Raw genomic sequence first — 72,089 nt, 5'->3', positions numbered from 1 at the left:
TTCCATACTCATGAACATTCATGGTTGTTTGATGTAAATATATGTATATTTCCATTAAAAATAGAAACTTCCATAATGTGCCTAAAGCTTTTATTCTATTTGATTCAATCTATGTATGGCTGACTTCCAACAAAAGCTCGATATTTAAAGCTTGAGCAAATAGATGCCTTGTTCTGTCATATTTTAACTACACATGGATACATAAAATGCATGTTTTTATTTATTACTCTTACTTCAACACTGATATAAAGTTCCTAAAACTGACAAGTCAGAATATTTTAAATCAAGAGGAATGCTTTGGATAATTTGAAACTGGAAATGCTGAATATAAAATAGCTATAAAAAACAAACATTTATCAAGCATGTAGCAATATTTCTTAACATCTATTTAGAAAATTTTAAGCATGCTAAACACATAGAATTTCTGCCCCTTTGTGTGGTTTGCTTCCATTGTAGTCTGTGAGTATTTGACTAGAAGCTTCCATAACAATACAGCTGACTAAATGCAAATTGACTAGTGTCATATGAGGACTTAGATTGTTGCAGTAGTCAGATCCTTCTTTTTCTCTGCTGGCTCTTTCCTGTTACTGTACAAACATGTGCAAGTTTAGTTCATCTTTGAAAAATAAAATCTCTCTCTCAACTCCACATCCACTCCCTCTCCAGGGCCTCTATCCTAGTTCAAGTTCTTTGCAAGAGTGGGTTACACATTCATTGATTTCGTTTCCTCTCTTGGTTGTTCAGTATAGCATCAGACACTGGTGTTCACTCTCTTCTTGAAACACTTTCTCTTGAATCCTGCAACAAGTCCTTTCCTTCAAGATCCCTTCACAGACTCCTGTTCCCTAGACTCCCTCCTCAGGCTTCTCTTACAATCTCCAATGGTCCCTAACTATTCTACTTCCATGAGTCAATCACCACCACCCCCCCATATTCTAATGAGTCTCAAAGATATCTGTGGCACCAATGTTTCTCTGGATGCCTTTGGACATCTCCCCCTGGAATTTCCTCAGGCATCACTACTTCAACGTCTTCCCCCACAAACTTGGTCTCTTTTCTGGTATATTCTGATCTTAGCACATAAATAGACTTCTCCATTCAATTTTTGCCTGAACCAGAAATGTGAACATTATTCTTGACTCTTTCATCCTGATCTCCTAACCAATCAAATCTAATAAATCACCACAATCCATCAGCTGGACCTTCTAAGGTCCCTTGAATCCATCTCCTTTCCATTCCCACTCTCACTCCCTCAGTTGAGTCTTCCGATTTTTTCCTAGGTTAAGGCCATGGCTCCTAAATGTTCTTCCTAACTCTACTCTTTCCTGTGGTCATGTATGGATGTGAGAGTTGGACCGTGAAGAAGGCTGAGCACCGAAGAATTGATGCCTTTGAACTGTGGTGTTGGAGAAGACTCTTGAGAGTCGCTTGGACTGCAAGGAGATCCAACCAGTTTATTCTAAAGGAGATCAGCCCTGGGATTTCTTTGGAAGGACTGATGCTAAAGCTGAAACTCCAGTACTTTGGCCACCTCATGCGAAGAGTTGACTCATGGGAAAAGACTCTGATGCTGGGAGGGATTGGGGGCAAGAGGAGAAGGGGACGACAGAGGATGAGATGGCTGGATGGCATCACTGACTCGATGGACGTGAGTCTCAGTGAACTCTGGGAGTTCGTGATGGACAGGGAGGCCTGGCATGCTGCGATTCATGGGGTCACAAACAGTCGGACACGACTGAGCGACTGATCTGATCTGAACTCTACTCTTGGTTCCCTCTTTCCAGTTTTCACACTGATGCCAACTGGTCATTCTAAAGCACAAATCCAACGTGGTATTCTCTTTAAATTCCATGGATGGTTCCTAGAAGCCTTTAAAGTTCAAAATCCCAATAATAGTATATATGACTACCTGGTCCTTTAGGATAAGCAACTGCTTCATTCCCCATCTCATTGCTAAACACCCCCCAGACACCCTCCATGCTTTAGCCGACTAATCTATATTTCACTTACAGAAATCTTAGTCTCTTTCCTCTGTGTCTTTGCACATACTGTTGCTTTTGTCTGCAATGTCCTTTGCACCAACCTCTTAATTTGGCTAAATCAAAACTCAGATAAAAAGTTAAAGAGTTAAAAGGTAAAGAAATGAGGAAAGTGGGGGACTCCAAGCAATTAAGGCCTATCTAGAGAATAAAGGTTCTGGCCTATGAGGTCCCTTATTCTAGTGCAATGCAAAGGAACAATAAAGCTAGATTAGAAAATTTCTCCAAAGAAAACATACAGATGGCCAAAAGGCATATGAAAACATTCTCTAATTATTAGAGAAATGCAAATCAAAACTACAATAAGGTATCACCTCACTCTGGTCAGAATGGCCATCATCAAAAAATCTACAAACTACAAATGCTGGAGAAGGTGTGGAGAAAAGGGAATACTCTTGCACTACTGGAGGGAATGTAAGTTGATATGGACACTATGGAGATATGTGTCTATGGAGCCAGTATGGACAGTCCTTAAAAAAACTAAAAATAGAACAACCCCACTACTGGGCATATATCCTGAGAAAATCATACTGTAGAAAAACACATGTACCCTGAAGTTCATTGCAGCACTATTTATAATAGCCAGGACATGGACACAATCTAAATGTCCATCGACAGATGAATGAATAAAGGAAATGTGGTACATACATGGGATAGTACATACACAGAATGGAATATTACTCAGCCATAAAAAAGGATAAAATTGGGACATCTACAGAGATGTGGATGGACCTAGAGCCTGTCATACAGAGTGGAATAAGTCAGAAAGAGAAAAACAAATACTGTATATTTAGGTCCACATAAATGTGGGATCTAAAGAAATGGTACAGATAAACATTTGGAGGGTAGGAACAGAAACTCAGACGTAGAGAAATGACATGTGGACAGGGGATGAGGGGGAAGGGGAGGATGGGATGAACTGGGAAAGTAGGATTAACATACATAAACTATCATGTGCAAAACAGATTTCCAAGGTGGCTCGGTGGTAAAGAATCCATCTACCAACGCAGGAGACTTAGGAGACTCGGGTTTGATTCCTGGGTTGGGAAGACTCCCTGGAGGAGGAAATGGGAATCCACTCCAGTATTCTTGCCTGGAAAATCTTATGGACACAGGAGCCTGGTGGGCCACAGTCCATGGGGTCACAAAGAGTCAGACATGACTGAGCACACACAGACATGTGTGTAAAACAGATAGCTAGTGGGAACCTGCTATATAGTAAAAGGAACTCAGCTCAGTGCTCAGCTCCATGCTCTGTGAGCAGTGCGATGGTGGTGGGGTGGGAGGGAAGTCCAAGAGAAAGGGGATATATGTATACATATAGCTGTTTCAGTTCTTAGTATAGCAGAGACTAACACAACATTGTAAAGCAATTATACTCCAATAAAAAAAAGAAAGTATTCATTTCCCAAATCCAACTCTGTCAAAATTTTTTGTAGAGGGGTGTGTGTGTGTGTGTGTATATGTTTTTGTAAGGAAGGTTAGCATCATAGAAAGATATCTGAATAAGGAAGGAAACTTATTCAGTTCAGTTCAGTTCAATTCAGTCGCTCAGTCGTGTCCAACTCTTTGCGACTCCATGAATCGCAGCACGCCAGGCCTCCCTGTCCATCACCAACTCCCGGAGTTCACTCAGACTCACGTCCATCGAGTCAGAGATGCCATCCAGCCATCCCATCCTCTGTTGTCCCCTTCTCCTCCTGCCCCCAATCCCTCCCAGCATCAGAGTCTTTTCCCATGAGTCAACTCTTCGCATGAGGTGGCCAAAGTATTGGAGTTTCAGCTTTAGCATCATTCCTTCCAAAGAACACCCAGGGCTAATCTCCTTTAGAATGGACTGGTTGGATCTCCTTGCAGTCCAAGGGACTCTCAAGAGTCTTCTCCAACACCACAGTTCAAAAGCATCAATTCTTCGGTGCTCAGCTTTCTTCACAGTCCAACACTCACATCCATACATGACCACAGGAAAAACTATAGCCTTGACTAGATGGAACTTTGCTGGCAAAGTAATGTCTCTGCTTTTGAATACACTATCTAGGTTGCTCATAACTTTCCTTCCAAGGAGTAAGCATCTTTTAATTTCATGGCTGCAGTCACCATCTGCAGTGATTTTGGAGCCCAGAAAAATGAAGTCTGACACTGTTTCCACTGTTTCCACATCTATTTCCCATGAAGTGATGGGACTGGATGCCATGATCTTCATTTTCTGAATGTTGAGCTTTAAGCCAACTTTTTCACTTTCCTCTTTCACTTTCATCAAGAGGCTTTTGAGTTCCTCTTCCCTTTCTGCCATAAGGGTGGTGTCATCTGCATATCTGAGGTTATTGATATTTCTCCCAGAAATCTTGATTCCAGCTTGTGCTTCTTCCAGCCCAGCGTTTCTCATGATGTACTCTGCATAGAAGTTAAATAAGCAGGGTGACAATATAGAGCCTTGACGAACTCCTTTTCCTATTTGGAACCAGTCTGTTGTTCCATGTCCAGTTCTCACTGTTGCTTCCTGACCTGTATATAGGTTTCTCAAGACGCAGGTCAGGTGGTCTGGTATTCCCACCTCTTTCAGAATTTTCCACAGTTTATTGTCATCCACATAGTCGAAGGCTTTGGCATAGTCAATAAAGCAGAAATAGATGTTTTTCTGGAACTCTTTTGCTTTTTCGATGAGCTAGCAGATGTTGGCAATTTGATCTCTGGTTCCTCTGCCTTTTCTGAAACCAACTTGAACATCTGCAAGTTCACGGTTCATGTATTGTTGAAACCTGGCTTGGAGAATTTTGAGCATTACTTTACTAGCATGTGAGATGAGTCCAATTGTGCGGTAGTTTGAGCATTCTTTGGCATTGCCTTTCTTTGGGATTGGAATGAAAACTGACCTTTTCCAGTCCTGTGGCCACTGCTGAGTTTTCCAAATGTGCTGGCATATTGAGTGCAGCACTTTCACAGCATCATCTTTCAGGACTTGAAATAGCTCCACTGGAATTCCATCACCTCCACTAGCTTTGTTCATAGTGATGCTTCCTAAGGCCCACTTGACTTCACATTCCAGGATGTCTGGCTCTAGGTGAGTGATCATACCATCATGATTATCTGGGTGGTGAAGATCTTTTTTGTACAGTTCTTCTGTATATTCTTGCCAGCTCTTCTTAATATCTTCTGCTTCTGTTAGGTCCATACCACTTCTGTCCTTTATCGAGCCCATTTTTGCATGAAATGTTCCCTTAGTATCTCTAATTTTCTTGCAGAGATCTCTAGTCTTTCCCATTCTGTTGTTTTCCTCTATTTCTTTGCATTGATCGCTGAAGAAGGCTTTCTTATCTCTTCTTGCTATTCTTTGGAACTCTGCATTCAGATGCTTATATCTTTCCTTTTCTTCTTTGCTTTTCACTTCTCTTCTTTTCACAGCTATTTGTAAGACCTCCCCAGACAGCCATTTTCTTTTTTGCATTTATTTTCCATGGGGATGGTCTTGATCCCTGTCTCCTGTACAATGTCATGAACCTCCGTCCATAGTTCATCAGGCACTCTATCAGATCTAGTCCCTTCAATCTATTTCTCACTTCCACTGTATAATCATAAGGGATTTGATTTAGGTCATACCTGAATGCTCTAGTGGTTTTCCCTACTTTCTTCAACTTAAGCCTGAATTTGGCAACAAGGAGTCACGATCTGAGCCACAGTCAGCTCCTGGTCTTGTTTTTGCTGACTGTATAGAGCTTATCCATCTTTGGCTGCAAAGAATATAATCAATCTGATTTTGGTGTTGACCATCTGGTGATGTCCATGTGTAGAGTCTTCTCTTGTGTTGTTGGAAGAGGGTGTTTGCTATGACCAGTGCGTTCTCTTGACAAAATTCTATTAGCCTTTGCCCTGTTTCATTCCATATTCCAAGACCAAAGTTGCCTGTTACTGCAGGTGTTTCTTGACTTCCTACTTTTGGTTTCCAGTCCCCTATAATGAAAAGGACATCTTTTTTGGTTGTTAGTCCTAAAAGGTCTTGGAGGTCTTCATAGAACCATTCAACCTCAGCTTCTTCAGCATTACTGGTTGGGGCATAGACTTGGATTACCGTGATATTGAATGGGTTGCTTTGCAAATGAACAGAGATGATTCTGTCGTTTTTGAGATTGCATCCAAGTACTGCATTTCGGACTCTTTTGTTGACCATGATGGTTACTCCATTTCTTCTAAGGGATTCCTGCCCACAGTAGTAGCTATAATGGTCATCTGAGTTAATTCACCCATTCCAGTCCATTTTAGTTCACTGATTCCTAGAATGTCGACGTTCACTCTTGCCATCTTCTGTTTGACCACTTCCAATTTGCGTTGATTCATGGACCTAACATTCCAGGTTCTTATGCAATATTGCTCTTTATATCATCAGACCTTGCTTCTATCACCAGTCACATCCACAACTGGGTATTGTTTTTGCTTTGGCTCCATTCCTTCAGTCTTTCTGGAGTTATTTCTCCACTGATCTCCAGTAGCATATTGGGCACCTACTGACCTGGGGAGTTTCTCTTTCAGTATCCTATAATTTTGCATTTTCATACTGTTTATGGGATTCTCAAGGCAAGAACACTGAAGTGTTTGCCATTCCCTTCTCCAGTGCGAACTTATTATCCATCCCTAATCCCTCCTTCTCCTACCAAAGCAGCAGACCCCAGAGACACCTTCAAAAAAGAAACAGATGGCCCCTGGAGAATTACCCAGCCGATCCTTCCAACCACTATCGTCACAGAGAACAACAATCAACACATCCTACTGCCCAAAATCGTTTACAATTTTAATCTGAGACTACAAAACACAATGGTCTGGCATCCAGAAAGTCCTCAATAAATATGCATTGAATGCTGGACAAACAGTAAAAGGACAGCATGGGCAAAAAGGTAATGAGTATTGAAGTTGAGGAGTCAGTTTACAATGTTACAACTTTTTTTAATACTGTAAAATCAAAATTCAAGTTTTTTGTTAAGTATATTTGTATGTGTGTGTGTGTGTGTATGTGCCCACACACACACACACATTCAGTAGCTCAGTCAAGTGCGACTTTTTGCGACCTTATGGACTGTACCCCACCAGACTCCTCTGTCCATGGAATTTTCCTGGCAAAAATACTGGAATAGGTTGCCAAACACTGGGGTTGGTTGCCGTTTTCTACTCCCAGGGATCTTTCTGACCCAGGGATTGAACCTGCATCTCTTGGGTCTCCTGTATTGGCAGGCAGATTCTTCACCACTGCACCCCCTGGGAAGCCCTGCTAAGTACATTTAGTAAACAGCAAAACAGTTAAGCATATTTAGCAACTAGGAGATAGACAAGATATTCCTCATTTCTCAAGATAATATCACAGTTGTTAATCTGAGGACTAAATAAGGTCCTGTGTGTTTAAGTTTAGCACATGGGAAATATGTAATAAATATAAACTCTTGACTATTGGCTGGTCTTTGCTTTGTGCCCTGTACTCAACAGAGTCTATGGCCATTAGACTAAATGCAAGCAAGTGGGAGATCTCCATCCAATGTCTCCAGGTACCTTTATATAACCAGGCAGTGGTTACTTGACAAAGTTTATTTTTCCAGTGACTATCTCAATTAATTGGAAAGGGTGACTTTATCTGAGGTAGCTAGAATCTCTCAAAGGCAAGATATAACTGAAATTACCAGTCTATTTTATTTATTATATATATATATATATATATAATTTTATATATTGTACAATTTTATATGATGTATAATAAATATATAATTTTATTTATATAATATATATTGTGTAAAATTTATAGATATAATTTTATATGATATATATATAAATTTAACTGGGCATTCTTTATTTTAATTTTGTTTTTATTGGCATCTAATCACTTTACAATGTTGTGGGAGTTTCTGCCTTACTACAGAGTGAGTCGCTTCCCAGGTGGCACTAGTGGTAAAGAACCCGCCTGTCAATGCAGGAGACATAAGAGACTTGGGTTCAATTCCTGGGTCACGAGGATCCCTTGGAGGCGGGCATGGCAACCCACTCCAGTATTGTTGCCTGGAGAATCCCATGGACAGAGAAGCCTGGAGGGCTCCGGTCCATAGGGTCGCAAAGAGTCAGATATAACTGAGCACACACACACACAAAGTGAATCAGCTATATGTATACATATATCCCCTCTCCTTTGGACCTCCCTCTGACTCCCCCCTCCACCCCACCCCTCTTGGTCACCACAGGGTACCAAGTTGAGCTTCCTGAGCTATATGGCAGGTTTCCACTCTATTTTACAAATGATAGTAATCTGATTTCTATGTATCCTTTTCCCTGCCTTCCCATCACCACCCAAACTATACACAATTTCTCAGTCCCAAACTATCCCAGAGATCAACAAAGACTGCGTGAAGCCATGATCTAGCAAGTTCTCTTCTAAGACAGAGCAGATGCACCAGAGAACATCTGGATACATGGAGGGGGCTGTAATAAGTAGTTTCCAGGAAGGATCAGGAAGTAGAGGGGAAGACAATTCAGCTGTGATCCCTTTGATCCTCAATTTTTTTGGCCCTCGTCACTGTTGGACAAGGCTACATTCCGAAGTTCTGGACATTTGTCAGAGAGCCTTAACAGAAGGAGAAGTGCAAAGATTCCTCCAGTCTCCAGGATAGAAACAGAACCAAGGAGGAAGTTCCCACAGCTAGGGCAGCATTTGACAAGCCATCATGTTTACCTGCTTGTTATAATTTTTTGCTGCTCAAAGTACTTCAACAGTCTGTAATGTAGAGAGTATGATTAAAGCCTCCTCTTACTGTATTGGATTTTTGCCCAGCCTTAAGGCCATTATTCTGAGCTTTGGTTCTTCCTGCACTTAACTGTTGATGGAGAAGAAAGTATGAAACTGACAGCTGAATATATCACTGAGCCTAGAAAATAGCCTGGAAGTCAGTCCTTTAAAAGATTCCCGATAGTCTCATCACTCAATCTACAAGTCTTTAAAAATAAAATCACAGTTAACAAAAGGCTCATTTTTTTTTCTTTTACAGTAGTACATAACTGTCTTACATTTGCACATTTTGCTAATTAGGATTTTTAAGTTATTTAAATGACAGTCTGTATTCTAATATTATCGAATAAAAATGACAGTGGAGGTGAGAGGTTAGGAGAAAAGGTAAAAAATGTTCATTTGATTTGATTTCTATTTAATCAATGCTTCTTCAGTACTACTGAAACAGTTTTTTTCATACAGGGAATTTCAGGTTTTAATAAAAAGTAATAATAAGATCATAATGTAAGAGAAACATTTTTATTACATAAACAGTGATATATTACCTAAGGCTGCTGTGAAAATTTTAAGTATAAAAGGCATAGAAATTAATACATGCACTTTAGATACTTTTATTAGTGTTAAGTAAACAATTCTACTGGAGATGGAAATGGCAACCCACTCCAGTATTCTTGCCAAGAGAATCCCATGGACAGAGGAGCCTGGTGGGCTACAGTCCACGGATTTGCAAAGAGTCAGACATGACTTAGCAACTAAACAACAACAATAACAAATAATTCTAACAATCTGATTCTAGAAGACTAAGTCTAAAATAGATAAAACAGAATTAAATACATCCTTAAGCAAAACATTTCAAAAGAAATGTTAGCAATAAAAGATACTATTTATCAAGTACTTACTGTGCTCTGGGCATAATGCCTACCTCTTTTTGTACTTTGTATTATTTAATCCTCCTGATAGCACTATGAATAAAGTGTATTTAGCTCCTATTTGTTTTTAAGAAACGACAATGGAAACTCAATGTGATTAAAAAGTTGCTAAAAGTCTAAAACCTAGTTAGTAATCTGTGACTTCAAAACAAATCGGTTTATATTATCCACAAAACCACACGTTCCACAAGGACAGGAACTAGTATATCCCATCCTCTACTGGCATACAATATGTCTTCAATAAATAGTGAAAGAGTGCATATATATATATATATACCTATATTCCTAATTTGGTTCCTAACTGGTTCCTTTGTTACTAAAGGAGAAATATGTACATTTGTAAACTCATGCATTACTGTAAAAATAATTTTTTAAATGTTTTAACGGAGAAGGCAGTGGCACCCCACTCCAGTACTATTGCCTGGAAAATCCCATGGACGGAGGAGCCTGGTAGTATGCAGTCAATGGGGCCGCTGAGAGTCAGACATGACTTAGCGACTTCACTTTCACTTTTCACTTTCATGCATTGGAGAAGGAAATGGCAACCCACTCCAGTGTTCTTGCCTGGAGAATCCCAGGGACGGGGGAGCCTGGTGGGCTGCCATCCATGGGGTCACACAGAGTCGGACACGACTGAAGTGACTTAGCAGCAGCAGTAGCAGCAAATGTGTTAAATTGCCCTTTTATACTCATTTCATAAGTTCATTTTCAAGGAGGACCAAGGACCCTTCCTTGGTCGGACCTTTGACAAACGGAGCTTTGACAAACGGACCCAGTGATGCTTTAGCGACAATATTTTTCAGGCATTAACTTTTTCTCCCTGGTTTTCCCTACCCTTTTCTCCTCATAACTCTGCCCCCGATTCAAGGCTTGGTTCTGCGTCATTTGCCTGTCATTTGCCTCGGGGAAGCACCTGGCAGGGCAAACAACAGAGATGTCCTTTAAGATTCTCATTTTTTCAAAACCCAGGTAGCCACTAACCAGGAAGAGGCCATGAGAACAGAGACGTCAAAGTACATACAGTCCGTTAGAAATGATAACCAACTCCTCCTTCTCCAATCCTCAACCCCTTTTTAATGCAGATTCTTCGCATTTGTGAGAATAGGGGAAAAAAGGAGGGAAGGAGTCCAAGAACGCTTCAAACTAATTATTTTCCCACTTACCAGGCAGAGGCTCACAAGCAGAGATTAAGTTCATGGCCAGTAAATAAAAAGAATAATATCGCTTCACACACGGGATCTGTGGACTCAGATTTTTAATCATTGCAATCATTCTTGTCTACTCATTCCTCTTAAGGGTCAACCACATACCTTTCGTTTTAAGCCATTATAGAACTACCAACTTTTCTAATTCGTTCACAATTCAAATTCAGGAAATTCAGGAAGACCAAGAATCTATGTAGCCCAACTCCACTCTTTGATTAAATTTTACAAAAAGCAAAATAAGACAAGGAACCAGTGATTTCCAAAGCGCACATGGGGAGACTTCTAGAAACTTCACAAACCACACCACAGAAAACCCACCACCTCTCCATCTGTAATGAAACATAGGGGTTTCACTTTTTTGTTAGAACCAGCCACTGTGAAACACAGCAGAACCACTCTACTAAACGGAACTGAATGAAAACTCCCAGTACATTCTGGAACGATATTCTGGCCAATCCTTTTGCCAGCAGAGGCCTTACCCGGGCCTGGGTTAGTAAACGCAGCGGTTAACTCCCCCTCTTCATCGAAGACACTTGCGGAAATCCTCCAATGAGAGACGCTTAGAGGCAGGGGCGTGGTCTCAAGGGGCGGAGAATTTGACTCCGGGGATAATGAAAAACGTGTGCTGATTGGCCGGACATCTTCCCTCTACTGACCAGCCCTCTTTGGACAGCGGGAGCCATCCATCAAAAGACTTACACCAATTAGCGGGGAAATGCTTCCCACTTCCCCCCTCCCATCGCAGCGAGAAAGCCCCGCCCTCCAATATATTACTCTGAAGGCCAGGCGCGGCCCCTTCGGCTCCGAACTGACCCAGAGAAGGGCAGTGTCGTCTCGGCGGCGCTGCAGAAACCCCCACCCAAGACGGCTCCCCCTCCCCGGGCCTGTCCCCTCTTGCCCGCGAGTCCTCTCGCCTCGTAGGCCTCTCGGATCGTATATCGTGGGGTGAGGTGAGAGCAGGCCCGGGGAGGGTGGTTACCGCTGAGGAGCTGCAGTCGCAATCAAGGTGAGCTGGGATTTCGGGGTTGATTGCAGGGTGCAGCTACGGAGCAGGGTTGGGGGCGCGGGGTGGGGGTAAGGAGCCGGGGTGGAGGATTCGTCTCGCGCCCTTTTCCTCGGTTAACTTTAGACCGAGCAACAAGTTCAGGCTAGTCCGAGCCTGGAGGGGCGGGGCCAGATTAGACCTCCCTAGGCGTCTTAATGTCAAGTTGGCGTGGTCCCAGGCACCATCCCGGGGGCGAAAGAGTTGGATCCATGAAGACTGTGACTCCACATTTGTCCACCTCTTCCGTCGCTCAACCCTGAAGATGCTCTGCTTCCTGCCTTTCGGTTGTTGGGGAGAGGGACTGTCCATATAGCCTGTGCCTGGGGCATAGTAGGCGTTCAGTATTGCCCTAAATTAATGAAACTCCCAGGTTCCTCTTTCAGGATGGATTAGCCTCCTGTCCCCACTGCGTGTGCTCTTAACACCTGAGTTTCCTTTCGTAACATCAATAAAAGTTAACAGTTGCTGAGCACTGAGTGCCAAGCACTATGCTAAACTCTTTAGTTGAATCATCTTGTTTAATCTTAACAGCCATTTAAAGACGCAGATATTGCCTCGTTTTACAGACTATAAATAAGCTCGTTAATATTGTCCAGGTGTTTATTAGGCACCTATTATATGTGCTAGATACCTGTGTACCTGAAACTGAACGTGTTAGTCACTCAGTCGTGTCCTATTCTTTGCGACCCTATAGACTGTCGCCCTCCAGGCTCGGGCGTTCATGGAATTCTCCAGGCAAGAATACTGGAGTGGGTAGCCATACCCTTCTCCACAGGATCTTCCCAACCCAGGGATCGAACTGGTTTCTCTTGCATAGCAAGCAAATTCTTTACCTTTATTTCACATAAGTCTATGAAATGAGTAATAACCTATTAACAGATTAGGAACTGAGGAGTAAGAAAAATTGACTAACTTGAATAGTTCACATTGTTACTAAGCGGCAGAATACATACTACCGTCTAATTTCAAAGTTTGGGCATGAAGATTAGCATTTATTTATTTATTTTGAAAAGGCCGTCTAGGAAGTCACAATTTAGGATGGATGTAACCAACTGGTTGGGGAGGGGGAGAATAACAGATGGCCCTTGGCAATGACTGAGACTCACTAATAGCATTGAGAGAGGGGATGCTTGTGTTATAAGGCACCTGGCAGGACAGGAAGGGCTGTTCTTTCACTCCTTTCTGGGCTTTGTTCTATATATAGATGATAGAGGTACTGACAACAACTGACTCTCAGAAACTGCTACACCAGCTGAATGCCCTGTTGGAACAGGAGTTGAGATGTCAGCCAAAGGTCTGCGGCTTGAGACTAATTGAATCTGCACATGATAATGGCCTTAGAATGACTGCAAGACTGAGGGACTTTGAAGTAAAAGATCTTCTTAGTCTAACTCAGTTCTTTGGCTTTGACACGGAGACATTTTCTCTAGCTGTGAATTTACTGGACAGATTCCTGTCTAAAATGAAGGTATGTTTAAAGCTGCATTACCCTGAGTATTTCATGATTTTGCTCAATGTGTTTTGGACATGGTATTGCCAGCTTTGGGCTGGTATTCATAACTTGACCATTTTTTTGTTGTTTTCGGCAAGTAACCAAAACGTTGTGGTAATTCTGTGTACTATAGCATTGATGAATATTCTTCCTTTTAATCAAGAGTAATGCATCAGCTATTAAACTTAACTTCTGACATTGAATAATAGTCTAATATCAAATCATTGCAAAGCCTCTCAGTAGGAGAGCTGGCTGTTGTAAAATTTTAAAAGTCTTGTTTGATAGTCTGGGTATTTTCATTTTTTTACTGTTGTTTTTAAGAAATGTGTTAAAGGCAGAATGCTAGATTGTGGGTTAAAAATTAGAATTTGTTTTTTTTTTTTTCCTTTTTGTTCATGCTGTCTACCACCTGGTCAATAGAGTATATTTTTTGATCTTTGTTCATATATAATAAAGTTCCAACTGGTTTAGCCTTAAAATTACCCAAGTCATGCCTATGCTTGGCATTTCCAGCCTAAGTTTGCATATAGTAGAGAGTATCTTCTGAAGGAGCAGATACACAGTTGTACCCTGTATTGGATAAGCAGGACATCTGTGTAGCTTTCAGAGTTTAATTGTTAAAAATACATCTGACTTCTCTGTGTCCATGGTTTTTGGCAGATAATGAGATAATGTGACACTTAAAATGAAACTCATGTTTTATTCAAAGTACCTAACAGAATGCAACATATACAGAAAGAGCTCAATGTTTGTTAAATGGTTCAAGAAACTTGTTCACAACTCTCTTAGACACCATGTGTAGGCACTACCTTTAATTCTAAATGTGTCACAGGTGAATGACATGCATCTGTTCCTCAAGTATATTATAATCTTAGTGGGAGTAATGTTTGCACTTACAACTATCATTAGTACAAGGAATAATAAGAAAAGAATTACATTATACTTCAAACGAAATATAAATATATTGCTGAAGGGGTTCTAAGAAGAGGAGAGCCCAAATACTGGTAAAAGCTTTTTAAAGCTTCAGTTGAGCTGAAACTTAAAGTGGATAGAGGGCTTCCCTGGTGGCTCAGTGGTAAAAAATCTGCCTGCCAATGCAGGTGATTGGGGTTCAACCCCTGGTCTGGTAAGATCTCACATGCGGCCACACAACTAAGCTCATGTGCCGGAGCTACTGAGCCTGTGGTCTAGACCCCAGAAGCCGCACACCCTGGAGCCCATGCACTGCAACAGAGAAGCCACCACAATGAGAATCCCACACACCACAATGAAGAATAGGCCCCATTCTCCACAGCTAGAGAGAGCCCGCACAGCAAGGAAGACCCAGCATAGCCAAAATAAAGCTTTTTAAATAAACTGGATAGAATTTTGATTGTAGACATTCAGAAAATGATGGATAAATTTAAAAGCTTGGTAGTGAAGAGAGCTTTACAGGTACAGTAAACAGTGTCACAGTATTTAAAAACATTTCACAAGTATTACTACAAAGAAAACAGCCTGGGAAAACACAACATTCTGAAAAGAAATTTTGTGTATAAGCTGTAAGATATTTCAATCCTCATATGAGTCTTTGACCAAATAACTTACCACTTATCATTCTTCAGTGATTTAAAAAACCAGAAGAACTAAGAATTGTTATGTGCTAAAGGCAAACAGTACGCTGCAACTTACTCCATTTACTCAAAAATTGGTTCCAAGTGGGTGCATATGGTTACAGCCTACAGGTGAGGCATCAGTGGATCTTGCTAAGTCCTTTGCCACTGAGCAATTCACCTCACAAATACATTTTTCTAAGTGATGGGTCTGAGTTCTAGATTATACTTTTTTTTTAATTGAAATAAGGTAGAGATGGACTTATTGTCTTTTCAGGTACAGCCCAAGCACCTTGGGTGTGTTGGACTAAGCTGCTTCTATCTGGCTGTAAAATCAACAGAAGAGGAAAGGAATGTCCCATTGGCAACTGACTTGATCCGAATAAGCCAGTACAGGTTCACGGTTTCAGACTTGATGAGAATGGAGAAGATTGTATTGGAGAAGGTGTGTTGGAAAGTCAAAGCTACTACTGCCTTTCAGTTTCTACAGCTCTATTACTCACTCCTTCAAGAGAACGTGCCACATGAAAGGTATGTGAGCTTTGTTTTCAACAAAGGAGATGTAGAAACCAGAATATTGTCTGAATGTTACATAAAATCAGTATGCTGGGAGAATTTCAATCAAGTAAAATGACAGCTAAGCCACTTGAGTTTCACTTCACTCTCCAGCAAAAGTGAGGAGACATTCAGTCAAAAATAGCTTCTTGGAGTCTTTGAATTCTTAAGATGGTAAATTCTTTAACATTACATTTTCCATTTATAGGCTAGTTACAGAACCTAATAGGCAAGCATCGAACACGAATTTATGGAAAAAGAAATTTTCAATTCAAAAACAGATTTATTAAAATGAAAAGAAACCTTGGTAGTTGTAGAATAAATTTTTCTTTTTTGGCCCAAATTATTTAAAATTCATCTATGGTATCCTTAAGTTAATGTCTTTGAAGGAAGGAAACTTCTTCAAATAATTCATTTTTCTATGATAAGTGTGCATAATCTTCACTTTAAAATTGACTTCATTATTTTTCTAAAAATTTCTTTTGACTCGATGTAAAATTACCTACATAAAATTTCGTTTTCTCTTTAAAGGAAGAGTAGCCTTAATTTTGAAAGACTAGAAGCCCAACTTAAGGCATGCTACTGCAGGATCATATTTTCTAAAGCAAAGGTAAATATTTTATAAAGATTAAATCTGTTTATATACCTATTTTCATATTCAACATTTACTTTAAAATGTATCTCTTTTAGCCATCTGTGTTGGCATTGTCTATCATCGCATTGGAGATCCAAGCACAGAAGTATATAGAGTTAACAGAAGGAGTAGAACGTCTTCAGAAACATTCCAAGGTATGTCAAGGTCATAGCCTAAATCCTATTCACAGCTGTAAAAAAAACTAAACCACTTGTTCCTAAAGTAAAGTGAGATGTCATGTGTTTGCTTGAAACTTAAGTAACTCACCCTTAAATTTTTTTGACACGGAAAGACATGTTAATAAGATTGTAATTATTACTATAATGAAAACTATAGGACTATTAACATTTTTTTTTTTAATTTACATACAGATCAGTGGCAGAGATTTGACTTTCTGGCAGGAGCTTGTATCCAAGTGTTTAGCTGAATATTCATCGAACAAGTGTGCCAAACCAAATGTTCAGAAGTTGAAATGGATTGTTTCTGGGCGTACTGCACGGCAACTGAGGCATAGTTACTACAGGATAACCCACCTTCCAACAATTCCCGAAACAGTCCCTTAATTGGTAAATTTGGTTCGTAGTTATTCTCCACGTTAGAGAAAATTTTCTAATGCTATATAATTTTCTTCTACAATTCAAGAATATAAGTCTGAATTATTTTCAAAATAAACAAAATGGAGTTGGAATAGCAAAGGGGAAAATGACCTCACTGATCTAGTCAGCTAATATTTGAGGGCATGTACTACATTCGTGGAGAAGGAAATGGCAATCCACCCCAGTCTTCTTGCCAGGAAAATCCCATGGACGTAGGAGCCTGGTGGGCTGCAGTCCATGGGGTCACAAAGAGTTTGACCCAAATTAGTGACCAAGCACACTACATTCAAGGTATCAATACAACATCCCAAGAGTAAGGAATTATCTAAACTTTGATATATACGTTAGCCATTTCATTAAATTATCAGCTTACAAAGCCACATCCTCCTTAATAATGTAAACTTTAAAAGTAGCACTAAAACAGTGTTTTTTTCCTAATTGCATATCATTTTGTTACATGTAGACTCCACCTTTAGTTCATTTAAAGTTACACAAGCCTGAGTAAAGGAACAGGACCAAAATTTTGAACCATACATTGAACTAATTTGAGACCATTAGCTTATTAGGAAAATCAGTATGAACTCAGGTGTTACACTCAAAGAAAAATAAGTTAGGACAGGTGGTTTCTACACTGGGTCTTTGGAAACTGCCAGGGTGTCTCAGCACTGTAGTTGTGTATCATTGCTCTAATAGTTGAACAGTGGAAAGTATTTACATGCATAAAAAATGTAAACCTCCTCAGGAATATATGATAGACTTTCTTACCATCTAAGTTTAACTCACTGTGGTGATTTAACTTTCTTCCTACCAAAACTAAATGTGAACATAGAACACATCTACATAAGACATGATTATGAATCTTAGATATTTTAACAGGTAGTAAAATTTGTTTGGCAGACTTCTAATAACTTGGTTTTTTGTTTGTTAAATAGGATGATTACAGCAACAAAAAACTTCTGAAGCCTTTCTCCACAATCCTGAGCTGTGGATTCCATAATATTATAACGGATTTAAGCTGTGAAGCCTCAAAACATCACAACTAGATTAGCATCGGTGTTCTCAGATTTGGGAAAACTGCCTAATTAACATTACCCTATAGTGGAATTACTCAAATTTGAATTCACCTATGAAACATACAAATCAAAGTAACAGTATAAATGTGAAATGCAAATGACAAGCCTGGAAAGGTAAACTGTGAATCTTCATTTCTAACATTGATCCAAGTTTCTATATTGGGTCAATATATTGTATTTAGGTGGTGTTTAAAAAGGGTAACCTACTTAAACTATGAGGTTTACATCAAAACCACCATTTCACAAATGCACTTTTTAAGGCACAATAAGGGTCACTATTCTAGACAGTGAGAATAGTTAGTTTCTTGGCACCTATAATGCAAGTAATTATTAACCCAGAGATGTGGACCTTACTGCTACATAGAAATCACATTTAAATTTGAGGGCATTTATGTAAAGCAAAACTACCAACTCATTAATTTTGGCATGTTATCTTTAATATTTTTCTAGAAAACAGGTGATGTTTGTATCCATGATTTTAAAAGTTTTATATAAAATTTACTGCCTCAGTCTAGTCCCATCAAGAAAATTAGTTTTTACTGTACTAGTAACTCAAAACAAATTAGCGTCACTCTGAAAACTTTTTAACACTCCATCAGTTTTTACTGAGGACTGTTTTTATAAAACTTGGTTCTAACTTAGAATTTTGCTTAAAAGGAAGAGAATATACTTACATTAATTGCCCCTACTGTGTGCCAAAAGCAAGTATTAGGAAAGATAAGTAGGCATCTTCATAAGTATAAGGTTGCTGAGGTGTAGTGTTTGGAGATCTACAGGGTTAAAGTGTTGCAGAGAGTTACTCAGTGCAGTGTGTAGCCTGAATCCATCCAGGATGGCTGCACCCAGTTTTGACATCATTTTATGGCTATAGAGGCATCAGAAAATGAACCAAAGACCCACAGTGTATCTCATACTTGGTAAACCATGTTTTATGGATAACTTTACAGTTTTCCCAAAATACTGATACATTTCAATATTTTGAATACATCAGTGTTAATTTTGAGTTGCCAGAGGTAACCTAACCAACTCCCATTATGTTTTGGTACTAAGGGATATACCTTTCAATAAAGTTACTGAAATGCATTCCTTTGCCAGGTGGTTTTCTATTTGTTTCTCTTCTAACTATTTTGGCAATGTGATAATAGCACCACAATAAAAAGCTGTCTCCACTCACTTTAAATTTAGCACTAAAGTACGAGGCATGGTGGGCTTCCCTGGTAGCTAACTGGTGAAAAATCCTGCCAATGCAGGAGACATAGGTTTGATCCCTGGTCTGCGAATATCCCCTAGAGAAGGAAATGGCAACCTGGGAAACTGTATTCTTGCCTGGGAAATCCCATGGACAAAGGAACCTGGTGGACTAGAGTCCGTGGGGTCACAGAGAGTCAGACATAACTTAGAGACTGAACAACAACAAGATACATGGTAAGGAAAAAAGTTATGATAGTATAGCTATTACCTAATTGACACTTTGCTTTCTAGTGGTTTTTTAAAGATAAACACAAGATGATGACAAATATGCTTAATATGCATCAAAAACTTGCTTTATGCATTGTTGGTCACTTTTATTATTTAGGTTCCATTGTATGGGCATGCCAAGTCACTTCAGTCATGTCTATACTCTTTATGACCCTATGGACTGTAACCCGCCAGGCTCCTCTGTCCAAGAAATTCTTCAGGCAAGGACACTAGAGTGGGTTTCCATGCCTTCCTCCAGGGCATCTTCCCAACTCGGGGATGGAATCCGTGTCATAATCTTACGTCTCCTGCATTGGCAGGTGGGTTCTTTACCACCATCGCCACATGGACTACCCCATCACTGTTACAACTGTCCTTAATACTAAATCACCCTCAGATTCAGCCCATCTGTAGTTGTGTGACTTTCTTACCTAATTAAACAGGATTCCAGCAGGTGGTTGGTAATGATAGGCAACCACCAGGTATTGTATTAGTCTGGTTAGACTGCTTGTTAATTATTAATATATGATTTTGAACTGTTCATTTAACTAACAAGCTAGAAAGTAGATACTGTAAGGAATTACTGAATAAAGAAAAACTTATAAAAGAAGGTTCCTATTGTATTTGACTCAGGTTAGATTGAATAATCCTTGTTTTCATAAGTGCTGTTTTTTAAAATAGGCACTTTAACCTTTTCTAAATTATGTGGCATACTTTTTAAAAACTAGATATTTCTGATCTAACATTTGTGGTTAGCAGTGATGGTTTTTACTGTCAGGTACTATTGTCAGATATTTTAGATGAATCATTTCATGTTATTCTCCAAACTGAATGAGAGTATCCCATTTACAAATAAACCAGAACAGCAGAGCAGGTAAGAGATAAGCCCAAGGTCACATACCTGTACTTGGATGTGAGATTCAAATCCAGGCAATTGTGACTCAGGCTATGTTCCTAAACACTCTGCGCATTACTTCCCAAAATAGATTAAATGGACTTATGTGAAATTGTATCAAAGTTAATAAAGTATATTAAAAAATTATAAAAGAATTCACCAAGATATGAGTCTTAAATATGTATGCACCTAACATCAGAGCTTACAAATACAAGAAGTAATACAAACTAACAGCAGTGAAAGGTCATATGGACAAAGCTTCAGTTGCAGGCTTAAAAGATTCCACTCAGTAACGTATAGTACTAGAAAATCAACAAGGATGTAGGACTGAAAAGTACCAACAACCATATGGATCTACTTTATTTAAAATTCATCCCAAAATAGAATAATAAGCATTCTTTTCAAGTGAATGTGGCATAGTCACCAAGAGAGAATATATCCTGGGTCATAAACAAAGAAATGAACTAAAATCATATAAAATGTGTTCCCTGACCATAAAACTAGAAAAGAGTTAAAGGGACAATCTCCAAACACTTGGAAGTTAAATAAGAAACATCTATGAATAATCCATGCCTGTAAGGGAAAGTCTAAAAAGAGAATGTATTTTGAACTTAATGAAAATATCAAAATACATGGAATGCCGCTAAAGCAGTGCTTAGTAATCATAGTATCAATCATTTTTGTTAAAAAAGGTCTCAAAACTAGTAAATTTCTATTTTAAGAAACTAGAAAAAGAGCAAAATAAACCCAAAGCAAGCACAAGGAAGTCTGAAGAAGGATGTGTAAAAAAAAAAGTGTATGAAACTGAAACAATAGGGCTAATTAAAATTTAAAAATTGGGGTTTGAAAAGAGCAACAGATAAACTTCTAGCAAGACTGATAAGAAATTTTAGGAATGAAAAGGATGGGAGAAAGAAGCAGGTTCAAAATTAGAAAATCAATATAATCCACCATACTAAGAGTCTAAAGGAAGAAAAAAAAAAGGATCAACTGATATAGAAAAAAGCATTTGAGAGAATTCCAGTCCACTCATGAGAAAAATCAGCTAACAATTAATAGATGAGAATTTCTTCAATCTGATAAAGGTCATCAATGAAAGCATACAGTTAACATAATGTTAGAATGCTTTCAAAACTAACATCTAGAACAAGACAGGGATGGCCATTTCCACCACCTCTTTTTTTCTAGCAAGTACAATGAAGCAAGAAAAGGAAACAAAAGACTACAAACTAGAGCAGACAAAAACTTTCCTGTCTGTGGTTTATGCAAAAATTTCCAAGGAGACAACTATCAAAGTCACAGGATCAAAAAGTTTCAAAAGGAAATAACTTACAACATCTTCAGAAAATGAACACTTAGGAATAAATATAAGATGTAAAGGTTCTAGAAGCAGAAAACAATAAAATGATCTAAATCAGAGGGGCTAAATGAAGAGGATGCCCCATGTTCATGGATCAGAAGACATGCTATTCCAGTGGAAATTTCAGGACTTTTTGTTGTAGATAGATTAGCTGATTCTAAACTTTACATGAAAAAGCAAAGAAAATTAACACAGCGAAACCAATTCTGAAAAAGTTGAAGGAATCATGCTACCCAATTTTAAGACAAAGCTACCATTGTCAAGGCAGTGTTGTATTTGTGAAGGGAAAGACACACCGATTCATGGTATAGAACAGAGACCAAAAACAACCATATAAATAGCAATTGATGTTTGTGAAAAGTGCAAAAACAATTTAATGGAGAATGAATACCCTTTTCAACAAATGATTTTGAAACAACTGGATATCTATATGCTAAAAAATGAAACTCCACCTATATTTCACAGCTTCTCCAAAAAAAAAAAAAAAATAGGTCACAGATCTAAATGTAAAAGATAAAAATATAAAACTTTTAGAAGAAAACATTGGGAAGAAAATCCTCGTAACCTGGGATTTCAGAATTCTTAGACATGACACCAGAAGCATGATGAATTAGCCTATATCAAAACAGCATTCAGGCTTCAAAAGGCACTGTTGAGAAAGTAAAAATCATACAAAAAGAAAATATATGCAAATCATATATGATAAAGGGCTTGTCTCCAGAATATATATAAGAACTTTTACACTTCAATATTAAAGAGACAGATAACCCATTAAAAATGGGCAAAGGATCTGAATAGACATTTTTTTCAAGGAAGATACACAAATGGTCAATAAGTACAAGATAAGATGTTCAACATAATTAGCCATCAGAGAAATGCAAATGAAAACCACCACATGATACCACTCCACATTCACCAGGATGGCCAAGATCAAAGAATCACATAACAAGTATTATGGAGAAACTGAAACTCATACTGCTGGTGAGAATGTAAAATGGTGTAGCTGCTTTGGAAAACAAACATGATTGGAAAACAAACAATCCTCCTCAAATGATTAAACATAAAATTTTTGAAAAACTTGAGATTACACTCCTCTGTAAGGAAATAATAGATGTACATAAAAATTTGTAGTTCAATGTTTATAGCATATTCATAGTAGCCAAACAGTGGAAACCTCCCAGATGTCCATCAACTGACAAATGGGTAAATAATGTGGTAATCATACAATGGAATATCATCCAGCCAGACAGAATGAAGCACTGACATTCTAGAACATGGATGAACTTCTAAAACCTTATGTAAGTTAAACCAGAAACAAAAGACCACATTATGACTCCATGTATATGAAATATCCGTAACAGAGAAATCTGAGGTGAAAATAAGTAGTGATTGCTTGAGGGGGTTGGGTATATGTGTGGAGGGTGATAGTTAAGAAAATACAGGTTTCAGGGATTTCCCTGGTGGTCCAGTGGTTAAGAATCTGCCGTCGAGTGCAGGGGGCCTGGGTTCAATCCCAGGCAGGGAACTAAGATCTCACATGCCACAGGCAACTAAGCACCACAGTGAAGACTCAGCACAGCCAAAATATAAGAGAAAAAAATATGGGTTTGGTTTTTTTGAGGTGATGAAAATTAAAGTTGACTATGGTGATAGTTGAATATATGACTATACGAAAAACCACTGAGAAATTATATACTTTTATGAATAAAGTATATGGGATGTGAATTCTCTCTCAAAGCTATCTTTTAAAAAGGATTACATATGATTCTATTTCAATGAAATTCTTGAAAAAAACAAAATATAGAGGCAGAGACTAAAATCAGTGGACTCCAGGGTTTGAGGCTCGGAGTAGGGTATGACTATAAAGAGAACATGAAGGAGATTTTGTGGTGATAGAACTGTTCAGTTTCCTGATTTTGGAGGTGTTCACACAGATATCTAGACTTCCCTGGTGGGTCAGATGGTAAAGCGTCTGCCTACAATGCGGGAGACCTGGGCTCAATCCCTGGGTTAGGAAGATCTCCTGGAGAAGGAAATGGCAGACCACTCCAGCACTCTTGCCTGGAGAATCCCATGGATGGAGGAGCCTGGTAGGCTACAGTCCAAGGGGTTGCGAAGAGTCGAACATGACTGAGCGACTTCACTTTCACACATATATCTATGTAAGTTAAAATTCACAAAACTACAAACAAGTTAATTTTACTTATGTTTATTCAAAATATATTAAAAAAAGTTTTAATGTCAAAAAGATAAACCAATTAAAAAAAAATCTCTTCCCCATTCATCCTTTAAGTTATTGGGCAAAATGAACAACACAGCTATCTTGCCAAAGGGTGTGCCTGGGCTGTAGTGGACAAGTGGGGCATCAAAAACCAAGCAAGTCAAACAGGTACCTCTGCTTAGCACAGGGTGTTGAAGGCTGAGCAGATTGAGAAAGGCATTCGCATGGGAAGATGACCTAGAATGGGGAACCAAATATATTAAGGATAACAAGATCAGGTATCTCACGTTGAAAGTTTTGTATAATGGGAGAGAGTAAAATGAACCCCATGGGGTCAGAAATCAATGTTTAAGTGTGAACTCATGGTTTTCAACATATATGTAGACATAAATGTATAGATGTAAACATATGCATAATACACACACACAAACAGCAACTGCTAACAGATCCTGGTTTCTAAACACCATTCTTCACAGAGAACCAGGACTCTGGAAAAATGTCTGATTCTTGGCCAAGGGTAGGGAAAGCATAAGAAGCCTGGAATATCTTATGCCAGAGAATGAGAAATTGCTCAAATAATAACGGAAACATGTCAAAAGGACATAAAAGCCATCTACAAGAAATTTCCACTGGCCAAATCTAGAAAAATTTTGAGGATAAAAGTAATGGGAATAATAGATTTTTACTCAATAAATAAAGTGGAAATAATGAGTGTGTATTATATAAGACATACATTTAAAGCTTGATGAGAAACAAGGTAATACTTTGAAACTACATCACACAAAATATACTTAAGTCATAAGCATGAAAGAATGGCTTTGTAGTGGAGAAGATGGGCAGACACCACTTCATCAATGATCTAAGTATAGCTGTCCCTCAGCTTCTGCAGGGTATTGGAGCCAGCAATCCCCTCAAACATCAAAATCCACAGATGTTCAATAACATGACATCATGTTTGCATATAACCTACATATAATCTACCCACATCCTCCCTGATACTGTAAATCACCTCTAGAGTTATAATACCTAATAAAATACAATGTAAATACTATGTAAATAGTTATAAACACAACATAAATGCTATGTAACTAGTTTCTTGTTGCAAGGCAAATTCAAGTTTTGCTATTTGGAAGCTTCTGCACTTTTTTTTTTTTTTTTTAAACTATTTTCTATCCTTGGTTGATTGAATCTGAGAGTTTGAAAACCACCAATATGGCAGGCCAACAGTAAACACTATCAGAAAAAGGGTGAACTGTAACCAGTAACTTGTGACAGGATGCAGTAAGAACACAGTATCACTTCTCTTCTGCAACGGTCAGATTCATAACCTGATTCTCATCGTGTAGAAATATCAGACAAAACACACCATAATAGATGTACAAAACTAGCCTGTGATCTTCTAAAGTGTCATGGTTATAAAAGTCAAGGTTAATATGAAGACTTTTTCCAGTCTGAAGCATACTAAAGACCCCTGATATCAAAAAGTGAGAAATGGGGAATTTCATGGCAGACCAGTAGTTAGGATTCATTACTCTCACTGCTGGGAGCCTGGGTTCAATTCCTAGTCAGGGAACTAAGATCCCACAAGTGGTGCAGCACAACCACAGAAATAAAACAAAAGGCAAGGCATGATTCTGACTGGATCCTTTTGCTATAAAGAACATTACTGGGACAATAAGCAAACTTGAATGGAATAAACGTCCAGAATTAGGTGGTCATAATGTGTCAGTGCTAAGTTCCTGATTTTAATGGTTGTATTTGAAGCTATGTAGGAGATGTCCTTTGAAGGAAATACACACTAAAGTACTCAGAGGTGATGGGGCATCATGTTATCAACTTACACAAAAACCTGGAGAATCAGGAAGAAGACAAGTCTGTGTGCTTTACTTGTAACTTCTCTATACATTCAAGACTATTCAAAATATTTAAAATTAGAAAGGACAAAAAGGATGAAAGAAAAAATTTCAAGACAATTCTTACCTATATGCCTGGATCAATGAAGATCAAAAAGATATCACTGAGTTATACTCATTGACTGTGTTTCTTGTCCCTAACAAAGGATTCACCAATAACCAAATTTGCTTCAGTGCTTCCTTTTGCATTAGTCTATTCTTATTGATACGTTTTTAGCTACTTTTCAATTTCTTGACATAAAGGCATCTCTCAAAGAATAATATACTAATTCAGAAATTTTCAGTAACTCTTAAAATTAACTTAGAATATATTCATGAATTATTTTTTCCTTTCTGAAAGTTTTCTTCAGTAATACAATTTCCTTGTGTGAACTGGTACACTTAGACAAAGGGGTACACAATTCCTATTTAGAAAAATTTATTGAACATTATTCCTGCATCACAGTTATTGGAAGAAAAACTTAATATTCCCTGAAGGCACCCTGTCATTTTACATGATCTATACCCTAAAACTTTTTGTATTAAAAATACAGGCTAAATATGAAATTAGTAAAGTGCAGCATATAAAACATCATGCTGAGCAAAAACAAGTCCAAAATAAAAGTTACCACGTATCAATAGAATAGTTTCCACAGTATTTAAGATGTTTCCTATGTAAATCATATTTGAATGCAATTTTTAGAACCATATTTAAATGTATTTTGCAATTTGTTAACTAGGTATCCACATTTTTATTCCACCACATAATCTGTTCCTCTGATTAAGTTGGCAACATCTGCTAGGATCCACAAAACGCAGCAAGAAGGTCACAGTTATTTCTCAAGATTCGAGAAATCTGGTCCACCTTTAGTGTAGTTTCCTGAGATTTCTGCTCCACTGAAGTCAAAACCAGGATTCTAAAAGACATGGAAAAAAAAAAAAATTCAGATAAAATTAAAAGGAAAAATATAAATAAGCCAAAAAGAAAATGGTAAAAAGATATAAACTGGCAACTGACAAAAAAGGAAATATATTAATAAATGGCCAATAAACATGAAAAGATATCCAATTTCACTGTAATCGCCAAAATGGAACCTAAAACTATGAGATTTTTTTCAATTTTCATATTTACAAATATTTAGAAGATTAGTATGCATATTATAATGTTCACAAGTGTATGGGCAAACATATTCTTTACCATCAGTATATAAACAGATTTTAATAATTAGCATTTTTTTGAGAGCTTATTATAGGCCAGGCAGGGTTCTAAGAGGTATATATATATATACACTAAAATATTCAATTCTCGTAACAGTCTTATAGAGGAAGTACTACCTCTGGCTTCAGTTGTTTAAGAGGCATTTTACTTATTCAACAAACATATATTAAGTTGCTACTGTTTAGAAGACACCATGAAAGGCATGCAGAATTTAAGAGTGAACAAAATAGACAAAAGATCCCTGTTCTGGTGTATATTCTAACAAGAGGACAAATAATAAACCCTAAGCTACCTGGTGCATGGGCCAGCACACTTTTTTGTGAAGAGTCAAGTAGTAAATATCAATACTTTAGGCACTGAAGGCCACATAGTCTCAGTCACGGCCAAGACTTAATTCTGCTGCTGCTATATAAAAGACAATACACAAACAAATGAGCATAGCTGTGTTCCGGTAAAACATTTCCTTCAAAAGCAGGCAGTGGGCTAGATTTGACTGCTGGCTATAGTTTGTCAGCCCCATGATGCAGTGTATTAAAAGTCAGTAAGTGTTATAGAAAAGAAAAAAGATGTAGGGTAAAGTAAGGAAAATGAGGAAATTAGAATATTCAAATAGGATCATCAAAATATGCTTCATTGAGAAATTGCTGGAAAACAGTGAAGAAATCAGGTAAACTTTGGGAAAAGAGCACTGCAGTCAAAAGGACAGAGAAGGAATGGTCAGGCATGTTTAATAAAAGGCAGAAATGCCAGCATGGCTAGAGCAGAATGAATGAGAGGGGCAGCAGCAGGACAGGAGATCAGAGACGTCAGGGAGGACCAGATGAGTCTGGGCCTTGTAAAAGACTTTGTCTTTTACTTGAGTGAAAGAGTTCTGAGAAGTAATATTGTCTGATTTACATTTTAAAAGGACTGCTCTAGCTGCTATTTTCACAAGACTGCAGCTTGGCAAGGGTAGAAGTAAAGAGAACAATTAAAAGGTCATTAAGAAACACTTTCCTGGTGGCACAGTGGATAAAAATCTGCCTGACCAATGCAGGGTTCACGAGTTCAATCCCTGGTCCGGGAAGATTCCACATGCCAAGGAGCAGTTGAGCCTGTGTTCTAGAGCCAGGAAGCCGCAACTACTGAGCCCATGGGCTGCAACTACTGAAGCCTACACACTCTAGGGCCTGCAAGTCCCAACTAAGGAGCTCCTGTGCTGCAACAACTGAAACCCGTGCATCCAGAGCCTGTGCTCTGCAGCAAGAGAAGCCACCGCAATGAGAAGCCAGTGCACTGCAACTAGAGAAGAGCCCCTGCTTTCTGAAACTAAAGAAAGCTGGTGTGCAGCAATGAAGACCCAGTTCAAGCCAAAAAGAAAACCGGGTAGGGGGAAGGTCATTAGACTAACCTAAGCAAGACTTTAAAGGTGGTCCAGATGAGAGTGGTGGTAGAATGGTGGTGATGTGCAGTCAAACTCTAAACATACCTAGAAGGCCGTGACAGTAAGGCTCCTGACAAGCAGGGTGTGAGACAAAGAGAAGAGTGGAGGATGATTCCCCAATGTTGTTCCATCAGAACAACCAGTTTCTATCAGATGAGATGAGAAGGCACAATAAATGTGTGAGGGAAATTAGGAAGTTCACTTGGATATGTTGAGTTGGATATGTCTGTTAAACAGCCAAGATGTTAAGTAAACAGCTGGATACGCAGTTCTGACATTCTGTAAAAAGTCTAGGCTAGAGACATACATTTGGGAATCATCATCATTTATGTAGAAATTATCTATCAAAACTTTAACAGTGCTTTGATCCAATAATTCTCCTAGATAGCTATGTTAAAGGAAAATGTGAGTATTTTCAGAGATGAAAGCACAAACTTTGTTTGAAATAGACACAGAGAAATCTAAATCTCATCAAAGAGGAAGAGCTAAGTAAAAATAATACACTTAAACTAGGAAACACTCTAAAGCAATTAAAAGGAATGAATTTTATCCACATGTACTAGTACGGAAAGAGACCTAAGACATATTATTAAATGAAAAAGCTACATGATGATACATACTGTGTGATCCTCCACTTATATTAAAAAAAACAAAACAATAAACTCAATGTATTGAGATGAGAATGAGAGAGAGATACCGAATGGGAGATACTAAAGGGCCTTTCACTTTTTTACACGACGTATGTACTGAGAGAATTTTTATCAGTTTATTCATGAACTACTGATGCAAACTAAATAAATTTAAACTTAGATATCACAGTGGTACAGATAAATTCCTCTGGGGCAGCAGGGGTGGGGTAGTGAGGTTAAATCCCTATATAGAAAGGCCAGTCAGTTTTCTAACCATTAAACTGAAAAAATTTATCTGAAGAATGCTAACAATTTTTTAAAATGACGTTTGAGTTTTGATTTCAAGTAATAATTATTCTATGAGTTTAAGATGTTTAACTACACATATTCTTCAACTGATCTGACTTACTTCTTTCTGAAATCTCTCTAATGTAAGTTTTCTCTGCATTTGGTCTTGCACCCAAGGGTCAGCTGCATAATCAGATTCTAGAAGAGAAGTCCAACAATTTGCTGCATCTCTCTTCGTCTTTGTAAGAACAATACGGACCATTTTTCTATCCTCTAAACAAACAAACAAAAATCACAAAGAAATCAAAGTTCATCATTAATTTATATTTTCAGAAACCTAATTAGGAAATGTTGACATACAATTGTTTTCAATACATTCCTTTACTATAGCTTACAAAGTTGCAAATCTACAGCAGGGGGAAACATACTAATTTCCAAGACAAAATTAACTTTTAAAAAGATTCTAAGAAATGTAATAGATTACCCTTACCCAGAGTCCATGTTCCCTCATCAGCTATTGTAGAGTCAAAGAGTTTGCCCTGAAAAATAAACATATGAGGTACTAAAAGAAATTCCATTAATTTTCATAAAGTTTTCCGGATTTAAGACTTCCCTTATTTCCTATCTAATCTACATATAACTACTTAATTTGTTTAGAGTAGGGAGAACAAATTTTCTACCATTTCAACACATCGATAGGTGGCCAACCCTAAGTTCCTGCCTAGCGAGTAAAAGAGAACCTAGTTTACACGATGGAGTATATACTACAGTAAAGAACACAGAGCACTCTACAAAAAGATCAGGGCTCCTTAATTTTTAGAAGATGAAGAACTACTACTGATTGGTCAAATGTGATGTCAACATCTGAAGTGTGTTAACTTTACCAATAAACTACAAAAAGAACTCTCCTACAGATATTAAGGAAAAATATCTTAATATAAACTTTAAAAAAAACTGGTTCAATCTCTTTGTAAGGCAGTTTAGCATTAAAAGAAAAAAAAAAATGAAAGCACACACATTCGTATATACCTATGATGTCAGATGAGTTGTGACTGATTTTTCAGAAACTCTTGTTTTAAGAAAGAACTAAGTAAAATATAAGTTTAAAAGAGACTGCACCTGCTCAAATCCAATTTGATTTGTTGCTACTTACCAAATTTTAGCTTTCGGAAATGAAATTAACATGTCACATTAAAAAAAGAAAACAGTCTTTTCAGATGTCAATTCAGGGGGTGGGGCGGGGGGGTGTATGAATACTACTTGTATAAATGTACCTAAAATCCTAAAGACAGAGTTATTGCCAAATTCCCTGCTGCTGCTGCTAAGTCCCTTCAGTCGTGTCCAACTCTGTGCGACCCCATAGACGGCAGCCCACCAGGCTCCCCCGACCCTAGGATTCTCCAGGCAAGATTCTGGAGTGGGTTGCCATTTCCTTCTCCAATGCATGAAAGTGATGTCGCTCAGTCGTGTCCAACTCTTCACCACCCCATGGACTGCAGCCCACCAGGCTCCTCCGTCCATGGGATTTTCCAGGCAAGAGTACTGGAGTGGGGTGCCATTGCCTTCTCCGCCAAATTCCCTAGGTTACTGCAATTACTAAAGTAAATTTGAAATGTAATTTGAAATCACCATTCAGTAAATTATAAATAGCACAACTATTCAGAAAGGTCATCAAGAGCCAAGCTGACATAAATCAGTGTCTTTCACATAAATCTTCCTTTTCTGAGACACTCAAAACACTTTCATATTAAGATAATAATAGGAACATGTAGTGCAAGCTTATTACATATTAGTTATTACCTACTCCAAGCTCTTCACTCATAGATACCATGCTACTTTTAAAATGATCCTATGAGAAAGGTACTATAATTATCCCACTTTAGGGATGAAGGCTTAGAAAATGAATAATCTCTTGCCCAAGGTTACAACTGGGAAAATGGCCAAGCCAGGTATACTCTCAAGCAGTCTCCCTTCACCATTACACAACACTGCCATCAAATATCTGGGGCTTCTAAGCTGAAGAAGAAATCTAACTTCAAGTTAACTGAATTAAACTATACATTTTAACAAGGAAGAAATGGGTCCCAGACCCAAAGGATACTGATAAGAATAAAAGGGATATCCATTACTTTCTTCACAACTTCTTGACCACTGGCTTGAACACTCCACAAACTTACAGAATTTTTCCAATTTTAGATGAGAAAATAAATCAACGGACATCACTTCCAAATCCTCAACCCAACATCTTTATTTTCGTTTTTCATTTCCTATAACCTCCTATATATTTATTGATTTAATTATGCCTCCCTGCGTAAAGGAACAGTATCTGGCTCGTTCACCGCGGTCCTCCCAGCACCAAGATCAGTGCCTGGAGGTACAGATGTCAAAAAATATTTGTTTTCCTTCAACGATCTAGTTAGGCAGTTCTCAGTGAAGACCCGCAGAGGAGTTTCATTTGGCTTACAAACAAAGCAAGGTAAACTGGCTAGTTTCATGCCAACTTCAAACAACGAACCGCCCTGAGGTCAGGGGCTCCGACCAGGCCAAAATCAGGGCAATCTTATTCACCCTTCGGCCAGCCAGAGAGGCCTAACGGCCTTCCAGTAATCTTTCCATGGAAACCATGAACTTGAGGACTCCGGAATTTGGGGAGGCCGGGAAGAAAATGAGCACAAGCCCCGACCTAGCCGCTACCTTGAGGATCTCGCGGCCACCCACGGCCAGCGCTACATGCCGGCTCTGCAGGCCGCACTGGATATCCTGGGCGCGAGTGCCTGGCGGCACCTGAACTTCAATGAACACCTCCTCCAAGGTCTGGTACCACTGGCCCCACGGCGTTCCGCACGGAACCACCCCACTGCGCTCCTCAAACGGGGCTGACATACTCCAGTCGCCTCCCGGAAGCGGTGGCACCGAGCAAGCAGAGTTCACGCCCGGAATCCCCGCCTTGAGCCACACCCCGGCTGTCTCCGCTCGGGTCACTGCACATGCGCAGAAATGTAACCTGCGGTCTCCGCTTGAGTGCGCGTTTCCCTTTCAGTTGGCCATTGAGGAGGCCGACAGGACCCAGGTTTAAGGAACTGAAATCCAGAAAAGTTCGCATCTAAGGAACGATGGAAGAGGGGTGGACTCAGAGAAGTTAGAATTCATTACACTGCCACCAATATGACGTCAAAAGCGACGGAAAACTCGCTGGTGTGAACTGCGCTTGCGCAAACGCGGCTAATGCGTAGTTACAATTGAGTAACGCCAGTACTGATTGGACCAGTGAGCGAGAGGAGACAGTAGTAGCCTCCTATTGGATGGTGGCCTAAACGGGTCAAGTAATGTAACGCAGCGAGAGCCGAGGATGCAAGCTTTTTGGTCTTTGGCGTTCCGATTGGCTGACGTCGGTGGGCGGGAGTTAAGTGGGGCGATTTGAATTTGAAGCCAACAGGCCTAAACAACCCGCAGGATAGTAGCCGTAGACCGGTAGAGATCTTCGGTTTTGCGGAGCTGGTCGTCAGCATGTCCTTCCCTAAGGCGCCCCTGAAACGATTCAATGACCCTTCTGGTGCGTACGGGAAAAAGTGCTGGGGAACAGGATATGCTCTCACGCCCCTTGTCCTGCTTGGGTTCCCTTCATCAGAGGCAAATAGGCGATTTTTACGGCTGGGATGGGGCTCGTTAAATCGATCCATTTTCCTGAAACACATGCTAAACATTTAGTACTTGCCAGGCACTATTGAGGTTAAGGATATAACAGTGAGCGAAGCAAAGTCTCTGCTCCATGGAGTTTAATTCAGTTGGAGAATGCAGCCAATATACAATTAGTGCTGTGGAGAAGCTAAAGCCAAGGGAAGGGAATAGGAATTAGGAAGCATTGGTAGCTGTTGATCAAGTCCGGAGTCCTCACTTGTATATATGTGTGCGTATATACACATACATATATTTTACTATTGCTTTTGGTGTGGACTTGTGAATTTCTTTTGAATGTCCCATTCAGGCGTAAAAGAAGAAAGATTGGTAAAGGCAGTTTATAGGTATAAAATTATGGCAGTAGCACTTACTGAAAACACTATAGATGAAGTAAAGGGAGCAATTCTCCCAAATCCGTAATATTCATTATTTTATCCATAAAAGAATGGAAGCTTACATTTGCTCACTGTCATACAACTGAACTGGCAGAACAGGGGCCTGAAACCAGGCCTGCATGAATCCATCCTGTGCTCCTGAGCCCAGTGGATGCTAACTGTATTCAGGGACTGTGCTAAGGTCTTCCTTACTGGGTCTGGTTTATTCTTTCCAACAGCCAGGGGAGGCGTGTACAATTGTTCTCATTTTACAGGTGAGGAAACTAAGGGGGGTTGTAACTACTGAGCAGCCTGCAGGTGACAGAACTTAACATCACAGCTCATGATTTATCCATTATAATGTACACTTTTTAAGTCTCTCATTACATCTTAATTTCTGTCAAATAACATACAAACGGAAATGAGCATCACCCTGCTCACAAAGGAAGGCCAGTGAAGAATTGGATCAACACAAGCTTATTTTTTAACTAAAGACTTAAGGACCATATAATTTGTCAAACATTCAAAGAACTACTCTAAGTTATGTCATTGTGTCCTTTTAGGAGATTTGTTTGCTTTATAATATATTGAACTGGTTTTGACAATTACATAAAACTTTAGGCTCACAGCTTTATTAATAATAAGTGACCATTTATTTGATGCTTAGTGTGTGTATTAGGCACTGCAATGATTTTATGTTACTCCAGTAATTCAAACAACCAAAGTATGAGGTAGATACTATTCTTTTAGCCCTGTTTCATGAATGAAGAACAGTCTCACATAGAAATAACTTTCCAAGGGTCTTAAAGTTAGATTGGAAAAGGAGAGAGTATAATGTTCTTATTCATCATCTTCTCCCTGTGGCTACCAAGTACCTGGCCCATACTGTTATCATACCAGATTTACTATTGCTTTTGGTGTGGACTTGTGAATTTCTTTTGAATGTCCCATTCAGGCGTAAAAGAAAAAAGATTGGTAAAGGCAGTTTATAGGTATAAAATTATCATACCAGATTGACAGACAAATCTGGATTTGAACCCTAATCTAACTGATTACTATACAAAACTCTGTTCCCAATCCTACATCCCCAGGGACTTTCTGTTTTCTCTGCCACACTACCAAACTCTACCTTGAGGTAAATACTGAGGGTAGGGATGTGATTGAGACTGTCCCTAACTTCAAGCAGTTTTGTCTAAGGTGGGAGATGGATAAGTACATTAGTATAGGCCATTACAAAACTGCAGGAAGTTCTGCAATAGGAATAGTACGTGCAAGCTGCTATGGAATGGAGGTTCTAGCTTGATGTGGGCATTTGGAGAAAATGGAAGAGGTGACATCCAGACTGAGATCTAAAGTAATTAAGAGCCAGATCTCAAGTCATCTTTGCATAAGTACATGGAAATACCTTTGATCTGAGACTCTAGTTACATGAGGTTATACAGCATAAATTGCTGGAACATAGAAATACAGTCTAGTGTAGTTTGTACTTTGCATAGCATGGCTTTATAGATTTCCTAATGTACTGATATTAGACACAGATGGATCATCACTAAATTTTTATTCCAAGCTAAATCTTCAGGGCTAGACATTTTTAGTAGCATAATTTCTAAAATCTCAGTGACTCTCTTTGAATAGATTTGATTCCAAATATTTTATTTCTTAATTCAGTTCTTACTAACAGCTGTGTTTCTTGTTCTGACATGTTCATCTCAAGACTGGACATGTCCATCCCAAGACTGTCTTTGTTGTTTTGCTGAGTTGTCTGTGTTCCTTTGACCTAACTGAAATAAATATCACTGGGAAGATAATGATACTGTTCTTCACAGAGAGGCCTACTTTATAATATCAAATGTGCTAATTTTACATTTGAAAATGAAGCATTTGAAAAAAATGTATTAGAGTATAATTGATTTACAATGTTGTGTTAGTTTCAGGTGTGCAGCATAGTGATTCAATTATACATATATTTATAGGTTTTCAGATTCTTTTCCTATATAGATTATTACAGAATATTGAGTAGAGTTTCCTGTGCTATATAATAGGTCTTTGTTGGAGATCTGTTTTATATATAGTATTATGTGTATGTTAATCCCAAGCTTCTAATTTATCCCTCCTCTCCACATTTCCCCTTTGGTACATGTTTGTTTTTGAAATCTGTTTCTGTTTTGTGAATAAGTTACTTTATGTCATTTTTTTAATTAGAAAAGAAATTTATTAATGTATTTTTACATTTATGCTACTCACTTTACTATTACTTTTTTTAATTGAAGTATAGTTGATTTATGATATTGTGTTAGTTTTACGTGTACAGAAAAGTGACTCAATTATATTTTTTCTGACTTATTTTCTATTATAGGTTATTATAAGATAGTGAATATAATTCCCTGTGCTGTACAGTATATCCTTGTTGTTTATCTGTTTTATGTCTAGTGGTTTGTATGTATTAATCCCATACTTATAATTTATCCCTCTACCTCCTACACTTTTGTAACTGTAAGTTTGTTTTTTGTGTTTGTGAATCTGTTTCTGCTTTGCATATGGATTCATTTGTATTAATTTTTAGATTCCACATATAAATGATATATGATTTTTGTAAAACATGTTAACATGTAAGTCACATTAGATGAGATTTTAATGTTTTATTTTTCTTCTAGGATGTGCACCATCCCCAGGTGCTTATGATGTTAAAACTTCAGAAGTATTGAAAGGACCAGTATCCTTTCAGAAGTCACAAAGATTTCAAAAGCAAAAAGGTAATGGATCCCAAAATAGAATAATGGTTATATGATCTTGTAAATTTTGAAGTTAAGGATAACATTATTTAAATTTAAAGATGCTATAACATTTCTAAAAATATGAAGCTACAACTATATTTAAATTTTCTTAATTGATAGATATACAAAAGGGTCGACTTCTGAATAACACTTTTATCATTACACTGTCATATAACCAGAAAAATTAAGTAAGACACTCACATAGACATGTAGTTTTCCTTTTGGTAATTACATTAATCCTCTTGGAGAATATTAGAGGGAATATTAGGAAAATCAAGAAAGTGTTAAAATGTGTAAAGAAATGTGTCATTTGTGCAACTAAGTACTTGAAAATGTACAATCAAGAAAACAATAATTTTATATTGCTTCACTAATAGTTTCTATAAGGAATTTGGGAATTGGTATTTTGTCTGTACTTCAAACACGTAAGCACGAAACATGATCTGTACAATTCATTTTATAGCAGAATCACAACAAAATCTTAACGTTGACAAAGAAACTACCTTGCCTGTTTCAGCAAGAAAAGTCAAGACTTCAGGATTAAAGGTGAGGTGCCCTTATATTCTAGCTGGTTCATCAACTGTATCATAAAAACATTTCTGAAAGGTATTATATTTGACTAGAGTAAGTTCAGTTTATAAATTAAGGTAATCAATAAATCTATAAATGAGTAAAACATTATCATTGGAACTCTAGTAAGTTTTACTTATCAGCCTATGTCATTACTAAATATATTGTGTTTAAATGTACCCTTAGTTCAGAATTACAAAATGGTCTCCACTTCTCAGTCATTCCTATAGATGGATAAGCTATATAATACCTAGTGAGCCCTTAAAAATTATGTAATGCTTTGATTTTTTGAGTTATCATGATTTGACTTTACAAAGTAAGGGGAGGGTAAATATTGATGAAGGAAAAGAAAAAACCATTCTAATGTCCACAAGGGTTTGCCATTCAGAAACTGCCACGGAGTGGGAGGAGATTAAATCCTTAATATCTTTATGTTAGGACTTGTGCAGGAGTGTACTGTTACTGTTTCCGTTAGTTCATAAAGCAAGTTGTACTTTCTTAATGACTTGTACAATTTGGTATTTAAATGTGAAAAAGATTCAGAGTTGGGAAAGAGTTCCCAAGCTCTTTGGTTAGAAAACCAAAGCTATAAGCTAAGCTTATTCTTGTTTATTCACTTGACAATTACCTAAATCTCTTATTCTATTAAAAAAAAAAAAAAAACAAAACTGTGGTTGTCCAGTATGAAAGTGGTAAACCACATGTAGCTACTTAGCACTTGAAAATGAAAAATTAGATTTTTAGCATTATTTGATTTTAATTAAGTCTGAATTTGGCAATAAGGGGTTCATGATCTGAGCCACAGTCAGCTCCCAGTCTTGTTTTTGCTGACTGTATAGAGCTTCTCCATCTTTGGCTGCAAAAAATATAATCAATCTGATTTCGGTGTTGACCATCTGGTGATGTCCATATGTAGAGTCTTCCCTTGTGTTGTTGGAAGAGGGTGTTTGTTACGACCAGTGCATTCTCTTGGCAAAACTCTTAGCCTTTTCCCTGCTTCATTCAGTATATCAAGGCCAAATTTGCCTGTTACTCCAGGTGTTTCTTGACTTCCTACTTTTGCATTCCAGTCCCCTATAATGAAAAGGACATCTTTTTTGGGTGTTAGTTCTAGAAGGTCTTGTAGGTCTTCATAGAACCGTTCAACTTCAGCTTCTTCAGCATTACTGGTTGGGGCATAGACTTGGATTACTGTGATATTGAGTGGTTTGCCTTGGAAACAAACAGAGATCGTTCTGTCGTTTTTTGAGATTGCATCCAAGTACTTCATTTCGGACTCTTTTGTTGACCATGATGGCTACTCCATTTCTTCTAAGGGATTCCTGCCCGCAGTAGTAGATATAATGGTCATCTGAGTTAAATTCACCCATTCCAGTCTATTTTAGTTTGCTGATTCCTGGCTGGTTTTAGAAAAGACAGAGGAACCAGAGATCAAATTGCCAACATCCACTGGCTCATAGAAAAAGCAAGAGAGTTCCAGAAAAACATCTATTTCTGCTTTATTGACTATGCCAAAGCCTTTGATTTTGTGGATCACAATAAACTGTGGAAAATTCTTCAAGAGATGGGAATACCAGACCACCTGACCTGCCTCTTGAGAAATCTATATGCAGGTCAGGAAGCAACAGTTAGAACTGGACATGGAACAACAGACTGGTTCCAAATAGGAAAAGGAGTATGTCAAGGCTGTATATTGTCACCCTGCTTATTTAACTTCTATGCAGAGTACCTCATGAGAAACACTGGGCTGGAAGAAGCACAATCTGGAATCAAGATTTCCGGGAGAAATATCAGTAATCAATCAATCTCAGATATGCAGATAACACCACCCTTATGGCAGAAACTGAAGAGGAACTAAAGAGTCTCTTGATGAAAGTGAAAGAGGAGAGTGAAAAAGTTGGCTTAAAGCTCAACATTCAGAAAACTAAGATCATGACATCTGGTCCCATCACTTCGTTGGAAATAGATGGAGAAACAGTGGAAACAGTCTCAGACTTGATTTTTGGGGGCTCCAAAATCACTGCAGATGGTGATTGCAGCCATGAAATTAAAAGACCCTTACTCCTTGGAAGGATGACCAACCTAGGTAGCATATTGAAAAGCAGAGACATTACTTTGCCAACAAAGGTCTGTCTAGTGAAGGCTATGGTTTTTCCAGTAGTCATGTATGGATGTGAAACTTGGACTGTGAAGAAAGCTGAGTGCCGAAGAATTGATGCTTTTGAACTGTGGTGTTGGAGAAGACTCTTGAGAGTCCCTTGGACTGCAAGGAGATCCAACCAGTCCATTCTAAAGGAGATCAGTCCTGGGTGTTCTTTGGAAGGAATGATGCTAAAGCTGAAACTCCAGTACTTTGGCCGCCTCATGCAAAGAGTTGACTCATTGGAAAAGACTCTGATGCTGGGAGGGATTAGGGCAGGAGGAGAAGAAGATGACAGAGGATGAGATGGCTGGATGGCATCACCGACTCGATAGACATGAGTTTGAGTGAACTCTGGGAGTTGGTGATGGACAGAGAGGCCTGGCGTGCTGCAATTCATGGGGTCACAAAGAGTCGGACACGACTCAGCAACTGAACTGAACTGAATTTTAATTAATGTGTTATTAAAAACTGATATTCAGTTCAGTTGTACTTCCTACGTGTTTTTGGAATAACTTGGATATGTGAATCTACTTTTTCATCTCTATGTTTTGTGAAGTCTAAATATAGTTAGATATTAGAAATATCAACAGAATCAAGTATCAGTTTCTAACTACACAATTAATTAAAATTAAATAATAATAAAATTAGCCACCACTAAACACCCTGCGTGCCACAACTAAGACTTGGCACAGCCAAATAAAGTAAATATTTTTAAAATAAATAAATATAGTTAGATATTTCTATTGAAAATTTAGCACTTGAATTGATATGTACTAGAAGTATAAAATGGGCTTTCCTAGTAGCTCAGTGGTAAAGAATCCACCTGCCAATGCAGGAGATACAGGTTCGATTCCTGGATCGGTAAGATCCCTTGGAGAAGGAAATGCAACCCACTCCAGTATTCTTTCCTGGGAAATCCCATGGACAGAGGAGCCTAGCAGGCTACAGTTCATGGAATCGCAAAAGACTACTTAAGGACACTATTAGCCCCTAAACAATAATATAAGTATAAAATATACAGCAAATTTTGAAGACTTAGTACCAAAAGTATAAAATATCTTGCTAATAATTTTATACTAATGACATGTTGAAATATACTTTTGATATTTTGGGTAAAGTGAAATGTGTTATTAAAACTTTTTCTTTTAAATATGGCTATCAGAAAATTTGAAAACATGTGCATGGCTTACATTATATCTTTATGGACAGCACTGATAGAAGCATCCTTTTTTAGAAATTGATGTAAATTTCTTGACTTGAATTTCTTGGATAAACAGTTCTGAAATTTTAAATTAATTGCAGAATTCCCAAACCAAAACTAAATTACATACAAGTTTGTGTTAAACTCCTACATAATAGGCCTTCAAGGAAGGCCTATTTCATTTTCTTGACCTTCCTAGAAAATGCCATCAGGTGGGAAATTAAACATGTGACAGGCCAACCGCCATGTTAGAAATATATAAAATGCATTTTGTTCAAGATGTTTATGACTTCTTCCATCTGTAGATGGAAAAGATAGATATTCTGTTTTTGGCCATTATCTCACAAAGACTGGTGAATATAAAAAGATATGTAAAAAACACATCTTACTGAGAATAAAGGCAATGAGTAGATTAGAATCAGTTTGTACTATTTCAGTTTTTCTTCATGTCTTTGCATTTGTTTTATTTTTTGTTTTGTGGATCTAGGTTTAAGTTGGTATCTCTTTTTAAAAGTCTTTTTTTTCTTCTGAGACAGTATAATAAAATACTCAGAATGTATTATTTAACACTAGAAAAGAAGACCTGTTATTTTCACTGAACTTGTTAGCAAAAGTCTAATCTATTGGGCTAAAAACATTCAAACCTGAAATATTTTAAGATTTGAAGAAACTTCTCCTTCATTGGCTAGATAAATCACCTACAAAATATTTACTAGATTTAATGAAATGTTTAAAATAGAAATTAATCTTTTAGAACCCTTAATCTTTCCTGACTACTAAAAATCAAAATTGGCTATGATATTTGTGGCACTTAAAGCTGATTGTCACTGTTCTTTGATTTTTAAATAGAAGGAATCTCAGAAGAATGATAAAGATTTGAAGATGTTGGAAAAAGAGGTGAGCAATACGTTTAAGTTACTGAAAAACATAGACAAGGATTCTGTTGCTGTTTGAGGGGTCAGATAATGAAACATATGTACCATCCAGACTGGTACCCACAGGGTAACCAATCGTTGGCTTGGATACCATATTGTAGACCTTGATTGTCAATGTAGTATACAGTTAGCATACTAAGGGAGGGATATAAGATCATCTATGTCATGAAAAACTGATAAGTAAAGCTCAGTATTTTAGTTTGTATGTGGATCAAATGTTTACCTTTCCTCATAGCATACACTATTCCTACATGCTAATCTCTGTGTTAAGATAGTAACTACCTAGAGAATTGCTTGGTAAGCATGAAATCGTAGCAGGTTAGTTGAATTGCAGTGGAGTTGTGCTAACTTAATGCATCTCTGCACTAAAGTATATCCTTTCTCAAGGATAAAATGACCAACTGCGTGTGTACTGTCCGATACGGTAGCCATTCACCACACGTGACTATTTAAATAAGATTAAGAATTCAGTTCCACTAGTCGCACTTCACCTGCTCAATAGGCACTTGTGGAGAGGGGCTACCACACTGAACAGTGCATTTCTACCGTAGAATAAATCTTTTTGAGCAAAACTAACCCTAAAAACCTGCTTACTTTTTTTTTTTTAACATATATGTATATGTGTGTGTATGTATATGGATGAGTACCATTGCTTTACAATGTTGTGTTTCCTCCGTACAACATAGTGAATCAGCTATGTGTATACACTTGTCCCTTCTCTCCTGAGGTTCCCTCCCATCCCACCTCTCTAGGTCATCACAGAGCCCTGAGCTGAACTCTCTGCTGTACAGCAGCTTCACACTAGCTATTTATAAAAAACCTGTTTACTTCTGTAAGCAGGGCCAGGCAGGTCACTGCCAGCTTTGCTTTTCTGGCAGTCTTTTTTCTACATTTCCACTACTGACCAACTCTTTCTGGTAGACATATTAAAATTTTCCATTGATTACAGTTAAATGTTGGCTTAGGCCAGGAATATGTCAAGATAACTTTGAAAATCTCTGCCCTTGTTTCTCTGATCCTTTATTGTATCTATTTTAATAACATTAGCTATCATTTTATTGAGGACACATGCCTGTGATGTAGGGGTAAATACTTAGAGATTTAATAACTAAGTGTCTCTGGAGATAGCTGATAAGGGAGTGGCAGTTCCAGAGTTAGAACTAGTCATTTGTATCAGTTACTTAATCTTTTAGAATAAAAATTTTTTACAAATGCTGCTATATATTATTTAACCCCCCCAAGTATTTGTTGTTTGTTTGGGTAATTTGAATTAAATATCAACATTTAATTTAAAAGCAAAATTTCATGGAAAACAAACTTAGATTTCTGACTACTGTTGCAGAATAAAAAGATCTCACAGGACAATTTCTGTCTTCCCCTCCAGGGGAATCTACTAGGCTTGTGCAAGGTTGCCTTCTTTTTTTTTTTTAATTATATTTTTTAATTGACGTATAATTGACTTAATGTTGTACAAATCTCTGCAGTACAGCAAAGTGACTTAGTTCTACACATTTTACACAAAAACATTCTTTTTTTTTTAACTTTTTTTTAATATTCTTTTCCATTGTGGTTTATCCCAGGAGATCATACAGTTCCCTGTGCTATACAATAGGACATTGTTGCTTATCCATTCTAAAAGTAATAATAGGTTGCATCTACCTGGGTTGCCTTCTTTAGATGTCGCATTTGCTGTCAGTCCTCACCTGGCTCTTTTATATTGTCTACTTGGTCATGTAGGCATTTGAGTTTACAAACCCTTCTTTATACTTCTTTAACTGAAAAAAGTGTGATGTAGATAGTCTTAAATGTTCTTTTTTCTGCTTTATAGTACTATGCTATGGACATTGATTGTAAACCAATAATGTAAGAATAAAGACTCTTACAGTTGGGAATCTTAAATCTCGTTCAGTTCCTAGCATCTAGTTCACAGTCATATATGTAAGTGGTGCTTGATATATTTTTAGTTAAGTATTATTGGCTTAGAATACTGAGATAAGTTTGAATACAAAGCCAGTAAGAGTAGAGAATGCTTTTTTTTTTTTTTTTTTATTCCCCGCCCCTAGAGAATGCTTTTTATGTGACTTAATATAGCTGTGCTTTCCTGATACTTTTATACCGAGCATAAAGTCTATTTTGAAGTGAAGTGAAAGTGACTCTTTGCGACCCCATGGACTTTACAGTCCATGAAATTCTCTAGGCAAGAATACTGGAGTGGGTAGCTTTACCTTTCTCCAGGGGATTTTCCCAACCCAGGGGTCAAACCCAGGTCTCCCACATTTCGGGCAGATTCTTTACTAGCTGAGCCACAGGGGAAGCCCAGGAATACTGGAGTGGGTAGCCTATCCCTTCTCCATCGGATCTTCCTGACCCAGGAATCAAAACTGGGGTCTCCTGCAATTGCAGGCTGATTCTTTCCCAACTGAGCTATCAGGGAAGCCATAAAGTGTATTGTGGTAAATGTTTTATATGCACTAGAAAAGAATGTAAATGCACTTGTTGGTTATAGTGGTCTATATACATCAATTAGTTCAAGTCATTTAATAGTTTTCTTCAAATCTATTATTTGTACTGATATTTTTGTGTGTTTATTAGTTCTGAGAAAGGTATTTTTAGACTTTCAGCTCTGTGGATTAATTTCTTTTTAATTCTGTCAGTTTTGACTTTGTATATTTGTTACAATATTACTGTTGTGCATGAAAATTTAAGATTATATCTTCTCTTAAAATAACCTTTTGACCATAAAATTTCTTTGTTACTAGTAATAATGTTTGCCTTAAGTCTGCTTTGTATAATATTAACTTAGCCATGCCAGCTTTCATTTATCTAATGTTTACATGGTAAACCTTTTCTGTTACCTTTATTGTCAGTCTGTCAGTCCTTAGATCATTTCCTTCAGCCTAAAGAATTTCCTTTAATATTTCTTGTTGTGCAGTTCTACTGTTGACAGATATTCTCAGCTCTTTTTTGCTTTTTCCCTCTGAAAAATGTCTGTATATCACCTTCATATTTAAAGGCTATTTTCATTGGGAATAGAATTTTATATTGGCAGATTTTCCCATACATTTTAAACATTTTATTATCTTCTGGCTTCCACATTTCCTGTTGACAAATAATGTGTTTTTTATTTTCGTTTTGGTTTTTACCCATTAGTTGCATCAGTATGATGGCTTGCTAATGCCTACCACACCCTACCCATAAGCCCTGTTCTGTTTTCCCAGAAATAAAGGTGTTTAGCATTTTAAGCTGTAATTTGAATTCCTATAATTAGAACTAGAGAAAAGAAGAACTTTTATAGGTAGCAATGCCTTAAAAGTAAATAAACAGTATAATTACACCTAGAAGTTTATGGCAGTTTGAATTCTCTGTTCTTAAAATGCTTACAGATTTTCAAGATGTGTCATAAAGTAAATATGATTGCTCAAACATCTAAGACTATTGAAGAACATCATATCACAATCAGAGGTTTTTCTAGAACTTTAATGTTTTGATTATCATTAGTACCTAGTACTGGAGGAGAGCATGGAAACTCCGTGTAGTATTCTTGTTTGGAGAATCCCCATGGACAGAGGAGCCTGGCGGGCTACTGTCCATGGGGTCACAAAGAGTTGTACACAGCTGAGGGACTAAGAACAGCACAGGACAGCATCTAGTAACTGTATTGGCAGTAATACGGGAGTTATTCATTTCATCTCCTTGTTCCTGTCCAGATCCGGATTCTTGTGCAGGAGCGTGGAGCTCAGGACAGGCGGATCCAGGATCTGGAAGCTGAAGTGGAGAAGATGGAAGCAAAGCTAAACGCTGCCGTCAGGGAAAAAACATCTCTCTCTGCAAGTAATGCTTCACTGGAAAAACAGCTTATTGAATTAACCAGGACTAATGAGCTCCTAAAATCTAAGGTATTTGAACCTCATAATCTTTACAATTGAATAAAAAACAATTATTTTTTTTTTTCCTCATAGAGCTGTTTGGGAATTTTAGGCCTAATTTAGTCATTTAACGTCAATAAATGTACATTAAATATTAAGCCACTCCCAATAGGAATTATTATTGCATCTTGTTTATTATGGTGCCTGGCACATAAGAGAATATAAACAATCATTTACTTTTTGTTTTAACATCTGACATTTTCTCACCCTCTTTCAAAGTCACTCCCAATTAGTAAGACCACTAATAACGTTTTAGAATTTACATCTAGAAGTATCTTTAAAGATCTTTCTCTGCAATAAATAATAGCATGATAGCAGGCCTCTGTCTTAAATCTCTTTGGGAATACAGTAGAAAATGAATAAATGTGTGGACTAAATATGCTCAGTAGATAAATTGTGTTTATCAATAAACTAATAGATCTTAAAGGACTTAACATGGTCATCCTCCTTTTTATAGAAGTGGCAGGAAGCTGTAAATCACCGTTCAGCTTAATAAGAATCTATTATTCAGGGCCTATAACATGCTGGGCTCTTTGCTTACAAAGGGAGTAAGGATGCATAAGAATTAAGCACAGGCAAGACAGATTCCTGAGCCTCACTTAGGGAGATTATCATTTATTAGGCCTGTGATGGACCCTGTAGTCTGCATATTTCGAAGTAGATGAAACAATGCAAATGCAGTTTGTTAAGCAAACACACTTGAATTAACCAATTTTTACAGACAAAACTCTGCAAAAATCTTGTTTTAGAGCCACACAGTAGACTTCCCAGCATATACAGATAAATAATCACTGAAGCTGATTTCAAAAGTAGACCAGAAAGTCACATAAAGGAAAAGGAGGGACAAGAATAGAAGTAGTATAAAGCCAGTAATCCTGGTGTGGGTTAAGGATACTTTTCTCTACTAAAGTATGTTGTAAGCAAATAGTAGTCTCTATAATAGATAGAATACTCAATACTTAAGTGATTTTTACACAACTTTAGTAGAAAATATTTCTCAATTTTTTATGTGTTTGCTCTACTCAGTTTTCTGAAGATAATAACCAGAAGAATTTGAGAATTCTAAGCCTTGAGTTGATGAAACTGAGAAACAAAAGAGAAACCAAGATGCGGGTGAGTGATACCTTAGGTAAGTTTTCTGGAGCTGGGGATCTGAACAAGTTCTCATTTCCTAAAACAGGTATTTCTGTTGTGTAGAGCATGATGGCTAAACAAGAAGGCATGGAGGTGAAGCTGCAGCTCACCCAGAAGAACCTCGTGGAGTCTCAGGAGAAAATAGTACAACTTGAGGGGAAACTGTGAGTGACTAAAAGAAAAGAGGTTACGTTGTGTAACCAGTTTTGTACTTGGCTTTCTTGGCTGGTTATTACTCCATACTCATCTCACTGCCTGCCTCTACTTGCCCTATTTCTCTTCCTAAGTAACAGCTGAACCCTAATCATTCCTCAACATTTTATGCTGAAAAGAAATATGAATGTATTATGTTTGTACATCTTCTGTATCAGTGTTGAGGAAAGGCACATAATCTTATGGAGGTTGTAATGAGACTGAAACTGAGAAGCATTGATACAGGAAGCTATGAATAATTTACAATCCTAGACTTCTTTTAATTACTCAACTGTAATTTGCATACAGTAACATGCAGAGATCGTAAGTATTCATTTTAGTGACTTGACAATTGTGTACTCCTATGTAACCACCACCCAAACAAGATAGAGAACACTGTCATTCCCTCAGAAAGTCCCCTCGTGCTCCTTCCTGCTCCCTGTTCCTCCCCACAGTTACCCCCCACCCCTGCACCCACTTTCTGACTTCCATCATTGTAAGTTAATTTGACCTTTTTGGGGATATTTATCATCACATGCATGCACATATGTATATATGTGGCTTCTTTTTTTTTTTTTCCTGGACATGCTGCACATCTTGCAGGCTCTTAGTTCCCTGACCAGGTCTCAAACCCATGCGCTTTGTATTGAAAGTGCAGAGTCAAGATTCATCCATATTGTGTGTATTACATGTTTCTTTCATTTCTGAGTAGTATTCCACTATACGAATATACCTCCATTTGTTCATTACTCTCCTATTGATCAGTACTTGGGTTTCCAATTTTTGACTATTGTCAATAAGACTACTATATTTACCTTTTTGTAGACAAAGGTTTTTGTCTCTCTGAGTAAGTATCTAGGAGTGGAATTTCAAGGTCATAGTATGTACGTATGTTTTCTATGTTGTTTGTTTTGTTGTTTATTTATTTATTTGGCTGTGCCATGTCTTAGTTGCAGCATGCAGGATCTTTAGTTGTGACATGTGGGATCTAACCTGGGCCAGGGATTGAACCTGGGCCTTCTTTATTGGGAGCATGGAGTCTTAGCCACTGGATCACCAGGGAAGTCCCATGTAATGCTTTTTCAAAAGCTCAAAGAGTTTATACAATTTTACACTCCCACTTCACAATGCATGATGGTTCCATTCATTCCATATCCTCACCAATATTTGTCCTGGAGGCAGGCATGGCAACCCACTCCAGTATTCTTATCTGGAGAATCCCATGGACAGAGGAGCCTGGTGGGCTATAGTCCATAGGGTTGCAAAGAGTCAGACACGACTGAATCGACTTGACAGTCATATATGCACTGATATTTGTCAGCCTGTCTGATTTCAGCCTTTCTAGTGGATGTAAAATAGTATATCATCTATGTTTTCAATTTGTTGCTGTTAATGTCAGACATCTTTTTTATGTGCTTATTGACCATTCATATATGTCCTTTCGTAAGACATCTACTAAAGTCCCTTGCCCCTTTGTCAATAAGTAACCGAATAAAAGGCAGCCTGGAAGAAAGGCTTTGAAGCACACAAAATTCTATTTTGTATGTGTGGTGGGTGGGGATTCTAAGAAAGCTACAGGAAAGGTGGTTTCTAATACACTCAGAGTGTTACAGATCTATAACTGTATATAGACTCTCATCATCATAATCCTTTTGTCAGAATATATTTGGAAAGCTTTCTCACTTAAAAAATAAACAATAAACTTGAGCCTCCTACTTGCATAAATTGTCAACGTGAGCGGTCACACAAACTAATGGTTAGGAGTTTAGAACCTAGAGTCAGCCTGCCTGAGAGAACAGTATCTGGCACAGAGTAAGCATCTCTGTAGAGTAAGCTTACTCTGTACCAGAATGAGGCTTACCCTGTACCAGAGATGCTTACTCTGGTACAGAGTAAGTATGATTATTGTGTATATTAATGTATGCATTTTTTTTTTAGTGTTTCAATAGAGAAGGAAAAGATTGATGAAAAATCTGAAACAGAAAAGCTCTTAGAATACATTGAAGAAATAAGGTAATATGAAGAGTAGTTTTTGGACTTTGTTTTATTGAAGTGCGATGAATACATCATTTTCATCTCTTTTCATTTAATGTTGCCTCTGCTTAAATAGATGTGCTCTTCAATATAATTTGTTTTAATGCAGTTGTGCATCAGATCAAGTGGAAAAATACAAGCTAGATATTGCCCAGTTAGAAGAAAATCTGAAAGAGAAGAATCATGAAGTTTTAAGCCTTAAGCAGTCTCTTGAGGAAAATATTACTATATTGTCTAAACAAATAGAAGACATGAAGTCTAAATACCAGGTGCTTGAAGAAGAAAAAGGTATTCTACTGTCTATAGTACTATTTTCTTTAGATAAATACTACCTATGATAGTTTTTAAAAGTACTGATATGTTATAGCAACTTTAAATAATTACATAAACAACAATGAAAATTTTGTTTTATGCCTGGGAATTTTTATCTTTTATGATACTTGTTATCTGTTTATTTGACTATATTGCTTATCTTGGTTGAAATATATACATTTGACCTCCTCATTGGGTAGCCATTTAAAATTGGTAGATACATAGAGCTAGGTTTGAGGATTTTATTATATAACGTATATACTGTTTTATATGTAATAATGACAGGAACTTCAGAATTTTTTTTCCCTCTTTGAAAGTACTTGACCTCTATGTGTGTGTGTGAGTGTGTGTGTGTGTGTGTGTGTGTGTGTGTGTGTGTGTGTGTTCGTCACTCAGTCGTGTCCGACTCTTTGTGACCCCATGGACTATAGCTCACCAGGGTCGTCTGTCCATGGAATTCTCCAAGCAAGAATATTGGAATGGATTGCCATTCCCTTCTTCAGGGGACCTTCCCAACCCAGGGATCGAACCTGGGTCTCCCGCATTGTGGGCAGATTCTTTATGCTCTGAACCACCCTGGGAAGCTGGGTTTTTCAAAGGTAATATTAGTATCTAACTACACCATTGTTAATATTTTTCCTTTTCTAGAAGACCTCATCAATAGGAACAGAGAACGGGACGAAAATCTAAATTCTGAGATACAAAGCTTAAAAGAGAGGTCTATTCTTGAAAAACAAGAACATGAAGAGCTACAACAAAAAGTATTGCAAATGGATTCACTTCTGCAACAAGAGAAGGTAGTTTACAATATTAAAAAAGCCTAGTGCTTCTCTTATGTCATACATTTCCCTGTGTATCAGAAAACCTTTAAATTGTATATATCCTTTGATCCAACAATTCTACTTTTAGATTCTTATCCTGAGGAAGTAATCATGTCTTTGCTGCATATTTAACTGATGTCACCACAGTCATTCATGATTTGAAAAATTTAAGCAACAGTTGAAACAATATAGGAAAATTGTTTTAATTTGTTTTTCAGCACATTCTTGTGTTAGATTACTATGTAGGCATTTACAGTTCTGTGGTAAAAGAGTGTCTAATTAGACAAAAAACAAAATGTAACTTTTTGAAATCCAGATTACATGAACATTTTATATATCAATGAGAAACACAGGAAGTTCATTAAAAAATCATAATAATAATTCTGGTGATCCAGTGGTTAAGACTCCGAGCTTCCACTACAGGGGTCACAGGTTTGATCCCTGGTCAGGGAATGAAGATCTTGCATGGCTCTCAGTGCTGCCAAAAAAATTTTTTTAATTAAACAGAAAAGTTTTTTTAATGGGCATAGGATGGAAATAGAAAATTCTTAGCAGTAGAAATTCAGATAGCTTGTAAAATGAGAAGATGCTGTACTTGTCATAATAATCAAAGAAATCTTTTGGTGTTTTTTTCCACTTCCAAGATTGGCACAAATTAAAACATTTGGTAATATAATATATTGGTGAGAACTAGTCAAGCAAGCAAGTACTCATGTGAACTAATGTGAAATATTATATTGTTGGCAATCTGCAATGACAAAGGAATTAGGTAGATCTGTATATACTGACTTGAAAAGACCTCAACAACTATTTTTATGATATTTTAAATGACCTTTTTATACATAGTGTATTTAATTTATGTTTTAAAATAATGTACATATATAAAAAAAGACCATAAAGCTTATAATGCAAAATGTAGAGGTTATCTTGATTGGAATGGGGAGTAGTCAAAGTCAATTTTTCCTTTTTTTGTAATGTTAGAATTTTTTTTGCAATGGTGATTTACTTGTATTTACTTATTCTTATTTACTTATATAACTTTAAAATATTTCTATATAACATTGGAATCATAATACTCTTTATATAGTATCATATGAGAAAAATATATGATAAAAGCCAATTGTAGAATATAATTTTTGTTGTCTAAGAAGTGTGTGTTGCATAGGAAAAAAACTGAAATAACATTTACCCCAATCTTAACAGAGGGTAGGATATAATCCATGACAGAATGAATATGAATCTCTCAAGTTTCTCAGAGGCTCTTGAGTTTAGTGTCCATACTTCATTAGTTGTACTTCTCTCTTGTCCTTAGTAAAATCTCACAGATTATTAAATTTAATTATTTATTAAATTGTCAAAACCTTTCAGATGATTTTGCTGGCTTTCTATCTATATGCAGGAATTATCTTCTGGTCTTCAGCAGAAGCTCTGTTCTTTTCAAGAAGAAATGATTAAAGAGAGAACTCTCTTTGAGGGAGAATTAAAGCAGGCCTTGGATGAGCTGGATAAATTACAGCAAAAGGAGGAACAAGCTGAAAACCTGCTTAAGCAACTGGAAGAGGAAGCAGAATCTAGAGCTGCAGAACTAAAACGCCTCAAAGAAAAGCTGAAAGGGTTCGTATTAATAGGACTTCATGTTTATAATTAAAAGTTATTTTCTAGTACATTCTCTTGGGATTCCCATACCAATCGTGAGTGGTGAGGTTGGAATTATTTTACAAATAAGAAAATTTTTTTTTTTTTTTAATTTTATTTACTTTTGACTGTGCTGGGTCTTCATTGCTGCATGCAGGCTTTCTCTGGTTGTGAGCAGGGGCTACTTTCATGGGCTCTAGGGCACCCAGGCTTCAGTAGTTACAACACATGGGTTCAGCAGTTGCCATGCAGACTCGAGTGTAGGCTCAGTTCTTGTGGCACACAGGCTTAGTTGCCCTGCAGCATGTGAAATCTTCCCAGACCAGGGACTGAACCCATGGTCTCCTACATTAGCAGGCAGATTCTTAACCACTGGACCACCAGGGAAGTCCACAAATAAGAAAGAGACACAGAGAGGTAAAGTACATGTGCGGGAAGTACAGATAGAAAGGTATGTGACAGCCCAAGTCAGAAGCCATGCCCTTTTCTTATTTAAAGTTCAAAGAGGGAGCCACAAACACTTCAGAAATAGCAATCAAAAACCAAAATGGGGAAGAAACAACCAGAACTGGAGGAAATCCTGAAATTAAAAAAAATGTATCATTAAAAGTAGAAAGCCTGAGATCCAGTGCCTTTTTTTTCATTTAATTTCATATTGTTTTCACATTATATGCCCTCCACATTTATTTACAGTATTCAAGTTGATTCTTGAGTTCAAATTGTAAAAATACTTGAATTCTTGGGATCTCAGCAGTAAACATTTTCTAGAAAGGTAACTAGACATAACCTTACAAAATCATCACTTATATCACAACTATGTATCTATCTCTTATTAGGTGCTTTTTTATTAATCCCTTTTCTATTTTCTTTTAGTGGTTAGTGATTTTAAAAAACACCAAATTTTTTTATCTATGCCTGCATTTTGGGAAATAGTACCAAAGTGTAATTAGGGGGATTGTTTCATCCTGCAGCCAGCCTCAGGGAACAGGTACATTAAGAAACTTGAGTGGATGATGTCAATTTCAGAAAGAAAAATGAGATAATCATTTATTCTAACTCAAAGAACTCAGTTCAAAGGTCAGGAGATAAATATTTTATTACTATATCTGTTAGTTAAATGTGTGATTCTGAGCAAGACTGTCTTAATTTCTTTTGTTTTCTGTTTCATTAGATACAAAATAAAGGAGTTTTATGACATTATTTGTAAGATCCTTTCCAGTGTGGAAATTTCAGGATTCAGAGAAAAAAGTTGACAAGATTCCTCTAGGGAGCAGGAAAAAGTATTTTTATTTTAAATCCTTTAGTAATAGTTAATTGCTTTTAGCTGTGGGGTGTATTTTTAAAATCCTATGCTCATTCCAGAATGAATTTGAATAATTGTGTATCCTGTTTCAGTGTCCAACTTAGCCTTTAAGCGAATAATGCTGCTTATAGTTTTAGTTCTATGTGTTCTTTAAAATACCTCTTATAAGCTCATATGCCTGTCAAATAAAGTTTGTCACCATTGTAGAAATATGTAATATTCATATATTTGAAATCTGTATAGATTTGTAGTCTATAGTTATAAAGATGACTTAAAAGCCATTCTGTCTAGGCAAAATAGCCTCCTCAATAAGTTGTTGAATCTTTAAATAATTAGTAATTTATTTTGTGGGTTATTGGTATAGTCACAATAAATCTACATAGTCTTGTAATTATTTTTTCAAAAGACCTTCGTTTTAAGAAACGAAGTTACCTTAACTCTACCTAGTGTTCCCTAAATATCCTAATTCAGAGAATTAAATTTTATTCAACCCAAGAGCTTCTTAACTTATAATCCTTCACATTCTTCAGTCTTGGATGCTGCCAAGATTCTGTCTTAGAGTCTTTTTAATCTCATTTCTTCCCCAAAAGTGTTTAAACTACCTACATAAGTACATATGGTATGAAAATAAAAGTAAGTAAATTAGGATAAAAACAAAAGTAAAATAAGAATGGGAAAGATAAGATGAAGCTGCATGTAAATAAACATGCTAGCAGATATAGATCATGAATGTAGATCTAAGCTGTCCAATGTGGGGTATATGATTCACAGTGTCGAAGGTATATCCTAGTCTCTTTCTTAAGCTAACGGTATATTAAATGGTATATTAAATTAAGATGCAGTTAGCATCTTATCTTTTAACCATTCCTTTTTCTTAGGAAAGAAGCTGAACTGGAGGAAAGTAATGCTGCTTATACTCAGGCCACCCTGCTTTTGCAAGAAAAACATAACAGTACAGTGCAGAACCTGGAAGATGTTACTGCTCAATTTGAAAGGTATTTTTATGAGGAGCCTGCTCTCAAACATACGTGAGCAAGCAAGGGGTGTTCACCTAGGGACATCTGTCAGCAAAACTATATGAATAAAACAATTGTTATTACTTTAAATTCCACAATGCCCAATCATAAATGGGCATTTCATGTTACCTGTAGTCTTAGAATATATAGTAATTTCCCTCTCCCGGTACCCACTTCAGATTTCATACACATCTGTCTGACTCTCCTGATGTCATCATTTTCCTCACGAAGAATCCAAATGCTTTTATTTCCTCTTCATGGAACCTATAAATGTACCTGCATCTTTCACCCTATCTTCTTCCCACCTATTACAGATGAGGTATCTCATTCCTTAACCTTTAGTGACCTCTTTCCATCATTCATCCCTTATCTCTTAATTTTCAACCTTTCTTCTAGAATTTTTCCAGTCAGTATTAGAACATGTTAATGTGCCTTCGTCTTTAAAACACAACTTTTTAAATCTCCCTTCACCCCCCACTTCTTTCTGCACCTTTCATTCCCAATACTGTTCTTACCCCCAAATCCTCCTCATGTTTATAGCCCATCTTTTTTTCTTTATTTTATTGAAGTATAATTGATTTACAGTGTGTTAATTTCTACTGTATATATAGATAGATTCCTTTAACTATTCCTTTCCATTATGGTTTATGTCAAGATATTGAATATAGTTGCCTATACTATATAGTAGGACTTAGTTGTTTATTCATCCCATATATATGGCTTCCCTGGTGGCTCAGAGGTTAAAGTGTCTGCCTGCAACGCGGGAGACCTGGGTTCGATCCCTGGGTCGGGAAGATCCCCTGGAGAAGGAAATGGCAATCCACTCCAGTATTCTTGCCTGGAGAACCCCATGGATGGAGGAGCCTGGTGGGCTACAGTCCACAGGGTCGCAAAGAGTCGGACATGACTGAGCAGCTTCACCTATATACTAGTTTATATTTATAGTTTATAATATAATCTCATAGCCCATCTTCTTGATAGATATTATAATGTATCTACTTCCTATCCAGTCTACTTATTTTCCCTTTTTTAAAGAAAGTTTATTTTGGAGGGCACTACAAATTACAAAGGATAATACAACAAACACTAGTACATCACACAGTCTCACACTGAGTGTATTAATGTTAACATTTTTACTTACTGTATTTACTTTATATAATTTTGGATGGAGGGCTCTTCTTTTATCTATTTTAGTATATTCAATAAAAAGATACAATGTGTACAGAAATCCTAAATCATAAAGGTAAATTTAACATGCATAAGCTCATAGAAGACAACCTATAAACCAAAAGAGTTTCAACAGCTTGCGACCTATATGAATCCTCCACTGTCCCATCTTCATTCCTCCCCGCAGCAGGTAACACCATCTCAAAATCTACATCAGTTACTTCCTTGCTTTTTTCCTGTGTATAATTATATAATGTATGTCCATATGAATAATACCTAATTTTGCTTTTTCCAGAACTTCACCAAAAATGTCCTAGTAGTATATGCCATATCCTGGGACTTGCGTTTTCACTCTGCATTATGTATGTTTTTAGTGTTGAATCACAGTATTGCCTGAGACTATAGTTGGAGCTTAGTCCAACATGACTAAGTTGGACTTAGTCATGTCCAACTCTCTGCAACCTCATGGACTGCAGCACACCAGCCTTCCCTGTCCTTCACTATCTCCTGGAGTTTGCTCAAACTCATGTCCATTGAGTCGATGATGCCATCCAGCCATCTCATCCTCTGTTATAGAATATTTGATCTTATCAGTCTACCACTATTTATCCATTCTGGCTTTGGGCTTTTGGGTTGTTTGCCATTTCTTTCATTTTATTAACAGTACTGTGAATATTCCTGTGATCTCCTCTTGCATACCTGTAAGAATTACTCTAAAGTCACATTTAAGTAAGTGTTCAACTTCAAATTTTAATTCCAAATCATTTTACAAAGGGGAGGTGAAAATCTACACTCCCACTAGTGATGTATGAGTTCCCATTGATGTACCTCCTCTCTGAAGCTTGTTAGACTTCATAAATTTTGCCAGTATACTAAATGTAAAAGGACCTCTTCTTGTGGATAATTCATTTTTCCTTTTCTGTAAAAAGCTTATATATGACTTTTATTCATTTCTCTAGAGCATTATCTTTTCTTGGTTGATTTGTAGGGTTTTTATCAGCAATATGGGAGGTAGATATCTTACAGAGTGTGGCTTGTCTTTTCATTTTCTTTATGGTTTCCTGTGATGAATGGCAATTCTTGATTTTAGTGTTGTTAAACTTATAGAGTTTTATGTGAACACTTTTACATACAAAAACTTCTTTCTATCCTAAGAACTTAAAGATATTCACCTTTTTTTTTCCTAAGTTTCAAAATTGCACTTTTCATTTTTCCACCTAGAACTGATTTCTGTATGTGTAGTGATAAAGGGATAAAATTCATATTTCTTTTTCCATATGGATAATCAACTGCCTAATACCCATTCATTAACTAGGACCTTCTAATCTCTCTGATGTGTTCCTGCATCTGATATATTTTGACATACATAGCGTATATATATGTATGTGTGTGTGTGTGTGTGTGTGTATATATGTACATGTATGTGTGTGTGTATATATATATATATTGTTTTTTGAATTTTTGGCCATGCTGTGTGACATGAGGAATTTTAGTTCCCCAACCAGGGATCAAACTCAATCCCCCTACAGTGGAAGCACAGAGTCTTAACCACTGGCCTACTGGGGAAGTCCCTATATATTTTAATTTTTATATGTCAGCATACATATAATTAATATACATATGACAAACCTAGACAGCATATTAAAAAGCAGAAACATTACTTTGCCAAAAAAGATCTGTGTAGTCAAAGCTGTGGTTTTCCAGTAGTCATGTATGAATATGTGAGTTGGACCATAAAGAAGGCTGAGCACTGAAGAATTGATGCTTTTGAACTGTGGTGTTGGAAAAGACTCTTGAGAGTCTCTTAGACTGCAAGAAGATCCAGTAAATCCTGAAGGAAACCAACCTTGAATATTCTTTGGAAGAACTGATGCTGAAGCTGAAGCGCCAATACTTTGGCCACTTGATATGAAGAGCCAACTCATTAGAAGAGACTGTGATGTGGGAACGATTGAGGGTAGGAGAAGGGGACAACAGAGGACAAGATGATTGGATGGCATCTCTGATTCAATGGACATGAGTTTGAGCAAGCTCCTGGAAATGATGAAGGACAGGGAAGCCTGGTGTGCTACAGTCCATGGGGTCACAAACAGTTGGACACTACTGAGCAACTGAACAACAACTATATATATCTGTATACATATATAATTTTTAGTGCTGTTCACAACTCTGGAAAGAAATTTTCCTTCTTGATACTTTGAAAACTAGTGCCTTTAGAGGCATTCTGTGATGTCAGTCACCATTAGTATGCGAGTAGCATTAAAATTTATTTCTTCAGACCAGACCTCTCCCTTCATCCCCTACTCATATATTCAGCTGCCTACTTGACTTCAAGTAGATCTCTCACTGTTGTCTGGTATTAACCCCACCAAAACAACTCTAGATCATCTTTGTCTCCCTTTGTCCCTCTCGTCTCTCATTCTTGTTGATCACAGTCGGTGACATCTCCATCTTCTGAGTTTCTCCTTCCGTAAGTCTTGAGTCATCATAATCATCTTTTCTCCCTTTCTCCCAACATTCAATTTCTTTCTTGAGTTTTTCCATTCTGCCTCCAAAAGAGATCTCACATTTTTCTTTTGCCAATTCCTTGGTCCAATCCTCCCTTAGCACTCATCTGGGCTGAAAAATAATCATCCTCTGGTTAATCCTCCAGTTCAGCATTCCTGGCCCTCCCCAGTCAGTTCTCTGCATATCTCTGGAATAATTTACACACTTACTTAAGAGACCTTTGAAGTATGTTCTTTATCATTCAGGTAAGCCCACTGTGCCCCACCAGTAAGGACTCATGCCTCTTGCTTCTGCTCCTGCCTCTCTTGTTCTTTTTTTTTTTTTTTTTTTGGCCTCTCTTGTTCGTTAGACTCTTGTCACAGCTCTTTTTTTTTTTATGCTTAGTATTTTATTTATTTGTATTTGGCTATGCTAGGTCTTCATTGCTCTGCGGGCTTTTCTCTAGTTGCAGTGAGTGGGGGCTGCTCTCTAACTCTGGTGTGTGGGCTTATCAATGAGGTGGCTTTTCTTGTTGAGGAGCGTGGGCTCTAGGGCACTTGAGTTCAATAGTTAACAACACAGGCTCAGTAGTTGTGGCGCACAGGCTTAGTTGCTCCACAGCATGTGGGGTCTTCCTCAGACTGGGGATTGAACCCATGTCTCTGGCTTGACAGGCGGATTCTTTACCACTGAGCCACCAGGCAAGCCCCAGTCCCAGCTCTTAGTGGACTGTGTTCTACCTGCCTCCGAGCACATACACATCTTTGCCCTCTGAAATACTTTCCCCAATTGGCTCGCTAAATCCTTCTTATCCATCACACCTCAGTTCAGTTCAGTTCAGTCGCTCAGTCGTGTCCGACTCTTTTCGACCCCATGAATCAAGGCACACCAGGCCTCCCTGTCCATCACCAACTCCCGGAGTTCACTCAGACTCATGTCCATCGAGTCAGTGATGCCATCCAGCCATCTCATCCTCTGTTGTCCCCTTCTCCTCCTGCCCCCAATCCCTCCCAGCATCAGAGTCTTTTCCAATGAGTCAACTCTTCACATGAGGTGGCCAAAGTACTGGAGTTTCAGCTTTAGCATCATTCCTTCCAAAGAAATCCCAGGGCTGATCTCCTTCAGAATGGACTGGTTGCATCTCCTTGCAGTCCAAGGGACTCTCAAGGGTCTTCTCCAACACCACAGTTCAAAGGCATCAATTCTTTGGCGCTCAGCTTTCTTCACAGTCCAACTCTCACATCCATATGTGCCCACAGGAAAAACCATAGCCTTGACTAGACAAACCTTTGTTGGCAAAGTAATGTCTCTGCTTTTGAATATGCTATCTAGGTTGGTCATAACTTTCCTTCCAAGGAGTAAGCGTCTTTTAATTTCATGGCTGCAGTCACCATCTGCAGTGATTTTGGAGCCCAGAAAAATAAAGTCTGACACTGTTTCCCCATCTATTTCCCATGAAGTGATGGGACCGGATGCCATGATCTTCATTTTCTGAATGTTGAGCTTTAAGTCAACTTTTCACTCTCCACTTTCACTTTCATCAAGAGGCTTTTTAGTTCTTCTTCACTTTCACACCTCAACTTAATTGTAAATTCCTCAGAAAAGCCTTTTCTGAATCATGAAGCAAAATGTAGGTTCTCCAGTTTTATCAGCTAACATGTTCTGTAGTTTGCCTTTAAAACACTTAGAACAAAGTTAATTATGTAGTTATTTTTCCTTTTATTTTGCAACAACCTGAAGAGGCATTTTTTTCTATCACCCGCAAGATAATAAAGTATGACAGTAGGTAGAGGGATTGTGTGGGGTTTTTGTTTTGAGGTAATTTCCATGTTTGGTAGTTGATTTCTTTTTATCTTTGTTCATAGATTCCGCCCATACTAGGCACTTGACTCTTTTCTTTAAAGGAACCGCGTATGTCATATAAGTTCGTGTTTAGTATTAACTTGACTTCAAAACATTGAATTCTTACCTGTGCAAATGTGAAAATACATAAGGTTTTGTTTGTTTTACCTAAAAGTGTATAAAATATAAACCAATCAGCTATAGATTTGTCATGCATATGTTAGAAAAATCCTTTAACCTTGTTTTTTAAAAAATAAGCTATAAAGCCTCAACAGCAAGTGAGCTAAAAGATCTTAAGGTGCAGAACGAATCACTTAAGGAAAAACTGGCCAAGGCTGAGCAAAGTGCAGAGGATGTCCGAGATCAAGTATTGGCCACTGAGAACTCAAATCAAGAATATGCAAGGTATGTAGGAGAAATAAAACCTACCCACACCTGTGGTCTTAGAACCATTAGGACAATTGGATGTTGCTGCAAGCCAGCTACTAAGTGATGCAGAAAACTGTAGTCCCATGGCTTGCTTTGGGTGATCTTCAATGGTGAATTATGAATTTACACAGTTTAAAAAGTATAATTCTTAACAGTTCTTTGAGATTCTTTTTTTAAAAAAGGTAATTTAAATGGCTATAACTTTCTTAATGGACTCTTCTCTCTCAAACCCAAGGATGCTTCTAGATCTGCAGACCAAATCAGCACTTAAAGAAGCAGAAATGAAAGAAATTACAGTTTCTTCTCTTAAAAGAATATCTGATTTGCAGAACCAACTCAAGCAACAAAGCGAAGACTTTAAGAAACAACTGGAAGAGGAAGAAGCAAGGTAATCTAGGTTGAAAACTAAAATGCCATGCGTCTCAAGTTATTTTTTCTAGTAGTGTGGTTTTTAATTTAATTTTCCCTTACAGAAAAGCTGGAAAAGAAAACTCAATAGCAGAATTAACTGAGGAAATGAATAAGTGGCGTCTCCTCTATGAAGAATTATATAATAAGACGAAGCCTTTTCAGGTCTGTTAATTAGGACTTAACTTATTTGTATTTGAGAATTCATATTGTTCCGTATCACAGTCATGGCAGTGACATGGTTCTTCTGAAAGATCATTTTGCTGCCAGTTTAACTTCCTATTACAGAAGGTTTATTATAGATGTTACTACATTATTATGCATACATTTTTAATATAGGCTTTATAGGCTTAAATATTACCCCTTAATGAGGTTCTTAAAAGTTAATACCTTAGAAGGCTCTCCTGATATGAACTTTTGATAATCTATGTAAATTTATGACACTTATTTTTTTATGATCTTTCTCAATGTTCCTCTAATTAACGCTTAAAGGATAAATGCAAATCTGGGTACTTACAGTCAGAAGACAGTATTGGTTATAATATGTTGTGGTAATACAGATTAGCCCAGCTAGCAGGTCTTTTCATTGTTTCTTTCTTTCTGTTTCATTGATCTTTGAAATGAAAAATAACTTTTTATTTTAAAAAAAGACAATTTATGGAGAGCCCTAAGAGTAAGTCAATATAATATATTTTTGTTTTTTGCCTTTTTTGTTGTGGTGGTTGTTGAGTTTCTTGTTTAAATATTTATTTACTTATTTGGCTGCACCGGGTCTTAATTGCAGCATGTGGGATCTAGTTCCCCAACCAGGGATCAAACCTGGCTCCCCTGCATTGGGAGCCTGCAGTCTTCTGCAGTCTTAGCCACTGGACCACCAGGGAAGTCCTGTCTTGCCTTTTTACTTTCTTTCATTTTATTTTCCTTGTAGTTAATACGAGTTAAGTAGGATTTAATAGTTTTAAGTCTTAACTTCACAAAAAAATCTTTTTCAGCTACAACTGGATGCATTTGAAGCAGAGAAACAGGCTTTGTTGAATGAACATGGTGCGGCTCAGGAACAACTAAATAATCTAAGAGATTCATATGCCAAATTATTGGGTCATCAGAATCTAAAGCAGAAAATCAAGCATGTTGTGAAATTGAAAGATGAAAATAGCAATCTCAAATCGGTTTGTAAAGTCACGTTTACTTTTGTTGATACTGGGGTGGGTGGTTTTTCTTTGATCAGGGTAATACTGACTTCATAAAATGAGTTGGCAAGTGTTTCACCTTTTCTATTTATGGAATAGTTCGTGAATTATTGATATTAATTCTTTACTGAATGTGTAGTGGAATTCAGTGGTGAAGGCATCTGGACCTGGACTTTTCTCTGTGGATGGTTTTTGATCAATAATTTAATCTCTTCACTTGTTATAATAGTTCTATTCAGATTGACTATTTCAACTCAAAACCCATGGGATGCAGCAAAAGCAGTTCTTGCAGGGAAGTTTATAGCAATACAGTCCTACCTCGGATTGACTATTTCTTCTTGAGACACTTTCAGTAGTTTGTGTCTTTCTAGGAATATGTCCATTTCATTTTCTGATGTGTTGATTCACAATTGTGTGCCATATTCCCTTACATTCCTTTTTATTTTGATAATATCAGTAGCAATGGCCCCTCTTTCATTTCTGTTTGTAGGAATTTGAGTCTACTCCCTTTTTTTTTAAGTTCCTTCACTTCAAATGTTTATAATGGCTTTAAACCCTTTTTTGGATAAATTTGATATTGGGTTACTCTCTTGGGCAGTTGTCGTTGCCTGCTTTTCCCCAGTATATAAATCATGCTTTCCTGTTTGCGTACTTTGTAATTTTTCGGTTAGAAAATGGATGTTTTAGACAATATATTGTAGCACCTCTGGGTACTGCTGTCCCCTTGCAAGTATGTTGTTATTTTCTTGTTTAGTGAAGTCTGTTGGTCCTCCCCATCCCCCCAGTTTGTGCCTCTGATGTTGCTTCTGAGGGAGGTTCAGTTTGGGGTGTGTACACAGTCACCCTGAGATGACGCTGGTTTGGGTAAGGCTGCCTCCTTCTCTCCCTGATCACACATAGTTGCTGGCTTATCCCCCTGTTATTTTCAACATTGCCCCAGGTCATAAATTCCTCTACAGATTCAGTTCAGTTCAGTTCAGTTCAGTCTCTCAGTCGTGTCCGACTCTTTGCGACCCCATGAGTCAAGGCACGCCAGGCCTCCCTGTCCATCACCAACTCCCAGAGTTCACTCAGACTCACATCCATCGAGTCAGTGATGCCATCCAGCCATCTCATCCTCTGTCGTCCCCTTCTCCTCCTGCCCCCAATCCCTCCCAGCATCAGAGTCTTTTCCAATGAGTCAACTCTTCGCATGAGGTGGCCAAAGTACTGGAGTTTCAGCTTTAGCATCATTCCTTCCAAAGAAATCCCAGGGCTGATCTCCTTCAGAATGGACTGGTTGGATCTCCTTGCAGTCCAAGGGACTCTCAAGAGTCTTCTCCAACACCACAGTTCAAAGGCATCAATTCGTTGGCGCTCAGCCTTCTTCACAGTCCAACTCTCACATCCATACATGACCACAGGAAAAACCATAGCCTTGACTAGACGAACCTTTGTTGGCAAAGTAATGTCTCTGCTTTTGAATATGCTATCTAGGTTGGTCATAACTTTTCTTCCAAGGAATAAGCGCCTTTTAATTTCATGGCTGCAGTCACCATCTACAGTGATTTTGGAGCCCCCAAAAATAAAGTCTGACACTGTTTCCACTGTTTCCGCATCTATTTGCCATGAAGTGATGGGACCAGATGCCATGATCTTCGTTTTCTGAATGTTGAGCTTTAAGCCAACTTTTTCACTCTCCTCTTTCACCTTCATCAAGAGGCTTTTTAGTTCCTCTTCACTTTCTGCCATAAGGGTGGTGTCATCTGCATATCTGAGGTTATTGATATTTCTCCTGGCAATCTTGATTCCAGCTTGTGCTTCTTCCAGTCCAGCATTTCTCATGATGTACTCTGCATAGAAGTTAAATAAACAGGGTGACAATATACAACCTTGACGTACTCCTTTTCCTATTTGGAACCAGCCTGTTGTTCCATGTCCAGTTCTAACTCTACAGATTAATCCAATCTAATTCTGGTTCCTTTGTTGGAACTGTGTTTTAGGTCAGTGATTGGCTTTGTTCTGGCTACAGGAGGGCTCCTCCCACCTGTCTTATTCAACACTTCTCTTCTACAAACTAGTCAGCTTACAGTTTAGCCCAGTTTTTAATCACTTCCCATTCCCTTGCACCACACAGCCTCTACTGTTCTTAAGGGCACCCTTCAGCTTGAAGTGCTCTAAGCTCTGTTGTAAGTGAAGTCACTATCTCTGGGAATAAATTAGGAGCTCTGTGTTCTCCTCCTAGTCATAATTTCTGAGACAAGGCTTCAGATCTGGATTTGGGAACAATGGCAAGCTTTCCTCTGAGTGACACCTATGTCCCTGTAGCTGGATGTTTAGTAGACTTGGGGAGAGGGAGATGAGCAATCTGAGGGTCTCTCACTTTGCCTCTGTTGGCTTGACCATCATCTCATGAGCCAGGTAAAGGGTGATCAGGGTCTGGGTATTTTCAGCACTCTGCACCTTGGTTTCTTGAAAGAAAAGACCTACACACACACCTCTCAGCCACATTTTCTGTGGTTCAGATCAAGGAAGAGGCTAGGGGCAAGATGAGAGATGCTGACATCCTGCTCCTCTTGGCAGGAGAAGCCTCTGACTGGGAGCAGGGAGAGGAAGGAACCCTCTGCTCCGGTCTGCAGAGGTCTGATGTGGAGTCTCTGCTTTGCTAAGCAAGGACTAGGGTGAGAGGGAACAGGACTGGTTCAAACACAACAGGACATTGCCTTTTTTAAAAAACAAAAAGCACTTTTGTGGATCTGCTTGAATTGTTTCTTCACTTGCTATTTTACCTTAAGGCTATTTATAGAGGCTTTAAGTAGTTGCTTTTTTGGTAATTTTTTATGTCACTAGGGAGCAAGTCATCAGAGCTTCTCATGCTGTCTCTCCAGTAGTGAATCTCAGCATTTAATTTGGTATTGAACTTTTATCAGAAATACAACTTTGTACCTATAGAGGGACAGGAAGATTTAAATAACTTGTTATCTTCTTTGTCATAGTTGTTCATTTTGTAATTTATAGTCTGAAAGCCTGTATGCAGTAGGCTTTTGCCATCAAGGTTTGAAAAAAGAGCAACTGTGGAATTGTCAGTAATGTCGGTAGCACATTTCACCAACATGATCTTCTATAATTATTTACGGACTGTATTTTTTCTTATGATAGGAGGTGTTAAAACTCCGTGCTCAGCTTACTAAAAGAAAACAAAGTGAAGCAAAACTTCAGGAGGAATTGAATAAAGTTCTGGGTATCAAACACTTTGATCCTTCAAAGGCTTTTCTTCATGAAAGTAAAGAAAATTTTGTTCCCAAAACTCCATTAAAAGAAGGTAAGAAATGAATAAACATACAGAACTGTCATCTTCCTTTGGATTTGCTTTCACAGCACTGAGCAAGTTATCTATCTTTATGAACTGTGAAAATCTGTTAACAGTTTCTGATATCTTATATCTTTCTTGAAAACTTGTCGTACTTCTTTCTCTATTTTTTTATATTTATTTACTTATTTGTTTGGCCATGTGGCTTAGTTGCAACACGCAGGATCTTTAGTTGTGGCATGCAAACTCTTAAGTTGCAGCATGTAGGATCTAGTTCCCTGACCAGGGATTGAACCCAGGGCCCCTGCGTAGGGAGTGTGGAGTCTTAGCCACTAGACCACTAGGGAAGTCCCCTTGTCTGCCATTTTTGCTCACACCCACTCCCTACCAGAAATAATCCCTCTATCACACCCTTGACATTTTGTAACCTAAACATCCAATTTGTAATTTTGGAGAAGTAGATTTTTGTTTTTTTCTTTTATTTTACTTATTCCCTTTATTTTTGGCTGCACTGGGTCTTTGTTGCCGCTCTTGGCCTTTCCCTAGTTGTGGTGAGTGGAGGCTACTCTTCACTGCGGTGTGAGGGTTTCTCATTGCGGTGGCTTCTTTTGTTGCGGAACACAGGCTCAGTAGTTGTGGCACACAGGCTTAGTTGCTCCTTGGCATATCGAATCTTCCTAGACCAGAGATTGAACCCGTGTCCCCTACACTGGCAAGTGGATATCTATCCACTATACTACCGGAGAAGTCCATTTTTCTCTCTCTTGACTACAATCTCTCTATCTTTGACAATAAACTGAAATTGGCTGAAATAGCAAATGAAGAAATATAAATAAAATGCTAGTATTGCTTCATCTTCCTTAGAGAAGGTAAACTGCTTTTTATTCATAATGACCGATGCATTAGTTTTAATTTAGAAAACTAACACTGCTGTTTAATACTCCTTCCAGGCAATACAAACTGCTCCTGAGCTCTTAGTGGAGCTTCAAGAATCATGCAAGTAAACATCTGAAAAACCTGTTGAAGATTATTTTGTTCTTACTGTTTTTTATTATTATTATTTTGCTTACTATTGTGTTTATAATATTTTTAATACTCTTATTTAATACTAACTTCCTGTCCTTACATAGGTGAAAGGAAGTTTGACCGTTTTTACCAGTGTTCTCTGACATTCTAGTTACAATAGTCAGTACTTCCTCCTTGATGCTCACCCTTATTATCTCATTCTTAATGTTCTGATGCTTTCCAGCTTTGCTCACTCATCCCATCAAATCAGTAGTCTTTTAAAAATCATTCTCATACTATCATTTCCCTATTCTGAAACCTTAGGTTTTTTTTAATTTGATGCTGAAGACCTTTTCTAGTCTGAATCTCTTATGCTAGGCTAAAATACCTTGGCTTGTTCTTGCCTCTACTTTAATTCTCCTAATAATGTTCATTCTGTCCCAACCATCATCCGTTTATCCAGTTCAAATAAGAAATAGAGGCAAGCTTTTTTCCATAGTTATCTCTTACCAAAGCCACTGAGTTGGTTAATAATTTGCAGATTTCTAGACCCCATCCCAGTCCTCTTAAATTACAATCTGTTTTGGTCTAGAAATCTGATTTTTTTTTCTCATAAACAGCAGTTAATTCTAAGAAACTCAGCTTGTAACCTCTTTTTTGCCACACCACACACCAAGTGTGGAATCTTAGTTCCTGACTGGGGATCGAACCCATGCTTCCTGCATTGGAACCACAGAGTCATAACCACAGGACTGCTGGGGAAGTCGCTGCTCATAACCTCCTTAGAGAATTCGTCTAGCTGCTTAACATCTGTTTGATTCCTGGGTGTTTGATTAATATTTATGTATCATGAAATAAAATTACATGTTAAGTCACTGACCCAATTATACAACTTGTATTATATGAAATCACTTAATGCTTCTATTTAAGGTGCATTTATTGTCCCTGCCCTCCTCTCCCCATATTGTTTGCAGAACCACTAATGGTATTAATAGTATACTACTTAGAAAGTGGTCATTCTCCACCTAAAATACCTGATCTACACAGTTGGTATATTATAAGCCACCTTTTTGTCATGTTTCCCCATTGATGGACCAACAGCAACTATTTTAATCAGGATAACTTTTCTTAATAAATTATTTTATTAGATCTTAATACATAGTTAAGTTCAAAGGAAATGTAGAAATTAGAAAAACTGTCAAATAAAATGGAATCATTCAAGATTTCTGCTTTTAGCCAAGATGAAGTAACATGGATCAGATTTATTGCTCCTCCCACCCTACACACACACACACACACGCATGCACGTGCACCCTAAAACTCTCCAAGAAAGACAAAATAAATAAAAGAATGATTTTCATGATGTTAAACATTAAAAAAAAAAAATCCCTAAGACATAGGGAAAATCAAGGTGAATCCTACAATTCATCCATGTTTACAGCCTTGAGAGAGTTTGCAAACATACATAAAAGGGAAACCCAGGCAAAGCCCAGCCAACTAACCGAGTTGAAAAGCCCGAAGTGAGATCTGCTGGGGAGACCAAAGATACTGGAGACTGCAGGACAGAGTACTGAAAGGCCAAATTGCAGGAGAGAATTGTGGAGATACACAAAGGGTCCCTCAAGGAATCACCTGCATACTGACTAGGTAGGCATATGAGGAAACTTCCTGAAGCCTGGGGAAGAACCATCCCCCGAAATTAAAAGTAACAGTGCTCAAAGCTCACACAGGCTAGAAATACTGCCTGTTCCCACCAGCCTAACTTGAAAACCTCATGATTTATAGGGAACTGACTAGGATATGCAGAAGGGTTCAGTACTGGGGAATAATTAGTCCTAAAGTGAGCACTCTGGTACCACTTAACAAATCTTAAAAAAGGAAAACCCAAGAGGATCGATCCTTTCTAAGAAAATTATTACAATTTTGGAACAAAGCTCAAGAAACTGCATAGGTTTATAAAAATGTCAAGCACCCAAGAATGTAAGTTTTACAGTTTCTTAACATCCAATCAAAAGATCACTAGACATGCAGAGAGGCAGGAAACATCATCTCCTGAAGAGAAGATTCAATCAACCCAGAACTGAATTATCAGAGAACATCACAATGGCTATTTTATATATGCCACATATATCAAAACTTAGTGAAGATATTTAACATTAAAAAAGAATCCAAATTGAACTTGTAGAGATAAGAACTACAGTATATAAGAAAAAAAAAAAAAAAACCTCAATGGGAGTACAGAGAGAAGGCATTGCAAAAGGAAAGATTAGTGAACTTGAAAACATAGCAATAGGCACTATCCAAAATGAAACACAGAAATGAGGTTCAAAAAACGAGCAGAACACCAATGTACTCTGGGACAACTTCAAGCAGCCTAACATATATGTAATCAGAGTTCCCAGAGGAGGGAAGGAGGGGACAGAAAAATCACTTCTGAAGAAGTAATGGTGGAAACGTTTCCAAATAGGAAAACTAGAACCCTAGGAACAATAAATATGAAACATCACAACTGCTGAAAAGCAGTGATAAAGAAAAATTGTCAACCTAAAACTATCTCAACAAAAATAGTTTTCAGAAGCAAGGATGAAAAATTATTTTCAGACATAAAAAAAACTTATTAGTCTCTTTAAAATATAATTGACTGTTAAAAAGAACAGCAAGAGTATGGTCTGTAGTTTAGACATATTTTAAATTACATAATGACAGCAATAGCTCAAAGCCTAGGAGGAGAAAAATGGAAGAATATGATTGCAAGTTCTTTATACTATATGTAAAGTAGAATAATGTTACTTGAAGACAGACTGTGGTAACTTAATAATACATACTATAAACCCTAATACAATCACTAAAATAAAGCACTTGTCAATAAGTCAACATATAAAGAGTCAATTCAAAAGGCAGAAAAAAAGGAAAACAACAGATGAGTCAAAAAGAAATTAATATAAATTTAATCATATTGACAGTCATATTAATGTAAATGGTCTTTACTTCAATTAAAATGCAGAAATGATCAAATTGGATTACAAAGCAAGATGACTATATGCTGCCTACAAAAAAGCACTTCATGTATAATGACAGAAATAAGGTGAAAAATACAAGGATGTTAAAAGATACACCAAGCTAAAGGGATAGGAAGACCTAGTCCCTCCCCCTGACAAACACCCTAATTCAACAACAGTACGGAGACAGATTCACTTTGGAAATGGGGAAACAATAGTCTCTCCAACAAATAACGTTGGGAAAATTGTATATCCAAATGCAAAAGAATGAAATTGGAACCTTACCTTACACTATACACAAAAATCAACTCAAAAAGGATTAAAGGCTTAAACGTAAAACCTTAAACTAAAACTACCGTAACAAACCATGGAAAACACTTTTATGACATTGGTCTTAGCCGCGATTTCTTGGTTGTGATTCCAAAGGTTAGTCAAGAAAAACAAAAATGGACAAGTAGGACTGCATCCAACTAAAAAAGTTTCTGCCTAACAAGTGTGGGCAAGGAAGTGTTACACACTGTTGGAAATTTAAAATGGTGCAACACTATGGAAAGTATGATGGAACTTTCTCAAAAAAAATTAAAAATGGAACTACCATGAAAGTCACTCAGTTGTGCCCGACTCTTTGTGACCCAATGGACAGTAGCCCACCAGGCTCCTCTGGAGCTGGATACTGCAGTGGGTTGTATCTTCCCGACCGAGGGATCAAACCCAAGTCTCCTGCATTGCAGGCAGACTTTACCGACTGAGCCACCAGGGAAGCCAATGTCCTGCAATCTCACTTATGTATATTTATCCCAAATAATTGAAATTGGAATCTCAAAGAGATACTTACACCTCCATGTTTATTGCATTGTTATTCACAATAGCTAAGATGTGGGAATGGATGAACAAAATGTGGTAATATACCTGTAGTGGAATATTATAAAGCCTTTAGAAAGAAGGAAATCCTGCCACGTGCAAAAAATGGATGAACCTTGAGAAGATTATGCCAAGTAAACGTAGCCAAACACCAGAGGACAGAAACTGCATGATTCCATTTAACATGAGGTATCTAAAATATCCAGAATCACTGAAGCAAAGAGTACAGTGGTGGTTGTCAGGGCCTGGGTGGCAGAGGAAATGTTGCTGTTCCGTCACTCAGTCGTGTCCGACTCTTTGCAGCCTCATGGACTGCAACATGCCAGGCTTCCCTGTCCTTCACCATCTCCCCAAGCTTGCTCACTCATGTCCATTGAGTCAATGATGCCATCCAACCATCCATCATGGAAATGAGGAAATGAGTTGCTAATTAACAGGCATAAAGTCTCAGTTGTGTAAGGTAAGTTCTAGAGACCTGCTCTACAACATCATACCTATAATTAAAATACTGTATTTTACACTTTAAAATTTTCTAGAGGGTAAATTTGTTAAATGTTCTTACCACACACACACACACACACAAGATGATGTGCCAAGATTATGCTAACAGATTGAAAACAGAAACTAGAGTGGCTGTATTAATATCAGACAAAATAGATTTCTTAGCAAAGAATATTACCAAGAATATGTTTCATGTGATAATGATAAATGAATCAGTTCATCAGGAGGCCAAAATAAACATTTATGTAGCCAATGATAGTCTGAAAATACATGAGTCAAAAAATTGATAGATTTACAACGAGAAATAGAAAAATCTAATTACATAGATATATCAATAGCCTCCCTCAAATTGTAGAACAAATAGAAAACTGGAAAGAATATAGAAGATTTAAAAAATATTCTGAACCAACTTGATCAAATTGGTGTTTACAGAAATCCCCTAACACGAGCAGAATATTTTGTAAGTGAGCACAAGAATTTGCCAAGATTGACTTTATACACTGGGTCATGAAAACAGTCTCTATAAATTTAAATGGATTCCAGTCATACCAAGGGTGTTGTCCATTGACAATGGAATTGAATTAGAAGTCAATAACATAAGTCTCTGGAAAATCCATAAATAGTTGGAAATCAATTATCACACTACTAAATGAGATATTGGTCAAAGAATAAATCTGAAAGGAAAATAGAAACTATTTTGAATAGATTGAAAATGAAGACACAATATATCAAAGCTTGTAGAATGCTGCTAAAGCAGATTTAGAGCAAAATTACCTCACTGGTGGCCTTTATTTCCAAAAAAGAAAGGTTTCAGATCAATGAACTCTTACTGTAGAAATAAGTAAAAGAGCAATTTAAAACCAAAATAAGTAGGGGGAAAAGAAGAATAAAGGTCAGAGGAGAAATCGGTAAGCTACAAAACAAAAGTAAAGATCAATGAAAAATATTTAATTGAAAACCAATAAAAGTGATAAACCTCTAGCTAATCAAGAATATAAAAATACATAAACTACCAGTATCAGCAGTAAGAAAGGTGACAATATTACTTTTGTGGGTGATGGATACATTCACTATCTTGATTATGGTGATGATTTTATCGGTATATATTGTACATATCCTTGTTGCTCTCGCCGTAACGAAGACCCAGCACAGCCAAAGTCAATAAATTAGTTTTTGAAAGTAGTTCATTTTGAAACAAGTTTTAATATTGAGATTATTTTCTCAATATTGGGCTACTGTTTTGTTTTGTTTTGTTTTCCTTTATCAAACTGGGCTACTGATTTTAAGTGGCTTTATTTATTTACCTGAAGACCTTTTTTGGAGGGTCTTTGGGGATTTTTTTTAGTTTTATCTTTTATTGATGTAAGACCTATTTATTTTTACATGCATTATTCTTAGTTTACATTTGTTCAAAGAAAACTAGTTTTCAACCTTTGAAAATCTGGAACTTTATTGGGGGGAATTGGGAGGTTCAGAATGTGTTTGTTTTTAATCATTAATGGAAGAAAATCCCTTAAGGGAAAAAAATATGCTAATGATTTCTTCCCTTTCAAAAATATGAGGACAATGGGACAGTTATTAGGAGGAATCTATGCTACCACTTTGGAGAAGGCAATGGCACCCCACTCCAATACTCTTGCCTGGAAAATCCCATGGACGGAGGAGCCTGGTGGACTATAGTCCATGGGGTTGCTAAGAGTTGGACACACTTTCACTTTTCACTTTCATGCACTGGAGAAGGAAATGGCAACCCACTCTGGTGTTCTTGCCTGGAGAATCCCCAGGCTGGGGGAGCCAGGTGGGCTGCCTTCTATGGGGTTGCACAGAGTCGGACATGACTGAAGTGACTTAGCAGTAGCAGCAGCATGCTACCACTTGTATGATGGTTTTAGACTGAGAACATCAAGTCCCAACACCTAACCCCATCCCAATTCCAGCATTATACAATCCTTCAAGTATGAAATAATTAACATCACCTTTATCTCACTGTATAAAATATAAAATTCCATTTATTAGCAGTTTTAACTGATATTTGGATCAGCTTCAAAGTGTATTCCGAAGGTGTTGCTAACACCACTGCAGAGGGCCTATAATTTCTGAGAGGTAACTTTTTTTTCTTTTGTCTTTTGGCTGTGCTGGATCTTTGTTGCTGAGGGGGTTTTCTCCAGTTGCAGTGCACAGGCTTCTGATTGCTGTGGCTTCTCTTGTGAAGCACGGTCTCAGGCGAGAGAGCTTCAGTAGCTGTGGCACACAGGCTCAGTAGTTGTGGTGCCTGGGCCCACTTGCCCTGAGGCATGTGGGATCTTCCCTGACCAGGCATCAAACCTCTGCCCTCACATTTCCAGGCTAGTTCTTAACCACTGGACCATCAGGGAAGTACTATCAGGGTTTCTTAAATCTGCTAGAGGCTATAGAAATAACCAAGACAATGCCTAACTTCAAAGTTACAGTATAGCAAGAAAGACAGTCAAGCATAAATGTAAAATTACAAACTGATTTAACTACTCTGAAGAAAAAGGAACACTGCTTAAATAGTATAAGGATAAACAGAGGTACAGAATATA

The 72,089-nt window shown here is 37.6% G+C and overlaps 3 protein-coding genes across 8 annotated transcripts; 2 read left to right on the top strand and 1 right to left on the bottom strand.

Moving 5' to 3' along the window:
- The first annotated feature begins 11,704 nt into the window (after window positions 1-11,704).
- On the top strand, window positions 11,705-18,997 carry CCNG1 (cyclin G1). 2 transcript variants are annotated; one of them, XM_027545752.1, is made up of 7 exons: window positions 11,705-11,933; window positions 13,177-13,440; window positions 15,334-15,587; window positions 16,143-16,221; window positions 16,302-16,400; window positions 16,617-16,811; window positions 17,774-18,997. In XM_027545752.1, exons 2-6 carry the CDS (start codon window positions 13,177-13,179, stop codon window positions 16,806-16,808), a joined length of 888 nt encoding a protein of 295 aa, XP_027401553.1. In that variant the 5' UTR covers window positions 11,705-11,933; the 3' UTR covers window positions 16,809-16,811; window positions 17,774-18,997. The 2 variants fall into 2 exon arrangements, with proteins under 2 accessions (XP_027401553.1, XP_027401554.1); XM_027545753.1 differs by having other exon boundaries at window positions 16,617-16,820.
- A 5,994-nt stretch (window positions 18,998-24,991) lies between these two features.
- Window positions 24,992-32,483, bottom strand: NUDCD2 (NudC domain containing 2). Of its 2 annotated transcripts, none has more exons than XM_027545751.1 (4): window positions 32,304-32,483; window positions 29,790-29,838; window positions 29,421-29,572; window positions 24,992-26,657 (listed from the first exon to the last, which is right to left on the bottom strand). In XM_027545751.1, exons 1-4 carry the CDS (start codon window positions 32,400-32,402, stop codon window positions 26,574-26,576), a joined length of 384 nt encoding a protein of 127 aa, XP_027401552.1. In that variant the 5' UTR covers window positions 32,403-32,483; the 3' UTR covers window positions 24,992-26,573. The 2 variants fall into 2 exon arrangements, with proteins under 2 accessions (XP_027401552.1, XP_027401551.1); XM_027545750.1 differs by having other exon boundaries at window positions 25,009-26,657; window positions 31,994-32,473.
- A 122-nt stretch (window positions 32,484-32,605) lies between these two features.
- Window positions 32,606-66,051, top strand: HMMR (hyaluronan mediated motility receptor). 4 transcript variants are annotated; one of them, XM_027545749.1, is made up of 18 exons: window positions 32,606-32,852; window positions 36,006-36,104; window positions 36,592-36,671; window positions 40,892-40,936; window positions 44,682-44,870; window positions 45,927-46,013; window positions 46,098-46,198; window positions 48,165-48,239; window positions 48,370-48,548; window positions 49,221-49,369; window positions 50,793-51,007; window positions 53,210-53,326; window positions 59,102-59,248; window positions 59,508-59,660; window positions 59,746-59,845; window positions 60,673-60,849; window positions 64,009-64,171; window positions 65,110-66,051. In XM_027545749.1, the coding sequence occupies exons 1-18, from the start codon at window positions 32,807-32,809 to the stop codon at window positions 65,127-65,129; spliced, it is 2,142 nt and encodes a 713-aa protein (XP_027401550.1). In that variant the 5' UTR covers window positions 32,606-32,806; the 3' UTR covers window positions 65,130-66,051. The 4 variants fall into 4 exon arrangements, with proteins under 4 accessions (XP_027401550.1, XP_027401549.1, XP_027401548.1 ...); XM_027545748.1 differs by having other exon boundaries at window positions 32,607-32,852; window positions 36,589-36,671; XM_027545747.1 differs by having other exon boundaries at window positions 32,608-32,852; window positions 40,889-40,936.
- The last annotated feature ends 6,038 nt before the right edge of the window (window positions 66,052-72,089 follow it).

The sequence above is a fragment of the Bos indicus x Bos taurus genome, chromosome 7 (genome assembly GCF_003369695.1).
Source record: "Bos indicus x Bos taurus breed Angus x Brahman F1 hybrid chromosome 7, Bos_hybrid_MaternalHap_v2.0, whole genome shotgun sequence".
NCBI lineage: Eukaryota > Metazoa > Chordata > Mammalia > Artiodactyla > Bovidae > Bos > Bos indicus x Bos taurus.
This window is presented reverse-complemented; position numbering and strand designations above follow the sequence as displayed.

Coding starts and splice junctions, on each gene's coding strand:
- CCNG1 (XM_027545752.1), top strand. CDS start 13,177: ATGATAGAGGTACTGACAACAACTGACTCTCAGAAACTGCTACACCAG. Junction 13,441..15,333: donor GATTCCTGTCTAAAATGAAG/GTATGTTTAAAG, acceptor TTGTCTTTTCAG/GTACAGCCCAAGCACCTTGG. Junction 16,401..16,616: donor GTCTTCAGAAACATTCCAAG/GTATGTCAAGGT, acceptor ATTTACATACAG/ATCAGTGGCAGAGATTTGAC.
- NUDCD2 (XM_027545750.1), bottom strand. CDS start 32,182: ATGTCAGCCCCGTTTGAGGAGCGCAGTGGGGTGGTTCCGTGCGGAACG. Junction 29,839..31,993: donor GTGGCCGCGAGATCCTCAAG/GTAGCGGCTAGG, acceptor TTTATTTTTCAG/GGCAAACTCTTTGACTCTAC. Junction 26,658..29,420: donor TAGAGAGATTTCAGAAAGAA/GTAAGTCAGATC, acceptor CATGTCTTTTAG/AATCCTGGTTTTGACTTCAG.
- HMMR (XM_027545745.1), top strand. CDS start 32,807: ATGTCCTTCCCTAAGGCGCCCCTGAAACGATTCAATGACCCTTCTG. Junction 36,672..40,888: donor TCAAGACTTCAGGATTAAAG/GTGAGGTGCCCT, acceptor ATTTTTAAATAG/AAGGAATCTCAGAAGAATGA. Junction 46,014..46,097: donor AAAGAGAAACCAAGATGCGG/GTGAGTGATACC, acceptor TCTGTTGTGTAG/AGCATGATGGCTAAACAAGA.